The sequence below is a fragment of the Oncorhynchus masou genome, chromosome 22 (genome assembly GCF_036934945.1).
Source record: "Oncorhynchus masou masou isolate Uvic2021 chromosome 22, UVic_Omas_1.1, whole genome shotgun sequence".
NCBI lineage: Eukaryota > Metazoa > Chordata > Actinopteri > Salmoniformes > Salmonidae > Oncorhynchus > Oncorhynchus masou.
In genome coordinates this window covers 30,830,347-30,892,449 of record NC_088233.1, presented here as the reverse complement: position 1 = coordinate 30,892,449, position 62,103 = coordinate 30,830,347, and the positions used below count along the sequence as shown (strand labels likewise).

The 62,103-nt window shown below is 42.8% G+C and overlaps 3 protein-coding genes and 1 long non-coding RNA gene across 7 annotated transcripts in view; 3 read left to right on the top strand and 1 right to left on the bottom strand.

Moving 5' to 3' along the window:
• Positions 1–4,210: 4,210 nt before the first annotated feature.
• LOC135508819 (uncharacterized) lies at positions 4,211–20,992 on the top strand. The gene is made up of 19 exons (XM_064929030.1): positions 4,211–4,226; positions 4,538–4,666; positions 4,757–4,888; positions 5,326–5,386; positions 5,568–5,686; positions 5,804–5,932; positions 6,392–6,544; positions 6,683–6,814; positions 6,969–7,091; positions 7,210–7,352; positions 11,208–11,564; positions 11,828–12,264; positions 12,389–12,459; positions 13,488–13,853; positions 13,962–14,081; positions 19,301–19,389; positions 19,592–19,636; positions 20,202–20,357; positions 20,511–20,992. Exons 1-19 carry the CDS (start codon positions 4,211–4,213, stop codon positions 20,550–20,552), a joined length of 2,820 nt encoding a protein of 939 aa, XP_064785102.1. The 3' UTR covers positions 20,553–20,992.
• Positions 20,993–32,394: 11,402 nt separating this feature from the next.
• Positions 32,395–40,596, top strand: LOC135509313 (E3 ubiquitin/ISG15 ligase TRIM25-like). 4 transcript variants are annotated; one of them, XM_064929857.1, is made up of 9 exons: positions 32,395–32,447; positions 33,432–34,039; positions 34,265–34,354; positions 36,912–37,145; positions 38,123–38,279; positions 38,517–38,552; positions 39,524–39,769; positions 39,870–39,929; positions 40,017–40,596. In XM_064929857.1, the coding sequence occupies exons 2-9, from the start codon at positions 33,464–33,466 to the stop codon at positions 40,544–40,546; spliced, it is 1,929 nt and encodes a 642-aa protein (XP_064785929.1). In that variant the 5' UTR covers positions 32,395–32,447; positions 33,432–33,463; the 3' UTR covers positions 40,547–40,596. The 4 variants fall into 4 exon arrangements, with proteins under 4 accessions (XP_064785929.1, XP_064785931.1, XP_064785930.1 ...); XM_064929859.1 differs by lacking the exon at positions 32,395–32,447 and having other exon boundaries at positions 32,460–34,039; positions 40,017–40,153; positions 40,387–40,596; XM_064929858.1 differs by lacking the exon at positions 32,395–32,447 and having other exon boundaries at positions 32,460–34,039; positions 40,017–40,195; positions 40,387–40,596.
• Positions 40,597–42,370: 1,774 nt separating this feature from the next.
• Positions 42,371–44,769, top strand: LOC135509314 (uncharacterized). The gene is made up of 2 exons (XR_010450919.1): positions 42,371–43,295; positions 43,754–44,769. It is a non-coding gene; the product is annotated as an uncharacterized LOC135509314 (long non-coding RNA).
• A 14,485-nt stretch (positions 44,770–59,254) lies between these two features.
• The window catches only part of LOC135509311 (FERM domain-containing protein 4A-like), a 106,276-nt gene continuing 103,427 nt past the window's right edge, over positions 59,255–62,103 (bottom strand). Inside the window, 1 exon segment of the mRNA XM_064929854.1 lies at positions 59,255–62,103. This exon segment is cut by the window's right edge and continues 2,269 nt beyond it. The gene's annotated coding sequence lies outside the window, so the exon portion shown is untranslated.

The following is a 62,103-nucleotide window of genomic DNA, read 5'->3' as shown; positions in this document are numbered from 1 at the left end:
ATCGTGTGATTTCGTATTCCAGGTGACTACCCCATGAAGCTGCTTGTGAGATTGCCAAGAGTGTGCAAAGCTGTCATCAAGGCAAAGGGTGGCTACTTTGAAGAATATCAAATTTTTTGATTTGTTTAAAACTTTTTGGTTACTACATGATTCCATATGTGTTATTTCATAGTTTTGATGTCTTTGCTATTATTCTACAATGTAGAATGTAGAAACTAGTTTTAAGCCTTTTAACCCTTGAATGAGTAGGTGTGCCCACACTTGTGACTGGTAATGTATGTTGATGTTGGGATGTTGCTGGAGATGATGAATAGGAAGTTTAATTTTGTATTTTTATTCCATTTAATGTGGATAATTTTACATTGGTTTCAAAGTCCTGCAGTAAGAGAACTCTTCACAGTTGTGTTCTGTAGGTATCACTGAGTAGGATGATACCCCATTTCATGGAGTTAAGATCTATAGGTAAGGCTGTACATTGTAATATGAATGTTCAATATGCACAATAGTCTGAATAATGAGGCGATTTCCCACAGTTAAAGATCCCTAATATGAGCTATGACACTAATATTTGTGTAAACTATTCAAAATTGTAATCTGTGGGTGTCACTTAGTAGGTTGATATCCCAATTCATGGACCCAAGATCTATAGGTAAGGCTGTACAGTGCATAGAACAGTGGAGGCTCTTCCGAGGAAGAAGGGGAGGACCATACTCCTCAGTGAATTTCCTAAATATTAAAATGGTAAAACATTTAGAAAGTTATCATTTTTAGATAAAACTATTCTACATTTAATCACCAAATAACTGATTAAAACACACTATTATGCAAAGAAGGTCTACAGTAGCCTTAACAGCACTCTGTAGGGTAGCACCATGGTGTAGTTGGAGGACAGCTAGCTTCCATCCTCCTCTGGGTACATTGACTTCAACACAAAACCTAGGAGGCTCATGGTTCTCACCCCTTCCATAGACTTACAGTACAGAGTAATTATGACAACTTCCGGAGGACATCCTCCAGCCTACCAGAGCTCTTGCCGCATGAACTGACAGTTGCCCACCCAGTCAATGGATCAGGTAATTAATCTAGTACTGTAGGCATAAACTACAGCTAGCTATCAGGAGGTAGTTGACTCAAAGAGAGAGAAATACAATAATTGAACAGTTTTGAACAAATACATTTCTTCCAAAATTAAGGAGAAGCAAGGGAAATAGAGATTTAAAAAAAAAAACACTTTCAGTTTCACTTACTTAGCTAGCAAATGCAGCTAGCTAGTTTAGCCTACTGAAACACCCTGCTCAAACAGAGGGATGCTATGTTAGCTAACTGGCTATAACTTTCTAACACAACACTGGAACTCTTCCAAGTCAAGGTAAGCTTTTGGTACTAATCAGTTATTGCCACAGGGGCCCGCCGGTAACTGTTAGTACACTAACATTGCTTCATGATTGTATCGGGTTTACTAACGCATTAGTTCTATTAGCCATGCTGACAAGGACGTTACTTTAGCTAATATGGTAACAACAATGTAGGCTGTGTGTAGCGGTTTGGTTTGGAAAGGTTATTTCGCCTGGCCACATACAGCTGTGTTGTGCATTGAAACCCACAAGCGAAGGGAAGAGGTGAGAGGAGGAGAGTGCATGGATGCGAGAAGGAATAAAATGTGGCTGCTATGAAAGTGAACTGTGTTAACTCCGTAATCAGGGGTGTTCATTTCACCAATTCTGTTTAAAGGGATTCTTAAACGGAAGTTTCTTAAACTGAAGCAAACGGAACAAAACAGGGATCAACATACCTGAATTTGTCCAATAGAAAGTCGTGTTTGCAACTGTTGGGCTAATGATTACACCCTATATCAGATAGATGCAGGCAAGAGTTTGCAAGGTGGTACTGAATGTCACTGTCTGTCCATTTGTCATTGTCTGGAACCTAAAATGTGTCTCTTGACCTGTGTGCACCTACTTTGTAAACTTTCATTCATAGGCTAGCTTGTAGCAACATTTGAGTATCATGTAGTAGCCTAACCCTATCTCTGTTACATTGAACAGGGTAAATGGAATATGAATGATAGTCAACCAATATGCTGTAATATAAATAAGGCCATGCTCATGAAAAAACAAATCGTCCTCCCTCATCTTAAACAGCACTGGCAAAGTGATATGCCCCAACGCAACTCTAAAGTCTAATACATCCACAATATTTTGTTTACACTTTTCTCATTGTCTTTGTTGAATTTACATACCAACAATCTGATCTCGCTCAGAATGATTTAGTCCAAATTGCAGGATTACACTATTTGTACCCGTTTGATCACTTTCAAATCGGGGACTTATATTTTGAAAGGGAATGGCAAACGCCACTATTGTGGCTCGTTTCACACAAGTACGTGCGACGTCCCTATTGCTCCTGATATGTAGTTCACTAGCTAACCAACACATTTTCTCCGGTAGCTAGTTAAAATAAGAGATTAACTTCAAGAAAAACATTAGAAAATGTAGCTGGCTAAATGCTTTCTATGATAAACATGTTGGCCATGTTTGCAAAAAAAGACCTTGCTCTTTCATTGTAAACTTCTTATGTTGTGTAGCTTAGTTGCTAGCCTAATAGCTTTACATTATTTTATTTTGTATTTTGTAAAACTATAGTTGCACGCCTCCGAGTAGCGCAGCGGTCTCAGGCACTGCATTTCGGGTGCAAGAAGTCCCTGGTTCGAATCCAGGCTTAATCTCATCCGGTCGTGATTGGGAGTCCCATAGGGCGTCGTCCGGGTTTGGCCGTCATTGTAAATAAGAATGTGTTCTTAACCGACTTGCCTAGTTAAATAAAAAAAATACATAAATGCCGGGTCAAGAGTCAATTTATGCTTGATCCGAAAATGCGGTTGCCATATGGGTGGTATGGTGCAATTACAAGCCAGATTGGAGGCACACAGAGGCCACATTTAACTCTACCGCAACGCCATACGCCTCTTAAATTGTAGGGCTCCGCATTAACCGTAGGTGAGGGTGGGAGGTCCTGTATAAACACAAACTCACTTCACATCTCTGAGCGGCTGGGAAAAGCGCAAGTATGAATGCCGACTTCTGCAGAGGCCATATCACCGTAAATGTTGCAAGGCCTATGCAGCGCTTTTAAAACATATTTTTATGATGGTGTGCGTTTTTAAAATGCAGATTTCTAAAAGCTAAAGCGACCCTTGCCCTGTTGGCCCGGTAACTGTTGCAATGTAACATTAGCTAGCTAGGAAACGTCTGAAATGTGCAAGGCAAACGTAAATGACCTGAGTTTCACTCCGAGCTGAAGCCTGGGCAGCTGCTAACTTAACCAACCTCTGGCTAAATCGTGGGCTTTATGGCTCTCCACTAGTAACACTATAACTACATAGATACTGGAGATCGATAAAGCCCACTAGCAGCTGCCCAGGCTAACGCATAACTAACTATTTTACACTACTGTAAAGAATACTGAAGCTAAGACACCTTGACCTGTTCATATTTAGCTAACGTTAGTTAGGTTTAAAAAAAAGTCCCTGGCTTCGTTCGGCCTCCGACAAGTCGCGCCTTCACGGAGGCCAATCAGAAACGGTGGCGGTACATTTTGAGTCCACAATTTTCCATCCGGTGCACCAGCAAAGGCATCAACACATAACCATATTGTTTAAGTATGTTTACTGTCCAGCAAATGACAATGTAAGAGTATGCTTTGATTTTAATTGTAATTCATGAAGTGTATTGATGAATTGGCAAGCAGACAGGTAGCTAGATAGTTGTTTTTTTAGAGCAAGGTCGCTCATGAGAGCCGTGACACATCTAGTAACAGATAGCTAACGTTAGCTGGCTCAGCTGGTGACAACAATCTGCCGCGTTCATAACATATCCGGCCTCAAATACAACTGGGAACTGAGAGGGAGGGAAACCGTGTTTTGAACGGTCATCCAACTTGGCAGTCCAAGTCTGCAACTCGGGCCTCTTTCGAGAGCTCGGAGTTTCCGACCTAAAGATCACCGACGTCATTATTTTACCTGTTTATTTTCTGTCAACTTCCCATTTGTTTCCCACAGAGTTTCTAAACCTCTTGGATCGTACCTTCTTGCTAGCTAGCTAGTTACAGCAACAGCACAGATGAATACAGCCTGTATTTCGTTGGTAACCACATCTGTCCTACAGTCCTAGCTAGCATCCTTCAATTGAAGATGGAAATGTATGTTTCCAGCATGAGCAAACGAAATGGTGAGTATTATTGCTGGACTTTTATGTTACACATGACACTACTTTATGTTTTTGTTAATTTATTTGTTTGTTTTGTCTGTTTTTCTAATTTACAGCCACAAAGACAGATCTGAGTTTGTTGCTGGAGTGTCTGAAGTACCAGATGAAATGTCCTGCTTCACAGAAACAAGCTCTTTTCACCATCTACTCCATCTGTCAACAGAGAGGTCTCTCTCACACGCCCACACAAACAGCAAATCTTCTGTATATCGATTTAATAGACAAATGAACCACTAATAGTGATGTAATGTCACTGATTCTCTCTGTTTCAGAAGAGAATGTGGACTTCTTCAGAGAGATGGGAGGAGTGGTGTTTGTGTATAACCTCTCTAAATCCAGTGCTCACTCCGAGGTCAGGGAGACTGCTCAGTTCACACTGGGAATGCTGGCAGAGGCCAATGGTGTGTGTGTATATGTTGGTAGTGTACTTTAAGCAGTTTCTCTCTGATGCTGACGTTTGTGTATTGTAAACACACTGTGTGTATGTGCAGTGTACTGTAAACAGGCCCTGTGTAGGAGGGAGACATTCAGTGATCTGGCAGAGTGTCTGATGCAGCAGGACAGTCCACTGACCCAGAGGAGAGTAGCTGTCTACCTGCTCTCTGTCCTTGTCGCCAACAACAGTAAGAGCAGACAGGAAAAACTGACTTTGGGTTTCTTTGGTCCTGCTGGGGTTGAGATTTGATTTCGAACAGAGGGTGATTGTCATGACAGGCAGGTGTTTTACCTGGTACAGCCAGAGGAGGATGGGGCTCCCCTGTCTAGTGCCTCTCAAGGTTTCTACCTTCCAGGGAGTTTTTCCTTGCCACTGTACTAGTGCTTGATTTTTGAATTCTAAGCTAGGTTACTGTGAAGCACCTAAGCCCTGTTCACACTGCAGGATGTAATGCTGAAATCAGTTTTGCATGAAAAATAATAGATTTGGATATGCAAAAAAAAAGGATTTGAGTCACTTCTAAACCTCCAGTGTGAACAAGGCTTTATTGACGTTAATGTGAAAAGCACTAGGCTATATATATTGTACATACAGATGTGGTTAATTGTGTGTGTGCTGCTTCAGGGTCTGGCCAGAAGTACGCTCAGACCTCAGGCTGTCTGGATATCCTGCTGGACTTGTTCAGGTAAACACTGAAATGCACTTCACTGGGTTTCCGGCAGACATGGGTTGAAATAGACAACGAATTATCTTTTACAATCAAGACCTGCATAGTCAAGAGGTGAGCTGATGATTACATTGTATTAAAGTGAAACTGTACAGGGCAACTCCAATTCAGGTTGATTGATGTTTGTTTCTCTCCCCAGGACTAGTTTCCCCCTCTCTGGTGAGGCCACAGTGAGATCTGCTAACGTCACTCAGCTGTTCCAACTCTGGACCTCTGTGTCCAGTGCTCTCTGTGGCTGTGTCAACAACCCCCAGAATGGTAATCTGTGTGTATTTGTGTCCTTGTACAGTGTTCTATGCAGCTGTACATTAAATAAACAAGGGTGGTTATGCATGTGTGTAACTTGGTGGACAAAGGAAAATGTTCTTTCCCTAGAGGAGAGCCAGCGTATGTGTGTGTCAGCCTTCCCCCTGGTCAAGGGCTGGCTGCAGCAGCTCACCCACCCCTACGCAGAGATGGTTCAGCCCATCTGCTCCTTTATATCCATGACCGTTGCCAACAACCGTGAGTAAAACAGGGATGATACACTGACACTAATGTTTAGAGTCAGTTACTTACATACTGTATGTATCTTGTGATTGAAAAGGTATGTTATCCTTTTTAACATATTTTCTTGAGTTGTCTTGTCACACACAGAATACTTAGGTTGCTTTTGCAATGGACAGTTTGTAATTGTAATCCGAGTAGTTTTATAAGTGCAGTGTTGTTTCTATTTCTAGGACGGCCAGGCAAAGATCTTAAAGAGAGATGCAGACCTTCAGTCTGTAGAGATTAGTGTCCTGGAGTGTTTTGGTAACTGTTCAAATGAAGGTTTATGTCTCTCTCTTTCTCTCCCTGGTGTTAAGGAAGGATGGATGCAGGCCTTTAGTCTGTAGAGGCTACAGTGTAGATGGTTTTGGTTTATCTGAACCATTATTCTGTATTCATCTCCTATCTCTGTGTCTCCCACTATCTATCTCACAGATTGTGCTCAGGATAGTTTTTCCACAGTCGGCGGGCTCGGAAATCTGACACTCACTCTGATTCGCTTAGCCTCTGATGCCTCCCACAGCCCATTGGCCTGTCAGCTGTCTGTCATCATGACCAAGACCCTGTCAGCCTGCATCATTGACAACCGTGTGTGACTCACTCCCTGAATCCCAAATCAACCCCTCTCCCCTACTGCTAGGGCGAACTCACTCTCATACAGCCATGCAAACCAGCTCTCCTTAGGTAACCTGTCCATTTGATCCTCTCTCCCCCTACTGTGCGTAGCTGTGTTGGCGTCAGGTCTGGCAGGTTATGGTCTGGTTCCTCAGCTCCACTCCCTGCTGTCCAGCCCCAGCCTGGAGCCCCAAGACAGGCTCATTGTCATACTCACCCTGGGACACTGCACTGAGGCCTCTGGTATGGCTGGGACGCACAGCTTTATTTGCATCAAATAATGACGATAAAACATCTTGCAATTCCAAAGAAAACATGAAGTTATTACAACAATGATAACTGCACAGTAATAACTGTGATAACTACAGTATTTATTTAATTAAATTCTCTCTTCTAGAGGAGCACCGGTCTCAGTTCTTACAGTGTGGAGGTCTGTCCCTCATCACTCTACTGACTAAGTCTACCAGTGAAGAGCTCAGGAAGGCTGCTGCCTTCATACTGCAGACCTGCAAACAGGCTAGTGAGTACACACACAGACCTGCATGCAAACGTCAGATGTCAGTGTTGAAGTGAGTACCCATTTCATTATGTCCGTAGCATTGTCTTTCCTCTCATCCTGCTCCTCCCTGTCCTCCCAGCTGTGTTTCTGCGCGGTGCTGTTCATGGGGAGTCTCAGGGTCAGACTGCAGAGCTGGAGCCCCCTGTGGACATGGAGGGGTACTGGAGGTCAGCACGAGACATACTGCACAGGATCAACCAGCTGGAGAGACAACAGGCTCAGGTATATTACACCACACACACATATACATGGCGGGAACCCGGTTACTGGGATTTACCGCCCAAGACCATTCTCTTTTCCCGGGATAAATAACTGAGAAACTGGTAAATTATAATAAATTATTTATATGAACAGCATGGCATGAAATGGAACTGTTAAATTATATGCAATGTCTAAATCTGTCTTCTTTACGGCCTCTGCACAATGAATTATCAACACTCAGGGTGGCGACAGACAGCCCATCTCAGTATGGAGAGCAGTTCACTATGCATGTAGACCTATCATCTCATCATGGTAACTTTTTTTCTTGTGACAGGTGCTGTAGGCCTGCATTTGCTGCAGCATAGTCTACAGTAATATAAAGAACAAATGCACATCTTTTGGGGGTTACCTTGTTTTTTAATTGTAAATACTTTTACAATTTTGTTGCAGCTGCAGAGTCACTCGAATATCGTTGCTTTAAATCAGTGCACGCCCAAGCACTCTCTTTCTCTCCATTAACTCCATTCAAATTGCATCCAAAATACATAATCATGTTCTAGTTAAGCAATAAGGCACCAGGGGGTGTGGTATATGGCCAATTTACCACGGCTAAGGGCTGTTCTTACGCACAACACAATGTGGAGTTCCTGGATACAGCCCTTAGCAGTGGTATATTGGCATATATCACAAACACCCGAGGTGCCTTACTGCTATTATAAACTGGTTACCAACATAATTGGAGCATTAAAAATAAATGTTTTGTTATACACATGATATACGGTCTGATATACCACAGCTTTCAGCCAATCAGCATTCAGGGCTAGAACCACTCAGTTTGGTAGGTCGTCATTGTAAATAAGATTTTGTTCTTAACTGACTTGCCTAGTTAAATAAAATAAAAAACATACATTGATATATAGCCCTATATATAGATGTCCTAGCCTACCTCTTTCAGAATAAAGTTAAAGTTCCAACCGGAGTACTCCTTGTCTTCGTGAGCAATGGAACACAAGTGACCACCACGAGGAATAAAAATGATCAGAAAATGGCTGACTGCCAGACACCTGAATGATTCTGCTATCATTCACTCCCACAACATCATAGAAGTCTCATTATAATTTATATTGATGGTTGACATCTAGTGGAACCCCTAGGCAGTGCAACATCATATCTCAAGGGGATTTCATTGGACTCTGGTGAATACATACAAAGCTCAGATTTCTGACTTCCTGTTTTGATTTCAACTCAGGATTTTGCCTGCCATATGAGTTCTGTTATACTCAGACATCATTCAAACAGTTTTAGAAACTTTAGAGTTTCCTATCTAAAAATAAAATGCATAGATTAGAAACTGAGACTGAGGGAGCAGGCTGTTTACTTTAGGCACCTTATTCATCCAAGCTACTCAATAAGCTACCAAGCTACCCCCCATTAAAAAGCCATAAAAAGTTAACACGTGTGCTTTGTTTGTGGAATTTCTTTCCTCATTATGTTTGTCCCAATTAGTTGTGACACAGTGGGGGTATACAAAGATGGCCCTATTTGGTAAAAGACCAAGTCCATATTATGGCAAGAGCAGCTCAAATAAGCAAAGAGTAAGGACATTCCATAATTACTTTAAGACATTCAGTCAGTCAATATGGAGAATGTCAAGAACTTTGACAGTTTCTTCAAGTGCAGTCGCAAAAACCACCGCTATGATGAAACTGGCTCTCATGAGGGCCGCCACAGGAAATTAAGTCCCAAAGTTATCCCTGCTGCAGAGGATACGTTCATTAGATGTACCAGCCTCAGAAATTGCAGCCGAAATAAATGCTTCAGAGTTCGAGTAACGGACACATCTCAACATCAACATTTCAGATGAGACGGTGTGAATCAGGCCTTCATGGTCGATTTACTGCAAAGAAACCACTACTAAAGGACACCAAGAAGAAGAGACTTGCTTGGGGCAAGAAATACAAGCAATGGATATTAGATAGACCAAAGGACAGATTTCCACCTAAGTCCAAATTTGAGATTTGTTGCCAACTGCCGTTTTCTTTGTGAGACGCAGAGTAGGTGAATGGATTATCTCAGCATGTGTGGTTCCCACCGTGAGGCATGGAGGTGTGGGGGTTATTTAGATTAAGGCACACTTAACCAGCATGGCTACCACTGTATTCTGCAGCGATACGCCATCCCATCTGGTTTGCGCAATGACCAAACACACCTCCAGTCTAAGGGCAATTTGACCAAGAAGGTGAGTAATGTAGTGCTGCATCAGATGACCTGACCTCGACCCAATTGTGATGGTTTTGGATGAGTTTGGCTGAATAGTGAAGGAAAAGCAGCCAGCAAGTGCTAAGCATATGTGGGAACTCATTCAAGACTATTGGAAATGCATTCCAGGTGAAGCTGATTGAGACTGTGAGTGCAATGAGTGTTCAAATCTGTCAAGGCAAAGGGTGTCTACTTTGAAGAATCTAAAATATATTTTGATATGTTTAATACTTTTTGGGTTACTACATGATTCCATATGTGTTATTTCATAGTTTTGATGTCGTCACTGTTCTACACGGTGGAAAATAGTTCAAATAAAAGCTTGAATGTGTAGGCGTGTCTAAACTTAGGACTGGTATGGTTGTGTGTGTGTACACTACCGTTTGAATGTTAGAAATATCCATGTTTTATAAAGAAAAGCACAAAATAACATCAGTGTGGACATTAATATTGTAAATTACTATTGTAGATGGAAACAAGAATAGATTGGCGAGTTTCAGAAGAAAGTTCTTTGTTTCTGGCCATTTTGAGCCTGTAATCAAACCCACAAATGCTGACGCTCTAGATACTCAACGAGTCTAAAGACGGCCAGTTTCATTGCTTCTTTAATTAGAACAACAGTTTTCAGCTGTGCTAACCTAATTGCAAAAGGGTTCTGATGATCAATTAGCCTTTAAAATGAGAAACTTTGATTAGCTAACACAACGTGCCATTGGAACACAGGAGTGATGGTTGCTGATAACCGTTTCCAGCTACAATAGTCATTTACAACATTAACAATGTCTACACTGTGTTTCTGATCAATTTGATTTTAATTGACATGTGCTTTTCTGTCAAAAACGAACATTTCTAAGTGACCCCAAACTTCTGAATGTGTGTGTAAGCATGTTTTGTTCTTGTGATGTTTTCATTTGTTAATGTGGCTGTGCAGCATGTGTTCATTAGGGCACGAAAGGGAAGAAAAAAAATGGGCCATTCTCATTGAACAAGTCAGAACAGCCCCTTCCTGTTTCAGTACGTTTTCTTCCCTATGGTGCCTAACGAACATGACCATGCGCAGTGTCCATTTTTTATCCTACGGTTAATAATACTCACCAATTTGTAAGTCGCTCTGGATAAGAGCGTCTGCTAAATGACTTAAATGTAATATGTAAATGTAATACATTCAATGCAGTATTAGCCTTTTATTTAGCTATTTAATGATGGGTTATGCATAATAAGCTTCTAACTTATAGCCTCTGTCTCTTGTGCAGAACAAATGCACCTGTGCTCCACTGGCTTCTCCCATGCAGGATAATCTAGACTAGAATAGCGTTCTGGACATTTTTTTTTATTTGTATTTCTTATACCAATAAACTATTTGAAGAGGGATGCAAGCTCTTGTTTGCTTAATGTTAAATACAGCAGCCAATAGAAGGTAGTTTGAAAGAAGAGTGAACGCGTGCTGGCGGTAGGCAATAGCGGTTATTTATTCAGACCCATAACCATTCAATCAAACAAATAAAAATAATAACTTACATTTTCGTGAAGAGAAGTGAAAGCCTTCTGCATCTAATTCTAGTCCTATATTATTCAACAATGTCATTGTGTGTGTGTGTGATTGGGGTTGTTGAACAGGGAGCGGAGGAGGAGTGGGAGGGGGTTGAACCAAGTTCCCCAGACCGACAGAACCCTGCAGAATGGGAGAGGAAGGAGCTACTTTTACCCCTACCTCTACCCCCATCCTTATCCCTACCGCCTCACCACACCTCTTTACCATACCAGGAGTGGAATGGAGGCAGGAGGTATGAGGAAAGAGAGCGTTGGGGTCAAGAGAGAAGTGAGGAGGGAGGAGGAGAAGAGAGGGGGATGTCTTGTGAACACACCCCAGTCCGGCCGGTTCTAGTGGGGAGGGGTGGAGATGGAGAGAGAGAGGATCTACACCATAGAGTCCTAGAGGAGAATCAACCCACAAACAGAGGGCAGGACCTAACGGTGCGGGTCTAACACAGCTCTGGTCCACTCCACACACAATGGTCCTGTCCAGAAACAACCCCTACCCTCTAGGGGACGTCATGTCAATCTGAAGGAATTGGATAGGTATAATAAGAAATATGGTAGCTCCACCTTGCCCTGTGACATGTTGTTTCTGGACAGGACCAATCTATTTTACAGACACTGTACTGGGCTCTCCAAGCGCACTGACTCTCTTGGGTATTTTATAGTAAGTTAAGTGTGTGTGTGTGTGTTTTGATCAGAAGCGTGTAAGGAGACAGACCAGTGAGGAGCCTCAGAAACCCAGCCGCAGCAGAGAGGGGGAGAAGAGAACACACACACAAAGGCACACCACTCTGCACATGTACACACTTGGAAACACACAACCAGAGAAGGACAGGTGCTTGGCAGCTAAGAGAAATACTTATCCTCTCTACACAAACACACTCACAGAGAAAGGCACAAACACAGCATCACACACACAGACCGAGACCTGCAGAGACGAGCACCTTGGCATGAGAGAGCAGGCTCACACATTGTCTGTGTCAGCCGTGGGCTATGCTGGACCTGGTAGAGCTAGTGTCCCTGGACAGCCCCGTGATGGAGAGGATGAGAGGTGTTCTGTATATCTGGGGACAGGAACACTGGTCCCTTCCTCCTCCAGTCCACTAGAAGGACACTCCCAGACACACACACACAGGTCAGCACTGCACTATATGCAAATGCTGTATTTATTGAAACATGATTCTTGTGAAGTGTTTCATGTCATGTAAGAAATGTAATTCTGTGTACCATTCTTCTCTCCCTCATGGTGTGTGTTTTAGCCAAGTGTTCAAGTGCCCAGCTCCAGGCAAGCCAGGAATGAGCAGGCAGAAGAAACCGTTGGATGATGAAGGTACAAATATGTCAATGGGATAAAGTGACAATGCAAAACTGTCTACACTATGTATACAAAAATATGTGGACACCCCTTGAAATTAGTGTATTTGGCTGTTTCAGCCACACCTGTTGCTGACAGGTATAAAATAGAGCACACAGCTATGCAATCTCCATAGAAAAGCATTGGCAGTAGAAAGGTCTTACTGAAGAGCTCAGTGACTTTCAACGTGGCACTGTCATAGGATGCCACCTTTCTAACAAGTCAGTTTGTCAAATTTCTGCCCTGCTAGAGCTGCCCCGGACAACTGTAAGTGCTGTTATTGTGAAGGGGAAACGTCTAGGAGCAACAACGGCTCAGCCGCGAAGAGGTAGGCCACACAAGCTCACAGAACGGGACCGCGGATTGCACAATGCCAAGTGTCGGCTGGAGTGGTGTAAAGCTCGCCTACATTGGACTCTGGAGCATTGATAATGCTTTCTCTGGAGTGATGACTCACACTTCACCATCTGGAAGTCCAACAGATGAATCAGGGTTTGGCGGATGCCAGTACAACACTACCTGCCCCACTAGTGCCAACTGTAAAGTTTGGCGGAGGAGGAATAATGGTCTGGGCCTGTTTTTCATGGTTCAGACTAGGCCCCTTAGTTCCAGCGAAGGGAAATCTTAGCTCTACAGCATTCTAGACAATTCTGTGCTTTCAACTTTGTGGCACCTTTTGGATGAATTGGAACGCCAACTGCGAGCCAGGCCTAATCACCCAACATCGTTGCCCGACCTCACTAATGCTCTTCTGGCCGAATGGAAGCAAGTCCCCGCAGCAATGTTCCAACAACTAGTGGAAAGCCGTACCAGAAGGGTGGAGGCTGTTATAGAAGGGGGGGACCAACTCCATGTTAATGCCCATGATTTTGGAATGAGATGTTTGACAAGCGGCTGCCTACATACTTTTGTTCATGTAGTGTATCTATTTATCTATAGCTCTGAATAAAGCTTAACTGTCTCTTAGCAAAACCGTGTTCAACCAGCTGTTTCCTTCTCCCCAGGCTGTGTGTTCGGTTTGGTGACCAGCCGGTCGTTCCCTGTCCTCCAAAGGAACTGTCCCCACAGCTGTGACCTGCACCTGGTATTGCAGCAGGCCACACACAGCTACACACAGCACCTCCGAGATATACGCAGGAGGAGAGAAATACACACAACGGGACAGAGAGAGACTCAGCGAAGGACACAGAGCGTCTGGGATCTCTGCAGAGATGAGATTCCTGAAGTGCTGAACACACCCACACATCGATGTGATTTGAATTGGGATATGTGTCCTTTTGTAACAGAGGCCAGTCTGACTCCTGTCTGTAAAGGAACCCTCCTGAGGAGCTTCTCAACCAACAGCGGACAACGCAACACTGATCACAACCGTAAGATTCACCACCTCAATAAAATATTTACATATCCCCTCTGTCTTTTCTGTGAAAAACAATAATATATTATATAGTTCTCTCGCCCCTCCCTGTTTTCTCTCTTAGATGTGAGTCTCACTCCCCTTGAGACCTGTGGTCCATGTGAAGGTATCACTTGGAATCCTTTGCATAAAGGTCTGATGAAGAGCCTCTCTTCTGTGACCAGCAGGGGGCAGGAGAGAGGAGGTACTGTATGTTCAGACACCATGACAACACCTTAGCCTTTATTTTACTCAGCCAATAATGAGATAACCGTATCGTTTCTCTTGTATCATCTGTGTGTGTGTGGCATCATCACTGTGTGCCCTCAGGCCCCTACTCCACCACTTCCACATAGTGCGTATGTTATCGTGTGTGTATGCATGTGTCTGTTCCAATGTTTGTGTTGCTTCACAGTTCCCGCTGTTCCATAAGGTTTTTTAAAATCTAATTTTACTGCTTGTGTCAGTTACTTGATGTGGAATAGAGTTCCATGTAGTCATGGCTCTATGTAATACTGTGTGTCTCCCATAATCTGTTCTGGACTGGGGAATGTGAAGAGACCTCTTGTGGCATGTCTTGTGGGGTATGCATGGATGTCCGAGCTGTGTACTAGTAGTGTCAATACTAGAGGTCGACCGACTAATCGGCATGGCCTTGCCGATTTAATTAGGGCCGATTTCAAGCTTTCATAACAATCGGTAATCAGCATTTTTGGATGCTGATTACGTTGCAATCCACGGGGAGACTGGTGGCAGGCTTGACCACCTGTTACGTGAGTGCAGCAAGGAGCCAAGGTAAGTTGCTAGATAGCATTAAACTTATAAAATCAATCTTAACATAATCACTAGTTAACTACACATGGTTGATGATAATACTAGTTTAACTAGCTTGTCCTGCGTTGCATATAATCAATGTGCCCCCACAATAATTTTATCATCAATTCCTCTCAGCCAATCATCAGTAATTTGTGTAAGTGCTGTGCTTGTTGAGTGTCCTTCCCTATAAGCGTGCTGAAAGTCTGTTGTCAATTTGTTTACTGTAAAATAGCATTGTATCTGGTCAAACTCAATTTTTTCCAGAAGTTTACTAAGGGTTGGTAACAGGCTGATTGGTCGGCTATTTGAGCCAGTAAAGGGGGCTTTACCTATTCTTGGGTAGCGGAATGACTGGCTTCCCTCCAGGCCCGAGGGCACACACTCTCTAGTAGGCTTAAATTGAAGATGTGGCAAATAGGAGTGGCAATATCATCTGCTATTATCCTCAGTAATTATCCATCTAGATTGTCAGACACTGGTGGATTGTCATTGTTGATAGACATCCATTTTTTCAGTTCTTCACCACTGACTTTACAGAAATCAAAAGTACAATTCTTGTCTTTCATAATTTGGTCTGATATACTTGGATGTGTAGTGTCAGCGTTTGTTGCTGGCATGTCATTGCTAAGTTTGCCTTTCTTGCCAATGAAAAAGTAATTAAAGTAGTTTGCAATATCAGTGAGCTTTGTGATGAATGAGCCATCTGATTCAATAAATGAAGGAGCCGAGTTGGCCTTTTTCCCAAAATGTAATTTAAGTTGCCTCTGAAGCTTTTTTAAATAATTCTTTATATAATTGATATTTGTTTCATAGTGTAGTTTCTTTCTATTTGGTTTAGTCACATGATTTCTTAATTTGCGGTACGTTTGCCAATTAGTTGGGCTGCCACACTTAATTGCCATACCTTTTGCCTCATCCCTCTCAACCATACAATTTTTAAATTCCTCATCAATCCGGGGATTTAAGTTTTTACCGTCATTTTCTTAATGGCTGTGAGCTTATGAGTAACTGGAATAAGTAGTTTCATAAATGGGTCAAGTGCAGCATCTGGTTGGTCCTCATTACACACCACAGACCAGCAAATATTCTTTAAAGCATCAACATATGAATCACTACAAAACTTCTTGTATGACCTATTATACACTATATTAGGCCCAGCCTTTGGAACTTTGGTTTGCCTAGATAGGGCTATTATATTGTGATCACTACATCCTATGAATTTGGACACAGCTTTAAAGCAAATATCTGCAGCGTTAGTAAAAATGTGATCAATACATGTTGATGATTTAATTCCTGTGCTGTTTGTAACTACCCTGGTAGGTTGACTGACAACCTGATCCAGGTTTCAGGCACTGGTTACAGTTTGAAGTTTTTTCCTGAGTGGGCATCTTAATGATAGCTAGTCAATATTTAAATCAACCAGAAAATATACTTCTCTGTTGATATCACATACATTGTCAAGCATTTCACACGTTATCCAGATACTGATTGTTAGCACTTTGTGGTCTGTAGTAGCTTCCCACCAGAATGGGCTTTAGGTGAGGCAGATGAACCTGTAGCCATATTACTTCAACAGTGTTTAACATTAGATCGTCTCTAAGCTTTACAGGAATGTGGTTCTGAATATAGACTGCAACACCGCCTCCCTTGGCATTTCTGTCTTTTCAGTAGATGTTATAACCATGTATTGCTACCACTGTGTTATCTAAGTGAGTTTCAGAGATGGTCAGAATATAAATGTAATCTGTTGCAAGCAAGTTATTGACTTCATGGACCTTGTTACTTAGGCTACATATGTTAATATGGGCTATTTTTAGTACTTTTCTGGGTTGCTTGGTTGTTTTTAATGCTTTACTGGGAAGCTTATCAGAGGTAGACTTACTCATGGTATTTACATTGGAGCTGATAGTGCAGGGTGAGCTGCACACCGCCTCAGTGCTAACAGTGTAACTCTGGTTTATAGGCTCATGATTACTGCTTACAATAGCTGTAGGATAAACGGATGTATTCCTTGCAGTTAGGGGTACATACATGAAATTACTTGTTTGCCAATGCCCCTAAGATCATGTACATTTGATGCAGCATTATGACAACTCATTGTTACAATGGTAGGGATTAACTGAGCTGGTCCTGGATCATTCACCAGTCATTGTTTCAACGCAGCCTTGAAATGCATGTACAGAGTCCAGGAGCCAAGATGATTTGGATGGACTCTGCCATTCCTGTAGAGTATCTTCTGTTTCCAGAAGGTGTCAACGTTATCAGTACAAGTGACTCCAGCAGAGCTACAGTAGTCTTTTAGCCAGATGTGTAATGCCAGCAGTCTGCTGAATCTTTCACAACTATGGTACTGGACCTAAAATTATTGGGTGTTTTTGGAGTCTTTTAATACTAAAATCAGTTCTTTTAAAATCAATTTTTAAATGTTCCGAGCTAGCCCTCCTGATGTCTTTTGACCCCACATGGACTACGACAGTGTCAGCTCCCGGCATCTGTGGTAGAACAGCGGGAAGCAGCCTTGTTATGTCCTGTATTCATGCTCCTTGGTAGCACAGGGTTTTTGCCTTGGGGACCGAGATGTTTCTCATCATAGAGCTGCATATGATGACAGTTGGTGATGTTGAATGGGCCGTTCTCTCAGGCAGCCTCATGGTCTAGTGAGGCTGGGAGTTCCTAGGATCTGAACCTGAGGTAGGAGCCACCGGAGAGGGAGACAGAGCTGAGAATGAAGAAGCAGGTACCTCTGGATCCGATCTTGAATGGGAAGTCACCATGGACGAAGGCCCCGGAACCTCTGGATCCAGGGCGGCAAAGCTGTTTCTGGTCTTTGTCAGTTCCCGGGGTCAACATCTCCATGGAGACCCCTGTTGCCAGGGACGCCTTCGTCGACATCCACAGCGAGTGACGTACCTTCATGGCTGGTTGGTTGATGTGGCCAGTGATACTTTGCTTCTTGAAAGTCCAATCTTTAGAAAATTGTCTGCTTACATGCAAAACATTTTGGGACTGTATCAACAGTGGACTAATGAGTGGATTTACCCTTTAAGTTAGATGCTGGTAACAGGCCGCTATGAAGTTACAACTAATATGTGAATTGAATGTGTTTTTCCCCCTGTGGGATTCCTGGTCTCCAGTGTATTCCTTGTAGCATAGAGAAATGTTCTCACACTAGCTGATAGCTAGTCAATTCTGTTACTGACCTCTACAGCTGTATAACACAACACTAGCTAGTTTACACTGTTCTAGAGAGGTACAGTTGTACAACTCCAGCTAGTTTACACTGTTCTAGAGAGGTACAGTTGTACAACTCCAGCTAGTTTACACTGTTCTAGAGAGGTACAGTTGTACAACTCCAGCTAGTTTACACTGTTCTATACCAGTACAGTTGTACAACTCCAGCTAGTTTACACTGTTCTATACCAGTACAGTTGTACAACTCCAGCTAGTTTACACTGTTCTATACCAGTACAGTTGTACAACTCCAGCTAGTTTACACTGTTCTATACCAGTACAGTTGTACAACTCCACCTAGTTTACACTGTTCTATACCAGTCCAGTTGTACAACTCCAGCTAGTTTACACTGTTCTATACCGGTACAGTTGTACAACACTAGCTAGTTTACACTGTTCTATACCGGTACAGTTGTACAACTCCAGCTAGTTTACACTGTTCTATACCGGTACAGTTGTACAACTCCAGCTAGTTTACACTGTTCTATACCGGTACAGTTGTACAACTCCAGATAGTTTACACTGTTCTATACCAGTACAGTTGTACAACTCCAGCTAGTTTACACTGTTCTATACCAGTACAGTTGTACAACTCCAGATAGTTTACACTGTTCTATACCAGTACAGTTGTACAACTCCACCTAGTTTACACTGTTCTAGAGAGGTACAGTTGTTCAACTCCAGCTAGTTTACACTGTTCTATACCGGTACAGTTGTACAACTCCAGCTAGTTTACACTGTTCTAGAGAGGTACAGTTGTACAACTCCAGCTAGTTTACAGTTGTACAACTCCAGCTAGTTTACACTGTTCTATACCAGTACAGTTGTACAACTCCAGCTAGTTTACACTCTTACAGTGCTCTTATCGTGTAGCAGTGTCCACCTCTTCTGTGTGTTGATTCAGTTCACAGATTTACTCTGCTCTTTTTGAGCACCTTTCCTCCTTCAAAGAAATACTACACTCTTTCCTTGTCTGTTCGTTTTTCTTTTGCTCTCTAACCCACTTTCCCTCTCTCTGTTTTTCTGTCTTGCTTTCTCCCCCCCGCACTCACTCTCTGCCCCTCTCTCATGCTCCATTTATGCTTATTTCTCCCTTTTTCCCTCTCTGGTCAGTGAATCTCTTCTGTGTTCTATTGTTCTGGTAGCAGGCAGCTGTATTAGGCCTGACTGATGACCTAATGTCACTTCCAATGAAGAAGAAAAAGAGGGAGAGATTGTATTTTCTCTTTATTTGATTGTGTCTCTGTTTACCTCAGAGCTCTGTGAGCTGTAGGTCTCTGCTCACAATGAGGCTTGACACGTCTGTTCTTTGCTTACTGTCTCCTTTTTATTCCCTCACACTTTCACACACACACACACACACACACACACACACAGACAGAAGGGAGGACGGTGCCATCGGTGGGGAGGACGGTGTCATCGATGATCAGCAGAAGACTCTTTCTATGGGAAACCCATCTTTGACTGTAAGAGAGATGAGTGTATCCAGATGTCTCTGTAGAAGTGAGTGTGTTGAATTGGAGGTTAATCTATAGTGGATGGACTGTATAGAACGACCAGTGTTCTCATAATCAGGCAATGTGGGAGCAGAGACCACTATGCCAGTGTGTGTGTAGTAGGGGAACGTTATCCAGAGGTATGTGTGTCATGGTGTCCTCTGTCTTGCAGCAGAGCAGTTCCAAAACCAAGGAAAAGAGGGTGAATACCAATGAGGTGTGTTTGTGTTTTGTCTCATGTCCTCTGTCTGTCTCTCTCTCTCTTACTGTTCTTTACCCTGCATTCTCCTACATTCCTTGTACATTGATCTCCCCCCCCCCCCATCTCAATTAATTTTCAGTTTAAGGGGCTTTATAGGAAACATGTTTATATTGCCAAAGCAAGTGAAATGGATAATAAACAAAAGTGAAATAAAAAATGTACAGTAAACATTACTTACAAAAGACTTACATAACGACATGTCAAATGTTGTGTGTGTATATATATATATATACAGTGTTGTAATGATGTGAAAATGTGAAACGGGTCACAAATCGTGCTGCTGTGATTGAACACTGGAATTTCACCCAATAGATATGGGAGTTTATCAACATTTGATTTGTTTTCGAATTCTTTGTGGGTCTGTAATCTGAGGGAAATATATGTCTCTAATATGGTCATACATTTGGCAGGAGGTTAGGAAGTGCAGCTCAGTTTCCACCTCATTTTGTGGGCAGTGTGCACGTAGCCTGTCTGCTCTTGAGAGCCAGGTCTGTCTTCAGCGACCTCTATCTATTTACAGAGGAGGGAGAGGAGGAACTTCAGCCGTGAGGAGGAGAGTTATCTGTGTCGAGGTATAGAGCGGTTTGGTCCATCCTGGAACTCCATCCTTTGGGCCTATCCGTTCCAGCCGGGACGCACCAACGTTGACCTGGCCAAGAAATACAAACGCCTGCAGGTGATGGGCATCAATGGTTTTACAAAAATGTATGTATGTCACTGACTTCAATTTCAGTTGGTGAGTATTCAACTGACCCTGCTCGCTGTCATTTTTTGGGTATTGTTCTACATTTTGTTCCATCTCTCTCATTCTCTCTTTCTCTCCCTACAGGCTAAAGCCCAGGGTATGGATTCAGACTCCATGAGATCCTAGAAGAACACATTGTCTATTGTACATAAATCACAGTCATATATTTGAAATACTCTAATGTAATATTCAGTAATACTTTAAATACTATAATTTAGTCCCCAGTTTGAAATGAATTACTATGCTGTGCTACTGTAAATAAAATATTTTTTTTTTAAAATTTAGTACTATATTTGAAATGTTAATTTCATGGTCATGGAGGATTAATGAAGGGTCCGTTCTGTATTTCTCAACCTTGTTTTTTTACACAGTATTTTGCTGCCTATTTGAAGTAGTTGGAATATTGTTTGGAATAGAAAAATGGAAATTCTTTGTGTAATGATTTGCACTTGACGGTTTCATAATTTATCTTGTTCATTGTTAATGTATGGATTGAGATTGAAATGGTTGTTCACTCGTTGTCCCCTGAAGTTGTTTGTATTGAATTAAACAGAAGGGTGTCTGTATGCAGTGATGTGTGTCAGTCACTGTCTGATAATCTCACATCATGCTTTTTCATTCAGGGACCCTCAAGGCTCCATAGCAATGAGGATGTTCATTTACTGACTTGAGGTTAAAAACAGCTTTTTCTACTTCTAGAGAGTTTGTCCCTTAAGGGGAAATGCTTTCTATAGCTTAATATTAAACACCAATATCTAAGACACTTTTTATGTAATGCATGGGTGTGAATGGTTTAAACATGCATGAAACATAGGAGACCGTGTGGGAGAAGGAAAGATATATTTGAGTTTCAGTGGCCTACGGCCGACAGACATTGAATACTGTATCTTGATGTATTTGAGTCTGGATTTGGATACAGGGATTGTATTCTCATTGGGAAAACAACAGGAGCTCATACTTTTGATGGACCTGACCGGCAAAATGACGTTCTAGGTGGCTGATGGTAGATAAATTAACATTCAATTGCCTGGCAACAGCTCTGGTGGACATTCCTGCAGTCAGCATTCCAATTGAATGCTCCCTCAAACCTTGAGACATCTGTGGTATTGTGTTGTGTGACAAAACTGCACATTTTATAGTGGCCTTTTATTTTCCCCAGCACAATGGGGCACCTGTGTAATGATCATGGTGTTTAATCAGCTTCTTGATATGCCACACCTGTCAGGTAGATGGATTATCTTGGCAAAGGAGAGGAGAAATGCTCTTTAACAGATGTAAGCTTTTTGTGCATATGTAACATTTCTGGGATCTTTTATTTCAGCTCATGGGACCAGCACTTTACATGTTGCGTTTATATTTTTGTTCAGTATAATTGTAGCTTTGCCTGTTGAGTCAATTGTCCATTCAACACTCCTGTGAAATCTGTGGGTCTGTAGTGACACCTCTAGCACTGAGATGCAGTGGTGCACTGTATTATCCTCAAAGAAGGTGTTTAGTTTGTCTGGAAGCAATACATTGGTGTCCGTGACGTGGCTGGTTTTCTTTTGGTAGTCTGTAATTGCCCGTAGACCCTGCTGTTACGTTCCCCAGTTTGTGTTGTAGTTTGTGTATTTGCATGTGTTTATTTCAGGAAATGGCTTCCTAAAATCCCTCAAGCAGCTGATTGGTCGACTCCATGGCTAATTGGAGAGCTGACCCCGCCCCCTCGTCAAGACAGCTGTCTCCAGTTCCACATTCATTCTGAAGCTATATAAAAGCCAGTGTTCTGTTCAGGAGGTCATTGCAGAGAGATTGAATGTGATAGACAATCCTGTGCATACCCTTTTTCAGTCTGTCAGGGCTCTGCAAGCAGCTCCTCTATATGTGCATACCCTTTTTCAGTCTGTCAGGGCTCTGCAAGCAGCTCCTCTATATGTGCATACCCTTTTTCAGTCTGTCAGGGCTCTGCAAGCAGCTCCTCTATATGTGCATACCCTTTTTCAGTCTGTCAGGGCTCTGCAAGCAGCTCCTTCTCTATATGTGCATACCCTTTTTCAGTCTGTCAGGGCTCTGCAAGCAGCTCCTTCTCTATATGTGCATACCCTTTTTCAGTCTGTCAGGGCTCTGCAAGCAGCTCCTCTATATGTGCATACCCTTTTTCAGTCTGTCAGGGCTCTGCAAGCAGCTCCTTCTCTATATGTGCATACCCTTTTTCAGTCTGTCAGGGCTCTGCAAGCAGCTCCTTCTCTATATGTGCATACCCTTTTGCAGTCTCTGTCAGGGCTCTGCAAGCAGCTCCTTCTCTATCTGTGCATACCCCTTCTCAGTCTCTGTCAGGGCTCTGCTGGCATATGCTATTGGTTGTCCTCCCTGCATCAAGGCTGCTCCTAACCCACTCTCTGAAGCATCACACTGTAGTACAAGCTGCTCTGTTGGGTTGTAGTATTTCAGCAGAGGGGTCTATGCACTGGTATCCCTGATTTTATTGAAAGCCAACTCCTGTCTCTGACCACTCCCACAGTAAGTCCTTGTGTGTTAGCTGTTGCAGTAGCTCGCAGAGCTCGGTGGCGTGGCTGCAGAACTTGGCTAGGTAGTTTACCATGCCCAGGAAGTGCTGAACCCCCTGCACATCTGTAGGCCTCGGCATCTGTCTGATGGCTGTCACTTTTCCCGGGTCCTTTCAATCCCTCTTATGTTAGCAGGGGGCCAATGTAGAGCAGCCTGAGCTGTAGCTATTCAGCTTGATATAGAGCTTCCTGCAACTGTCCAGGAGTATTCTCAGGTTCTTGTCATGGTCCAGAGTCGCTGCTTCATCATTGTCTCCTCCCACAATCAGGATGTCATCTGCAATGGTTTTGACTCCTGGAAGACCTTCCATTGCCTGGGTCAACTTCCTGTGAAAGATCTCTGGGGCTGGACTGATTCCCATTGGCATGTGCAGCCACCTTGTAGCGTCCCATGGGAGTAGAGAATGTGGTGAGATAGCTGGATTCCTCCTCCAGTTCCACATGCCAAAATCATTTTTTTAACATCACAAACAGAGAACATGCGTGCTCTGTTGATCTGGCAGCACGTCTTCAATAGTGGGAAGTGGGTAATGGCTCCTCTTGAGCGCCTTGTTCAGAGGTTTCGGATCAGTACACACTCGTAGGTTTCCAGATGGTTTCTGCACTATGATCAGGCTGCTAATCCAATCTGTGCTTTTTTCAACTGCTTTTATCGTCCTTCTTTTCTCTAGACCACAAGCGTCTCTTTGAGTGCTTTATATAGTGCTGCTGGCACTCTTCTCTGGCAGCTGGACGGGCTCCACTCGCTCATCCACTTACAGCCTCAGTTTGCAGGGTAAGCATCCATCTCAGAATACATCAGAATACTCCCATTTTAATTGCTATTATGTCCAGGATCCTGTTGTTTTCTCGATGGCCATGAAGTTGTGGTGCTGCACAGTAATCAACTCCATTGCCTGGATAGCCTTACTTCCTAGAATGGGCCTGTGCAAGTTCTTGTTGACTACGATGAACTCAACTTGGTAGGTTTTCTTATTGCGTGGAATGATTACTTTAAGTGTGCACTTCCCCAGTGGTGTCAGAGTACTTTTGTTATACATCACCAATACCTGACTGCAGGGCTCTAGGTGACTGGCTTTTGTGAAGTTTGCAGGGATAATATTACAACTTGCACCACAATCTAGCTGAAATCTGACTGACTTTTTCTTGACCAGCATGGTTGCAAAGAGAGCTGCATTGGGGTCTGTGGTTTTCTCCTGTACCACATTGATGCTCTCTAACTTTGGCCCTAGTGTGATGCAGAGAACATCCTTGCTGGTCCCTGCACTTTTGCAAACCTTAGAGAGGTGATTGATTTTTTCTAAAGGATTGACATTTTTTGTCCATATGCAGGGCATGTTTCCCTTTTTCACTCATGTGTCCGTCCACAGTATCTGTTTTGTATAATGCTCTGTTCCTCTGTAACGTCTCCTCTGTCCCTCTGTAGGGTCTCCTCTGTCCCTCTGTAGGGTCTCCTCTGTCCCTCTGTAGGGTCTCCTCTGTCCCTCTGTAGGGTCTCCTCTGTCCCTCTGTAGGGTCTCCTCTCCCTCTGTCCCTCTGTAGGGTCTCCTCTGTCCCTCTGTAGGGTCTCCTCTCCCTCTCTGTAACGTCTCCTCTCCCTCTCTGTAACGTCTCCTCTCCCTCTCTGTAACGTCTCCTCTCCCTCTCTGTAACGTCTCCTCTCCCTCTCTGTAACGTCTCCTCTCCCTCTCTGTCCCCCTGTAACGTCTCCTCTCCCTCTCTGTCCCCCTGTAGCGTCTCCTCTCCCTCTCTTTCCCTCTGTAGGGTCTCCTCTCTGTCCCTCTGTAATGTCTCCTCTCCCTCTCCCTCTCTGGATAAGAGCGTCTGCTAAATGACTTAAATGTAAATGTCTCCTCTCCCTCTCTGTCCCCCTGTAGCGTCTTCTCTCCCGCTCTGTCCCTTTGTAAGATCTCCTCTCCCTCTCTATTCCTCTGTAACGTCTCCTCTCCCTCTCTGTCCCTTTGTAAGGTATCCTCTCCATCTCTGTCCCTTTGTAAGAGCTCCTCTCCCTCTCTGTCCCTCTGTAGCGTCTTCTCTCCCGCTCTGTCCCTTTGTAAGATCTCCTCTCCCTCTCTATTCCTCTGTAACGTCTCCTCTCCCTCTCTGTCCCTTTGTAAGGTCTCCTCTCCCTCTCTGTCCCTTTGTAAGAGCTCCTCTCCCTCTCTGTCCCTCTGTAGGGTCTCCTCTCCTCTCTGTCTCTCGTCCTGTGTAAATGCATGCACTGCTACAGGGCCCTGCACATTTAGGACTCTAGCTCTCTGTCTGGACAGTTCTGCAGCTCTTCCAATCTGTATGCATTTCTATAAACTGAGATCAGTCTCTCTGAGTATGCGCTCTCTTAAGTGTGGGTCACACATGCCACACACAATCCTGTCTGATAAGAGAGTCTGTGATTACTCAAGTTGTAGGTGGCCACTCGATTCCTCAATTCAGTGAGATATTTGTTTTAACTCTCATCATGGCCCTGACTGCACATTAAAATATATTCTTTGTTGGGATCACAAAATACATCCATCGCTGCAATTACTTCTTCAACAAAGATATTGTCTTTTGTACTGCCCATACAGAGGGTCTCATAAATGTGTGCGCAAGATGGCGGTCAGTACAGATGATTTGTTTTGGTAGTTGAAGGAATTATGGGATTTCCTTACCTAATTATGACCATTGGATTATTTCTACGACCATAAAACCGTGTATGAATATGGTTTAGTTTATTTACCAAAGTAATTGATTACTTTCTGCAAGTTATTAACCTCTAAAACTAAGTTTGCGACCACTAGACCGCTAGCTAACTCAAAAACTAGCTTGTCGAATGTACATGGAAACTGCCACGACCAGAACCAAAAGGAAAGAAATGGAGAGATTGTCAGATGGACAATTAACCACAAAAGATAGTATGATTTTGGGTACTCCTCTTCAGAATGTAACTGTGGGGGGAAATACTGCAATGGGTGATGAAAATGTGGTGAGCACAGACAACAATGCTCACAACTTGCGCCCCTCCAGTCCCCAGCTCAGGCTTTTACCTAACAACCCCGGCACTCCAGTCATGCCAAGAGGGTAAGTCACTTCTTGAGATGCAAAACAATATTGTAATGCTTTTGACAGCAAATATGGATGAAAGGGCAAATGGCTTGGAGGTCATGGTTAGGGAGAATATGATGAAAATTGAGGCCATTAAGAAATCTGTTGACTTTGTCTTTGGAGAAGTGAAAACCCTCAAGTGACATGAAGAAAGTGGAAGTGAAAAGGTGGCTGAACTCGAGCAGAAGGTGAATGAGGAGGAGAGATACCAGCGCAGGTGGAACCTGAGGCTCCATGGAATTCCAAATCAGGCGGGTCAGGACATCAAATGCAGAATTGTTGACATCTGTGGAGCTGTCATTCCCGAATCAAAAGCCAAACTTCAGGAAAATGTAGACATCGTCCATCGTTTGGGAAGACAAGGATCAAGACAAGAGACCGAGGACAACTATCATCTGGTTCACCAACAGATCTACACCGGCTCTTCTTTGAAGGCGAGCGAAGAATTGTGAATTCCTCATCAAGCTAAAATTGAGGTTCACGGAGGATCTGACCTCAGCAGACAAAGTGACAAGAGAGAAACTGTGGCCGATGGTGGCTGCAGCTCAAAAGGCAGGGAAAACTAAAAAAATGTATCTGTGCAAGTGGTCATCGATGGGAAAGAAATGCGGCCAAATCAGAACATTTGAGAGAGAGCCAGAGTCTAACGCGGGCTGAACTGTCAGGCCAAAAACTGATTACCAGGTGAAAAGCAGCCTTTTTTATATAAAAAAATGTACACAAACACTTGAATGAGAAAAGGCTGACCTGAGAACTGGTCAACTAGACACTAATAACTATAGATGAATAACTGCTTATTGTAAAGTCTACACAACGTCTCCCCCTTGTGGGAGTAAGAATACTTTGGTAACTTTATGACCCTATTTTTGTTTTTGTTGGAGAGGTTAATAATGGGATGGAAATCCTTTTGAGTGACATGTCCTTAGGAAAAGCTTATATTAGCATAACAAGGTTGTTGGTTGAAGTGTATGTCTTTATCTCTTTGTTCATTTAATGTCAGGGATATTCGTCATTTATTCAAACGTAAGGCTATTTTCCTGTATTGCAAACGGTTTAATGCAGACTTTTACTTTCTACAAGAGACACATTCTTGTTCTTCCGATCTTTCTTTTTGGAAAAATCAATGGGGTAACAATATCTGGTTATCATGTGGCAACAACCACTCTGCAGGTGTAGCAGTTTTAAGAGATGCATTTAAAGGGAAGGTCATCAGTAGTAAGACTCACCACTCTGGACGTTGGTTCATTTTAACAGTACATTTCAACAATGAAATGTTTTTATTAGGCAATATTTATGCATCCAACAAACAAAACAACAGGATATTATTTCAAGAATTTGAAGAAGAGATTAATAGAGTTATAGGTGTATTTCAGGATGTAAAAATGATCTTAGGTGGAGATTTTAATTCTGTATCTAATGTGATGATTGACAGATATCCCCCTCCTTACAGATCCAGCATTGTTAATCCTGAGTTTAATAACCGTGTCTTGGTCTTGGATTAGTAGATATTTGGAGGTCTAAATATCCTGATAAAAAGGACTTCACTTGGAGTAACAAGGACATGTCCAGACAGTCAAAAATTGACTTCTGGTTGATTTCTAATTCATTAGATAATTCTGCAGTCAAGGTATCAATTGAACCTTCAATTCTTACTGATCATAAAGTTATATTATCTTTAAATATTAATGGATCTGAAGTTAAACCGAATCGGAGATATTGGAAACTCAATAGTAGACTGTTGGAAGATGATAGTTTCAAGATGGATGCCAAAGATATTACACAAGACAATTGGAGGAAAGCACAACTATTTAAGTCTTATGGGCAATATTGGGAATTAATGAAGCATGAAATAAGACAAACAGCCAAACAGTAAAGAAATTGCCGAAGATTGAGAGAAGATAAACTTGTTAAGGAAATCCTTTCTCTAATCTCTATGGAGGACCTTGATGAAGAAGGAAAGGCTCAGTTATTCTCTTTACAACTAGAAATGGACCGAATGTATGAAGAGAAAGCAAAAGGGGCATTTGTAAGATCAAGAAGGAGATGGTTGGAGGAAGGTGAAACAAATTGAAAATACTTTTACAATTTAGAAAGAAAAAAATTCTGAATTGACTTATGAATAGAAATAAGCTCAATATAGATGGCAAAGAAAATGACAACCCCAAAGATATTTTAAAATATGTTTCACAATTCTATGGTAACCTTTATACCAGTAATGCCTGTCCTACTAGTAACATATCTGCCTTTCTAGACTCTGTCAAAGACTGCAAAATTCATAGATGAAGACCTCTAAAAGTCTTGTGATGATTTTATTTCTATCAATGAAATATAAAAAAATGTATCAGCAAATGAAAAGAGAACAAATCTCCAGGGAATCATGGCATTATCAGTGAATTCTATAAATATTTTCAGGAGGATATTATTTATATTTAATGTTTTTAAGGAGGCAATTGATTTAGGGGTCCTGCCTGTTTCTATGACACAAGGCCTAATTTCTGTAATACCCAAACAAAGATTATATGATGTTAGAAAATTGGAGACCAATCACATTAATGAACAATGATGGAAAGCTACTTGCATCCATCTTTGCAGAAAGACTTAAAAAAGGTCTTGACCAAATCATTGATGATACCCAGTCTGGTTTTATGTAGGGCAGACATGTACAGTGGGGCAAAAAAGTATTTAGTCAGCCACCAAACGTTCTCCAACTTAAAAAGATGAGAGAGGCCTGTAATTTTCGACTAGTATTGAACTTGATAGACTACAATGAGCACATTATGGAAGATAGCTTTATTTTATTTGTAGGCTTTTACAAGGCATTTGATACAGTTGAACATTATTTGGTCAATATTTTCAAAGTGTAATTAAGACACTTTAGAATAATAGTAACAGCTCTGTTAAATAATCCCATCGACAGACGTGGAATTGAACAAGGATGCCTAATTTCTCCTTTCTTATTTTTATTGGTCACAAGTTATGGCGCTTCATATAAATAAGGATCGTTTTAGGGGTATTCAGATACAAGACAAAGAGATTAAATGTTCACAATTGGCTGACGACACCACCATTTGTTTTGAAAGATCATAAGGAAGTCAAGAAAGCTATTGAGTGTATTAATATCTTCACACATGTATCAGATTTATCTCTGAATATCAGGAAATGTGAATTATTTGTGTTGAAAAGATGTGACTTAAACTCAGTATGTAATATCCCTGTAAAAGATGAGATCACATATCTTGGTATTACAGTTAGCAAAGATCAGAGAGAAAGGGCCAACTTAAATTTCTCTCCTATTGTAGAGAAAATTGGAAAGAGATTTAACTCCTGGTTATTAAGAGATCTGTCTTTATCTGGACGTGTACTTTTATCACAATCTGAAGGTCTGTCCAGATGAGTTTATACCTCCCTTGCCTTGGATGTTCCTCTGTCAGTACCTCAAACGGTTGGTACTAAATGATTTAACTTCATAAGGAGGAATAAACCTCATTATTTAAGAAAAGTGGTAATATGTAGCACCCAAGGTGAGGGAGGGTTGAATGCTCTGGATTGTAAAACCTCTAATATTTAAGATTAAATGGATACAAAACTATTTAAGAAATAAGGATTGCATTTGGAATACCATCCCTAATTTAATATTCCAACAAATTGGTGGTCTAGAATCCTTACTCAAATGCAACTTTGATATGGGTAAAATCCCTATTAAGCTTGCAAACTTTCATAAACAAGTACTTCTTACTTGGAACCTCATGTACAAACACAATTTTCCCCTTATGGGTATAGAATCTGGAATAATAAAGACATAAAATACAAAAACAAGTCTTTGTTTTTCCAGAACTGGTTTGACAACAACATTATTTGGGTTAAACAATTATTGAATAATGGACAACTATATGATTATCCAGAATTTATTAGAACACACAATGTTACATTCACTCCCGGGGAGTATCAAATTGTTGTTAGAGCTGTCCCTAAAGGTGCTATTCTTCTTTTAGGAGAATATAACAATACTCCAAGTGCAACTGTTGAGGATTTTGTAGCCTCAAAACAATGAGAAGGAATTGACATTTTAAACTATAAATGTAATAACATGTATATAAGGAAACTATGTCAATATGTTACTATTCCCTCTGCTAAAATGTACTGGAATGCAGACCTAGAATTCAGCCCTAAGTGAACTGGAACAAAGTTGCATTGTTGTCTGGTAAATATTGTATCTAATAAGGCGAGATAAGTATCATACAAACTCATTCATAGAATCTACCCTGTAAAGACCTTTATTATACACAGATTTAAAATAGCTATTGATAACAAATGTGTATTTTGTGATTGTGACGCAGACTCTTGACAATTTATTTGGGGACTGCTCTTATGTCAGAAGATTTTGGTGTGAGTTAGAAGATTTTATTTTAAAAGAAACAGCTATCAATGTTAATTTGAAAGTCTCTGATATTATGTTTTATTTTGAACCAAATGATATGGACACTGATTTAACTTTCATTGTTAATTTGTTTATCTTTCATGGAAGATTCTTTGTCCATAAAATGAAGTGGGCAGAGAGCAAACCCCTCTTCACATTATTTAAGATAATATTTAAATTCTATTTTGAAATGATCAGTAAATGTAAAAACAAAAAGGCAATACGCACCATAAAAAGATTTAACAAATTGAAAATGTATTTTGATATGTAATACCCCTGTCTGTTAGGTTTATGTACTCTTGTTAGTATATTTCTGTTTTTTGTATTTGTTGTGTTCATAATACGTTAAAACAATAAAAAAAGAGGGTCTCATAAATATCTGCCTTTTCCCCAATGCGATTATACAGTAGCTCCACTTTGTAGTCATCAGGTTTTTCTCCCATGTACAAATTTAATTCCTCTATCCATCTTTTCCAGGTGAGTGCTAAATTACAATCATCAAAGTATATTTTTCCCGGTTAGTTTCAGTGCATTTTCCATGACGATTTATTTGTAGAATGGAACGTTAGCTACTCATGAATCTGCTTGTATCCAATAGCCAGTTAGCTGGCTATCGTGACTCTATGATAAAATCTAACGTTGACGTTTAGCGTGATGACTTTTCCAAAACGACGCCTGGGATCTATTCTTTATTTTAATCGATGAGATCCAGGTTCCATTGAGTACTGCTGTCACCATGTTTCAATATGCTTTGTGTTGTAGTCACGACAGATAAATATATATAGTTAAGCAAACTTTACTAGGCATGTTGTCAACCAGCACATTAATAAGGTCAGTAACAATTGGTTTCCGTTTCCTATCTAACCAGTAGTCCTTCTAATTTTCTGTGGTGACCACATCTGGACATACCAGTAAATCAGCAGAGTGGAGTTATGTAGTGTTGTTTGAGGTCTGAGCCCTTTGGAATGATATGAATCAGATGGAGAAGAACAGACTGTTGGTCTGAATGCTGTTATGTCTGGCAGAACAAGCATGAGGTTACCCTCCCCAAATCCTACCCTTAATCATCATGGGTGAAACATGACCTTCTAGTCTGCACTGTCATAAGGGAGAGACTGGGGGAGCGATATTGAGTGTATTTCAGTCAGTAAAATGTTCAGAATATGGAATTAAAAGTTGCTTTGGAAATGTGTTGAAAGCTGTGGGCGCTGCTGAATTCAAAATACCCCTAGACCCTCCCGTATGAAAGAATTTGATAGGTAATTGGGCATCATGCCTTCTAAGATTACGTCTTGATCTGTGAAGTTGCACACCCCGCTCATGGATTTAACAATGGTGGAAACTCTCCAGCCAATGCTTACAATCCAATGCATGTTGAGAAGTGTGCAAGTGCACATTTTGGGAGAATTATGTAAAATTTGGTTGGATGGAATTTTCACCATATGTCTTCCACCTTTCCAATTGTTTCAGATGTATAGAAATGCCTAAAGTGTAGGGGCTAGGTGTTGATTATAAATTCTACTTTCCTTTCTTGCCTGTTGATTGCTGTGGGTTTTTATAATATCCAGTTGGTGGCAGTAATGCACATTTTATGGGCTTGCTATCTTTCATGAGTCACTTACTAAGTAAGTAGTAGCAGAGACTGAAGAGGAAGTGAGATGTTGGTGCCTATGGGAGTGTAAACCAATAGGCCTAGAACTGAACAGGGCATAGATCTGCTCTGGGGTAAATGAAGAAGACAACTCCAAGCTGCCTCACCTCATGACTTTGGTAAAGATATAATAATTGTTTTAGTTGAAGAGGTTGAGTCTCCATGTAGATGTGGTAGCGTTTCCTTTTGTAATAGAAGTTTTCCTAAAACGCTGTAATCTTATCGGAGATTATGTTGATTTAAACTAAAGAGTTGGTTGTCTCTCTATAGTGACATCATGGATGCCACTCCTGAGCCCAAGACCAGAGCGGAGGTTTGAAAGTGTAAGTAAAACACATTATAATCCCGGAACTACCTGATACATCTGTCACCGGGGATTCTTGCCAGTGGACCTTGGAACCCAACACAGTCAATGAGCACCTGTATCTGTCTGAGGGGAACCGGATGGTTACTGGAATTGTGTAGACTTTCTTAGTGTCCAACAAGCTTTCTCTGCCCTTAGCCTTGTTCTGAACACCTCCAAAACAAAGGTCATGTGGTTTGGTAAGAAGAATGTCTGTATACCTGTCGCAAGAACCACTGGTTGATGCTTATTTATAAAACCCTCTTAGGCCTCACTCACCCCTATCTGAGATATCTACTGCAGCCCTCATCCTCCACATACAACAACCGTTCTGCCAGTCACATTCTGTTAAAGGTCCCTAAAGCATCCCTGGGTCACTTGTCTTTTCAGTTTGCTGCAGTTATATTATTTTTACCCCAGGAGGCCTTTTGCCTTTTGGTAGGTCGTCATTGTAAATAAGAATTTGTTCTTAACTGACTTGCCTAGTTAAATAAAGTTTAAATAAATACCTTTTTTTTTTTTTTACAATAATGTCAGAAGAAGCAGCTGTATTTCATGCAGCAAAAGTTGGCATTTCTGGTAAAACTGGGGTGATCTACTCACAGCCAATGGCAGGTCATAATTGTAGGAAACACATTCGTCAATTACCCACCTGTCTAAATAGAAGTGAAACATTTTAATTGAAAAATGAATTATTATTAAATAGTGGCAATATCATATCAGCCTTTGTTTGACTGTGAAGCATTTATAGTGCTTATGAAGACTTTTTGAAAGTTATTTTTCTTGTGACCAAATAGTCATTAGTCATGAGTGTTCTTTCGTTTTTAAGAAATAAAGGAACTTACTTAACTTTGTAGATATGCCCTTGAGTCTGCAACAACTGCCTGATCTTTGCTCAACACCACACCTCTTACAGAATACAGTGTTTCCTTCCCAGTCACAACCACCAATGCTTTACTTACAGAACTCTGCTACTTGGTCAGTGTGTGTATCAACATGGCAGAGGCCACGGACCTGATCAGTTGTTCGATCTGTCTGGATCTACTGAAGGATCCAGTCGCTATTCCCTGTGGACACAACTACTGTATGGACTGTATTAAAGGCTGCTGGGATCAGGACGATCTAAAAGGTGTGTACAGCTGTCCCCAGTGCAGGCAGACCTTTACCCCAAGACCTGTTCTGAACAGAAACCCTCTACTAACTGAGTTTGTGGAGAATCTGAAGAAGACAGGAATCCAAGCTGCTCCTCCAGCTCTCTGTTTTGGTGGACCTGGAGATGTTGAGTGTGACGTCTGTACTCTGAAAAAATTAAAAGCCGTAAAGTCCTGTCTGGTGTGTTTAGCCTCTTACTGTGAGGCTCACCTCCAGCATCACTATGAATCTCCTGCATTTAAAAAACACAAGCTGGTCAAAGCCTCCACACAACTACAAGAGAAGATCTGCTCTCATCATGACAAGCTGCTGGAGGTTTACTGCCGTACGGACCAGCAGTGTATCTGTTATCAGTGTGAGATAGAGAAACACAAAGGCCATGATATCGTTTCCCCAGCAGTAGAAAGGATTGAGAGGCTGGTAAGGGCAACAACTCTAAACATCTCATCCAGGACACAGTATATCTGAAAATGCAATTAATCAGAGAATAATTTAATGTGAGAGTCATTATGTCTGTATGATGTTACTAACACGTCTATATGATGGTACTAATGTGACAAATTTATGCTTTTAGAAAGACACAGCCAATATAAATTAACATCATGATATTTAAGCTTTCATTCTATGACATTTGTTTCTGTACAGAAACAGTTAAGTGAGAACCAGGCCAGGCAGAGAATTCAGGAGAGAGAGGTGAAGATACAGGAGGTGAGACAGGCTGTGAAGTCACTCAAGGTGAGTTTTTTTCCACTTAACAGATAGTACTCTATAAGGTGACTTACTATTCCTAAACTGAAGTGCAGTATAACTAGGGGGAACTGAGTAAATAGACTGGTTAATTTATATGGCTAGGCATCCCGCTAGTGGGATAACTTCCGGTGAAACTGGAGGGGGCGCAATTCAAATAAATAATCATAAAAATTATGGATATTCAACATTTAAGTACATACAAGTGTCTTATAGCAGCTGAAAGCTAAGATTCTTGTTAATCTAACTGCATTGTCTGATTTACAGTAGCTATTTCAGCGAAAATATACCATGTGATTGTTTGAGGACGGCACCCCACATCAAAATATTTTTCCACTGGCACAGGTTTCATACATTCACAAATAACGATTAAATATTCACTTACTTTTTGAAAATCTTTCTCTGATTTGTCATCCAATAACATGTAGTGTCGTTTTGTTAGATAAAATCCTTCTTTATCGTGTTCACGCTACACGTTCCCCAAGGGCACCCACCCCCCACCCCCTCAACTCAAAAAGTGGTGCACAGAATGCAAAAATATTCTTAGAAATATTTAACCTCCACACATTAACAAGTCCAATAGCTCAAATGAAAGATAAACACCTTGTTCATCTACCCAGCGAGTCAGATTTCTAAAATGTTTTACGGCGAAAACATAGCACATATGTATGTCAAACCACCACAAAGACACAGACGATATGTAGCTTTTGTCGAACAAAAGATGCAATCACAAACGCAGGATTAAAAGAAAAATAATTCACTAACCTTTTGAAAATCTTCATCAGATGTCAGTAATAGGACATGTTACACAGTACATTTGTTTTTTTCAATAATATGCAATTTATATCCATAAATCTCCGTTTACATTGACGCCATTTTCAGAAAATGCTAAAAAATGTCAGGAGAAATTATACATAACTCCGCCAGATAATGCCAGATAACAGCAATACACATCATAAACTTTGACTAAATATACATGTTCTACATATAGTTAGAAAGATACACTGCTTCTTAATGCAATCGCTTTGTCACATTTCTTTTTAACGTTACAGAAATCGTTTACTATTCAATAATCTGAGACGGCGCTCAGACATAAGCAATATTTCTCCGCTATGTTGGAGTCAACAGAAACACAAAATTACAACATAAATATTCCCTTACCTTTGATGGTCTTCGATCAGAATGTAGTGGAAGGAGTCATACTTACCCAAAACAGCATTTGGTTTCAAGTCGTGTGTCTTTGTATTAGTAAATGCGACAAGTTCCAGCTGAAATGCATCCAAAATGACTTCTGGTCCCGAGGGGTTGCGCATCAAAACTTCAAAATTACATATTATATGTCGACTAAACTGGTCAAACTAAGTGCAGAATCAAGCTTTAGGATGTTATTAACGTACAAAACAATTGGCGATTCAACCGGACAAAAGCAACTCCTCTCAGACAATCTGGAACGGAGGAATGACTGTACAATTCGCGCCAGAACGCGTATCTATTTTCTCGCGACACCCAGTATTTTGCCTGCCAAAGGGTCAAAGCTCACGGGATTTGCACAATTAAACGCTCTACTGATAGAAGACATCTCGCGGAAGACATAAACTGATCCCAGATCCATAGCTGGTTGGGAAGGGTGGGGGCGATGACGTCAAAGTTGGCCCAACTTTCCTGATGTGAAAACTAGTTTGGGAGATTGGCTGCCCTGTGAGTTCTGCTATACATACAGACATAATTCAAACAGTTTTAGAAGCTTTAGAGTGTTTTCTATTCAATAATAATTATTATATGCATATATTAGCAATTTTGGACAGATTTTTTTTCAGTTTACTATGGGCATGCAATTCATCCAAAGGGGGCAGTATTGTCCCGAGCCTTAACAGGTTATTAAATCCCAAAAAGTCAGTTTAGTTTGTGCCATCGATTTGAGTAATCCACTCGTTCAACATGCAGAGAAAGGAATCCTAAAATCTATCCCTAAACTTTGTTTCAACAAGTAAAAATAATGTTCTATCTTCTCCCCAGATACCCTAAAATGTAAATCAAACTATAATATTTCTTACGGAAAGAAGTATATTCAATAGGAAACCGATTTTAGCAGATGCGCCCTGTCTTCATGGCGCGCAAACACGAATTACCAAGACTGTGTCCCTGTACTAAAACTGATATTTCTTATTCGTTTTGAAGTTACAAGCCTGAAACCTTGAACATAGACTGCTGACACCCTGTGGAAGCCATAGGAATTGCACCTAGGGAGCTCATTTTCAATATGACCTTATACTTGCCATTTTAAGAGGAGGATCTCTAAAAAAATAAATTCTGGTTGGTTTTTCTTAGAATTTTCTCCTACCATATCTATTGTTATATTCTCCTACATTATTTTAACATTTCTACAAACTTCAAAGTATTTTCTTTACAATGGTACCAATTATATGCATATCCTGGCTTCAGGGCCTGAGCAACAGGCAGTTTCTTTGGGCTTCAGGAGGAAATGGAGAAAAAAGGGGCCTAGCCCTATTAAAATGTAACCCCTCCTCTCTGTTTGTCCTAACAGTGCTCTGCACAGACAGCAGTTGAGGAAAGTGAGAGGATCCTTACTGAGCTGGTCCACTCTATTGACAAAACGCGCTCTGAGATGAAGGAGCTGATCAGAGCCCAGGAGAAGGCTGAAGTGAGTCGGGCTGAAGGACTCCTGAAGCAACTGGAGCAGGATGTAGCTGAGCTGAAGAGGAGAGAGGCTGAGTGGGAGCAACTCTCACACACAGAGGATCACATCCATTTCCTCCAGGTGGCATCACTGACTCTCTGTCCATTGTAGCAGGTGTCACTACTGAAGTGTAGTCAATGTCTTTCTCCTTGATCAAATGTTAATTGGCACATGCTTCGTAAACAACTAGGTGTAGACTAACAGTAAAATGCTTACTTATGAGCCCTTCTCAACAATGCAGAATTTAAATGTAAAAAATGTTAATAGAAATAAAAATAGTAACATGAGAAATAAATACATAATGAGCAATGATAGCTTGGCTATATACCGTACAGGGGGTACCAGTACTGAGTCTATGCGCAGGGGTACGAGGAAATTGAGGTAAATATGAACATATAGTTTGGGGTAAAGTGACAAGGCAACAGGATAGATATACAGTGGCAGCAGCTTATGTGATAAGTGTGTGAGTGGGTGGGTAGAGTGTTTTTAGCAGTATTATGGCTTGGGGGTAGAAGCTTTTCAGGAGCTTTTGGGTTCCAGTAAGTTTGCCATGTGGTAGCAGAGAGAATAGGCTATAACTCGGGTGGCTGGAGTCTGACAATTTTTAAAGCCTTCCTCTGACACTGCCTGGTATAGAGTTCCTGGATGGCAGGAAGTTCGGTCCCAGTGATGTAATGGGCCGTACGTACTACTCTCTGTAGCGCCTTGCGGTCGAAAGCCAAGCAGTTGCCATACCAAGTGGTGATGAGCCAGTCGATAATCTCAGTGGTACAGCTGTAGACCTTTTTGAGGATCTGAGGGCCCATGCAAAATCTTTTCAGCCTCCTGAGGGGGAAGAGATGTTATCGTCCACTCTTCTCGACTGTGTTGGTCTGTTTGGACCGTGATAGGTCCATAGCGATGTGGACACCGAGGAACTTGTAGCTCTCAATCCGTTCCACTACAGCCCTGTTGATGTGAATGGGGGCGTTTGGCCCTCCGTTTCCTGTAGTCCACGATCAGCTCTTTTGTCTTGCCCACGTTGATAATCTTTTTCTTGTTTTCTGATGTGTCTGTAGAGTTTCCAGTCTGTCTGTGTCCCTCCTGGATCTGAGGCCTTACCCAGCATCACTGTCAACCAAATCTCATTTGAGGATTTAAAGAAATCAATATCTGCACTTAAACAGCGACTGGAGGTTATATTCAAGGAGGAAATGGCCAAGATACCTGGGAAAGGTAGGACTTCACACAAAAACAGCAAAAGTACAGCGTTATATCTTATTATTTGGAAATGTTTGTACATAAAGATTATGTTGCTTTATCTGGCAAGAGAGTAAATCATATGGTATGATCATGTAATTTGATTTTGAACAGTAAATGTGAGAACAATGTTTTAACTTTCTATATTCCATCTTTAACATGACATGTTTCATGAAATATCTCTCTCGTTGGCACTCTTTCATACCATTCTAGTGCTGATGCCAGCGACCATAAGTACAGAGGAATATGGTAATGTTGCTTTTGGGGCCAACTCAATATTAAATTATATTAGATTTTAGGTCACCTTTATGATAATGATGATTTATCAATTCATATACAGTACCATTCAAATGTTTGGACACCTACTCATTCAAGGGTTTTTCTTTATTTTTTACTAGTAGTGGTTTCTTTGCAGCAATTCGACCTTGAAGGCCTGGTTCATGTGGTCTCCTCTTAACAGTTGATGTTGAGATGATTCTGTTACTTGAACTCTGTGAAGCATTTATTTGGGCTGCAATCTAAGGTGCAGTTAACGCTAATGAACTTATCCTCTGCATCAGAGGTAACTCTGGGTCTTCCTTTCCTGTGGTGGTCCTCATGAGGGCCAATTCCATCATAGAACTTGATGGTTTTTGCGACTGCACTTGAAGAACCTTTCAAAGTTCTTGAAATGTTCCACATTGACTGACCTTCATGTCTTAAATTAATGGTAGACTATCATTTCACTTTGCTTATTTGAGTTGTTCTTGCCATAATCCGGACTTGGTCTTTTACCAAATAGGGCTATCTTCTGTATACCACCCCTACCTTGTCACAACACTACTGATTGCCTCAAATACATTAAGGAAAGAAATTCCACAAATTAACTTTTAACAAGGCACACCTGTTAATTGAAATGCATTCCAGGTGACTACCTCATGAAGCTGGTTGAGAGAAAGTGTGCAAAACTGTCACTTAGACAAAGGGTGGCTACTTTAAAGAATCTGAAATATTAAATGTATTAACACTTATTTGGTTGCTACATGATTCCGTGTATTATTTCATAGTTTTGATATCTTCTCTATTATTCTAGAATGTAGAAAATCATCAAAATAATGAAAAACCCTATGTCCAAACTTTTGACTGGTACTATAAAAATCTAAAGGCAGATTGAAAGATGGTGATATTATTGTCATGATAACTTTACCTCGCTCCCTCTCTCGCTCTCTCTCCAACTGAAGGTGTCCAGTTTGTGGATGAGCAAAGGTCTGAGCTCATTCAGAGGGTAACCATGGTGATGCCTCTAGCAGATGAACTGCTTCAGAGATGCATGCTTCATAAAGAAATGTATAATACTATCCGTGATGCCAGGCCCTGCCAGGAACAGATGAGACTGCTGTACGAGGCCCTACACTCAGGAGGCTCTAAGGTGAAAGCAGCCTTTTATGAGATTCTACGGGAAAAACAACACTATCTAGTCAATCTGGGTAAGTGCACAAACGTTTTAACATAACTGTTGTTGAGTGTGCCCAGGGCCATGATGATCAGAGTGGATCAGCTATATTTTATTATCTCTGTTATCCATAGCAACAAATCTTCATGATGTTCCACTCCCCGAACCCAGGATCAGAGAAGAGTTCTTGAAATGTGAGTTTGAAACGCACAATTCCATATACCCATGCATGCACACACTATTACGTCTGCATTTTCAACTTTGTTTTGATATTTTCTCAGATTCCTTACCGCTCACATTGGATCCTAACTCAGCTCAAGAGTGCCTGTGTCTGTCTGAGGGAAACAGGAAGGTGACAAATAATGGAAAGGCCCAGCCCTACCTTCACCATTCAGACAGATTTACCTACTTCTTCCAGGTGCTGTGTAGAGAGGGTCTGTCTAGAGCCAGCTACTGGGAGGTAGAGTGGAGTGGGGATTCTGTTAATGTAGCTGTCTCATATAAAGGAATCATCAGGAAAGGAGACCAATATAATGGAATTGCTGCATTTGGACGGAATGATCAGTCGTTGAGTTTATACTGCTCAACATCTAGCTGTACTTTCATGCACAATTGCTCTACAACTGTTATCACTGTCCCCTGCTCCTCCAGAGTTGGCGTGTACCTGGACCACACGGCAGGAACTCTGTCCTTCTACAACGTTTCTGACACAATGACTCTCCTCCACAGAGTCCAGACCACATTCACTGAACCTCTTTATCCTGGGTTTACAGTTGGTCATGGATCATCTGTGAAGATACTGACACAGTGATAGAAGTAAAGGAGCTTTCATATTAAACTCAGTATGGATTTAATCCATAACATTGTTCTCTTTTTTTATAATCTTGAGAAGTTCTGAAAAATATGCTTAATGTCTCTGCTGATGGAGTGCTGCTGTTTTCCCCAGCTCTGACATAACAGATTGTTTATGTCCTGACTGCAAATCTGATGAACCAGGGTTTGTTGTATAAACACATGCATGCTGGCCTCTATGTGGGTTGAGGAAAATAGTAAGCCATGAGAAACTCGAACAATGCCTGCTGTTTTCCCCAGCTCTGACATAACAGATTGTTTATGTCCTGACTGCAAATCTGATGAACCAGGGTTTGTTGTATAAACACATGCATGCTGGCCTCTATGTGGGTTGAGGAAAATAGTAAGCCATGAGAAACTCGAACAATGCCTAGTTCCAGTTTGGCAGTTAGCTCCTACCCCTTCAGTGTGCACGAGTTTGACAGGACTGGAAGGATGTAAGCAATATGGAGGATGCTTCACTTGGCCTATTAGAAAAGCACATGGAGTCATCACCTATCCCATTCTTTTAGATCTGCAACACCAACATGTTAGGGAAAGGGGACCACAATGGAATCAGGCTTATACATACAGTAGGTTACAGGATTCTGTCAACACAAAATCAAATAAAATTTTGTCTGCCGAATACAATGTGTAGACCTTACTATGAAATTCTTACTTACAAGCCCTCAACACAAAATGCAGTTTTAAGAAATAAGAGTAACAAATAATTAAGAGCAGCAGTAAAATAACAATAGTACAGGGGGCACCGGTTAGTCGAGGTAGGTCAGGTTATATATAAAGTGACTTATGCATAGATAAGAGACTTCCTTAGATATTGTTTACCAGCTGTTTACAAATATATATAGACCGCCACCTCTTGTCTTACCAGAGGCTGCTGTTCTATCCTGCCGATACAATGTATAACCCGCCAGCTGTATGTTATTCATGTTGTCGTTCAGCCATGACTCGGTGAAACATAAGATATTACAGATTTGAATGTCCCATTGGTAGGATATACGTGCTTTTGGTTCATCCAATGTATTAGTCAGTGATTGTACGTTGGCTAATAGTACCGATGGCAGCGGCAGATTAGCTTCTCGTTGGCAGATCCTCACAAGGCACCCCGATCTTCTGCAAAATCTTTTCCGTCTCTTTCTCCTGCGAAGGATGGGGATGAGGGCCTGTTCGGGTGTCTGGAGTAAATTGTTCTCGAGCTGACTCATTAAAGAGAGATTCTTTGTCCAGTTCAAGGTGAGTAATCACTGTTCTGATTTCTAGAAGCTCTTTTCGGTCATAAGAGACGGTAGCAGCAACATTATGTACAAAATAAGTTACAAACAACGTGAAAAAACACAAAATAGCACGGTTGGTTAAGAGCCCATAAAACGGCAGCCATCTTCTCCTGCGCAATCTGTTCGCATACAAACACATATTCAGTATGACATCAGAAATGAACTGTTAATTTATTCTGTTTTTTTTGTTTACTTTTTAATTTCATATATATTAACTTTATTGCTCCTTGCACTTCTCATGACAAAGCTAGTTCTGTAAATACCCACTTGGCAAAAACTAGTTGCATCAATGTTGATTCCACTGCATTTCAACAACAGTAAATATATCTGATGATGTTGAATCAATGTGGAAAACTGATTTATTATTACCAACAAAACATCCCATTGTGTGACTGTCCAGGTAAGTACTTCTGTCTGTCTTGCTTTTTGTCTTGCAGATTGTCACTCCCACAGGGCTCAGCAAAAGTGTGTGTGTGAGATAACAGGAGTGACAACAAACCTGGTGAGTGCCTGTCAGTGGCAGAGGTCACCTTTACCTTCTTCCTTGTTTCCCACCAGCTTTATGCTGATATGATCCAAAACCACCAGTCAACACAGCATCAGCACAGGGAGAGGAGCAGCCAGTTGACCTAGCTTATTGACAAAGAGAGTAGCTACTACTGGACCTAGCTTCAAGACGAGAGAGAGGAGCAACTACTGGACCTAGCTTCAAGATGAGAGAGAGGAGCTATTATTGGACCTAGCTTCAAGATGAGAGAGAGGAGCTATTTATTACTGGACCTAGCTTCAAGACGAGAGAGAGGAGCAACTACTGGACCTAGCTTCAAGATGAGAGAGAGGAGCTATTATTGGACCTAGCTTCAAGATGAGAGAGAGGAGCTATTTATTACTGGACCTAGCTTCAAGACGAGAGAGAGGAGCAACTACTGGACCTAGCTTCAAGATGAGAGAGAGGAGCTATTATTGGACCTAGCTTCAAGATGAGAGAGAGGAGCTATTTATTACTGGACCTAGCTTCAAGACGAGAGAGAGGAGCTATTACTGGACCTAGCTTCAAGACAAGGAGAGAGGAGCTATTTATTACTGGACCTAGCTTCAAGATGAGAGAGGAGCTATTTATTACTGGACCTAGCTTCAAGATGAGAGAGAGGAGCTATTACTGGACCTAGCTTCAAGACAAGGAGAGAGGAGCTATTACTGGACCTAGCTTCAAGATGAGAGAGAGGAGCTATTACTGGACCTAGCTTCAAGACGAGAGAGAGGAGCTACTACTAGACCTAGCTTCAAGACGAGAGAGAGGAGCTGGACCTAGCTTCAAGACGAGAGAGAGGAGCTACTACTGGACCTAGCTTCAAGACGAGAGAGAGGAGCTACTACTGGACCTAGCTTCAAGACAAGAGGGGAGAGGAGCTACTATGAAAGCTTGAGTCTACAGTATAAGGATCTATCTGCATTTTTGTCTAAATTGAGTTATTGACATAGCCTTGTACTGTACAATGTCCTCTACCTATAAAGTACTCAAAATCCCACAATTCAAGTTAAGTTCCAAAGAATACAACATTTAAAAACAATGCTGACACCGTTCATACCAGTGAGGGTTTGGAACTTTAAAGCCAATTATATTAGAATCATATTTTTGCAGATAGGCTAGAGTAACTTTCTCACCTTCTTTCCCTCAACACAAAAAGGGACCATTCAAACAGCCCACATAGTTTAGAAAAAGGGGAAGAGAAACACTTTTTTTTGTCAACTAAGTAGTTACAACATTACAGAAAAGCAGAAGTGAAGAATTTGGACAAAGAATGAGAGAAGCTAGCATTCTAGTTTACACACCATTGGGGCAAGGGCACTTACAGTTGAAACTATTTAATACCACAGTTTAATTTTTACAGGAAACTGGAGAGAGAAAGCCCGGAGCTCCCCCATCTGATAGCGGAGTCGAAGGAGTACAGCAAGAGGAGCAAGACCATCAACGATGGTCGCATGTCATGAGCCATGGAAGCCGAAGACAGCAACCTCCAGCAAAGCAGTCTACACTCCCAACAAGAGGCCCGGATAGGATACAAACAACAAATAGTTTCGCCGTCCTGGAGCCTGATCTTCCTGCACCTTCGTCGCTGGGGGTGCCTGTGTTTGCTACTCGAAGTCGACATCAGCAACCTTCCGTCCCTGCTCTAGATCAAGCGGGGCTTCTCCATCTGTCGGAGGCCTGCCAAAGGCAACGGGCTCAAGTTATCCTGCCTCTCGCCCGTCTATAAAGGGTTCTCCAAATCCTGAGAAGCGTGGGGGAGGGTGGATTTCCTCATCCTTCTCGCCAGCTCCATGGTAAGAAATGTGATCGTTCCTGGTGCAAAAACAATGTCTTAACCTGAAGCTTGTGTAAATTACATGGAAATCAATTCTATCGTAGTCCATGTGGGTTTTAATGACGACATTATTAAAGGGCAGTTCTGAAAAGTTGAAACTGGATTTTAAAGAGATGACTGACTCTCTCCTAAACACTAACGAAAGACCCATTATATCTGGCTCTGTGCCCCCTGAATCGCGGCATTGAACGCTTTAGCAGGATTTTTTTCTCTTCACAACTGGCTACGTGATTATAGCAGCTCAATGGGTGTAACTTTTGTTGGCAAATTTGATACCTTTTGGACACAAAACACATTTTATAAGGAGGATGGGATCCAACCAAATCATTTGGGATTCTGGATCCTTTCACAGCACTATACGGCTGCGTTGAGACAATGACTTATCAATGTCTCAAGCCACAGCTAGCACAGTGGATCTGGGACGATTCCGACTGAGAGTGGGGGGACTCGGCTGAGAGTCAGACTTGGCCAACATCATGTGGCCCATTTTTCCATATTTTGTCATTGTTTCTGTTATCAAAAATTAAAATTAAATTCTTTAAGAGTCTTGTTTGTGTAGTATTTTGATACCTTGCGCAAGGCAATTGATAAGCATGAAAAACTTTGTAGATGGGGCCTTCCGAGTTGTTCAGCGGTCAAAGACACTGTCTCCTGACCGCGACCGGGAGACCCATGAGGCGACGCTCAATTGGCCCAGCGTCATCCGGGTTAGGGGAGGGTTTGGCCGGCCGGGATGTCCTTGTTCCATCGCGCTGTAGCGACTCCTGTGGCGGGCCAGGCGCATGCCATGCGCATGCACGCTGACACGATCACCAGGTGTACAGTGTTACCTCCGACACATTGGTATGACTGGCTTCCGGGTTAAACGTGCATTGTCAGGAAGCAGTGTGGTTTGGCATGGTTTTGTTTTGTTTTGGAGGACGCACGGCTCTCGACCTTCGCCTCTCCCGAGGCCGTACGGGAGTTGCAGCGATGGGACAAGACAATTGGATATGACGAAAAGGGGGTACTGTTTATTTTTTTTACTAAATTGGGCCATTTTGTATACATTTATTAAAGATTGCATTGGGCCACTTCTGGTGTCACACCCTGATCTGTTTCACCTGTCTTTGTGATTGTCTCCACCCCCCTCCAGGTGTTCCCATCTCCCCATTATCCCCTGTGTATTTATACCTGTGTTCTCTGTTTGTCTGTTGCCAGTTCATCTTGTTTGTTTGAGTCAACCAGCGTTTTGTGTCTCAGCTCCTGCTTTTCCCAGGCTCTCTTTTCTCACCCTCCTGGTTTTGACCCTTGCCTGTCCTGACTCTGAGCCCACCTGCCTGACCACTCTACCTGCCTGACCACTCTGCCTGCCCCTGACCCTTCCTGCCAATCTGTACTTTTGTCCCACTCCGGATTACTGACCTCTGCCTTGCCCCGAGCCTGCCTTCCGTCCTGTACCGTTGCCCCACTTCTGGTTTACTGACGCCTGGCTGCCTTGACCTGTCTATCAACTGCCCCTGTTGAAATATTAAACTATTGTTTATTCAACGTGGTCTGCATCTGGGTATTACCTTCATACCTGATAGTACGAACTGGCCCTGACTGACCCAGCAGACCCGGACCAGTTGCACAACACCATTTCCTCCCAAGGAGCCTCCATTGGTAGGCACAAGGAATTGCTTTGTGGGCTGATGGAGAGGGGTCCAAATGTTGGCTGAGCATCATGACCAGCAGTTGGACATGCTGCTGGAGCAATTCTGCTGGTTGTATGGCAGCCTGCCTCGATTGTAAATCCACCACCCCTCAGCAACTTGGCGGTTAGCAGCGCCGCCCCACTGGCCACTCCACCTTCCCGGGAGCACCGGTTACCTCCTCCTGAACGCTTTAATGGAGAGCCGAGTACCTGTCTGACGTTTTAGCTCAATGTGCCCTCATTTTCGAGCTTCAGGCCTCCTCCTTCCCCTCAGGCTATTTTGGAGCGATCCATCTCATCACACTGATGTCTGGAAGGGCTCTCACTTGGGCTACCGCCGTATTGGAACTGCAGCCAGCCATATGTGCAAGGTTTTTGATGCCCCGTTCTCCGGGAGAGAAGCTGCCCGGAAGCTAATCAAGCTCCGGCAGGACGCCCGCACTGTGGCCGGCTATGTGGTGGACGGCGTCTCAGAGGAAGTAAAGGACGAGCTTGCGGCTCGGAAGTTACGCACAGATTTTGACTCACTCATCGCTTGACCATCCGCATCGATGGACGATTGCAGGAACGACAGATGGAGAGGAAATTCGATTTCACTCACACGTCCAGGGATTCCCCCTTGCCTCCGAGTCATCCCAGAAGTCCCCGACAGTCCCATGGCTAAGAGCACCCGAGATTTCCCGACTTTCCTCGAGAGTCACCGAGGAGGGCCGAGGCACTGTTTCCCAAGCCCATGCAACTAGGCAGGGCTTGGCTGTTGCCAGCGGAACGCTGCTCATTTTGTGTCCTCGTGCCCGGTGAAAGACCAGGCTCCCCGGTAGGAGCGAGTACTCTGGTGGGCCATATGGGGAACTTTTCTGCTTCCCTTACTCGCACCCCTTTTCATGTCATTCTGCTGTGGTCCTCATTTTATTTTCCTTTATTTAACTAGGCAAGTCTGTTAAGAACAAATTCTTATTTTCAATGACGGCCTAGGAACAGTGGGTTAACTGCCTGTTCAGGGGTACAACGACAGATTTGTACCCTGTCAGCTTGGAGGTTTGAACTTGCAACCTTCCGGTTACTAGTCCAACGCTCTAACCACTAGGCTACCTTGCTACCCAAGTGGCCAAATTGGTGAAGTTATACATTTTGAATGAAATAACTATATACAAAATACCAAAATGGTATTCTAACACACCCCCCCAGAAATGAAGAAAAAACATTTAAAAAAAATAATATATACATGTACAAAATAACACTTTCGATATTTGGAAGACCCTCAGTCCTCTACACAATATTGTGTTGCTGATGCCAGGTGCCATAGCAGTCTCTTTCTGCTGTAAAGCAGAGGGTCACCAAGCATGTGGTGCAGGTGATGGGGGACTTCATTTTGCAAAGAACACAGCGACGCCTCCATGCGGTGCCCTTTTGGCCCTGAGGCACATCCATTCCTGCAGAAATACATTTGGGCAGATGAACACCACTTATGGCAGGAGCAGAAAGGACAGAGGTAGAGGGGCCAGAACGTGGTGCAGTGGTGCTGTAGCCAGCAAGCTCCTTGATGAGCAGCTCTCTGAAGGCTAGCTGTGAGATGGGGGGCTTTCCACAGCTCTTAGCCATTTCCTTGTGTAGGATGAATGCATTTACCACAGCAATGTCGATGAAATGATAGAAGAAAGTCTTGTACCATTTCATCATCTTATGGAGAACATTGTAATAGCCTATCAACGCATCTGACAGGCCCACACCTCCCATGCTCTTGTTGTTGTCCTTTATTGCAGTTGGAGTGGGGACATTTTTTGTGGTCCATGCCCCAGTGGCGCTGAGACAACAAGTGTCCGGCTGGATAAACTAGCTTCAGTGGGGTTGGACACCCCAACAGCCTCAAATAGGCTATTTCATGTGGGGGTGGGGTGGGGCGGCACACACACGCATCTCAGCCATGCTCCCTCTAATCCACAATATGTATATATACACACACACAAACAGGCTATTGTCATACAGTACATACAAACATACCCCCACCCACAATGTATAGCCAACGTGTACTTTACACATTTCATTACATTTTTATATATTGCTACGAAAATGTAAAAAAAAAAATCAGAAATAATATTTTATATTATTAATTTCAAACAATGACATTAGCATGAGAAGAACGTACCAGTTCAAAACGATGTCCTCTCCGTTCAAAAAATATTCCTCCATTTGGGAATCGCTAAATGAATCGTCCTCCAACAATCTCTGTCTCACTTTCCCGATCAATTTCTTCTAAAATTGTGTGTACATCTGTATATCTAGACTTAGATTTAGCTTTCCCTGACTTAGTCGCCATACTGATTGATATATATAAACAGCTGAAGATGCGCTTTCCCAAAATAATGCTTTGTGTAACATGCGTGGCTCCTTCCGGTATGAATCTTCAATGGCGAATGACCCTCTTTACGCCGGAGTTTACTACATGGGTTGGTCTTCCAACACATAAACATTACATATTGCCGTTCACCTCAGCTCATTGGCTATCTACCCAGCTAGATTTCAAGACGATCAGTGCTCATTGGGTTAAAATACAGTCAATCAATGAAACAGCGGTCATATCATTGGTGCACAATGATGTCATTACTTGTTGTCTTCAAATCGGTTTCCTTCAGTCAAAAATCCCGCGAAATGGCCCATCAGGATTGATTGTGTTACAAACAACCAGTTAATTGCAATGAAACCAAACATGACTGGATAAAGTCACGTTTAGTGTGTGTATTTACATAGAATGTGTCGTCGAAAATGGAATGAGGCGGAATTTACGACACAAGCGGTTCCCAAAATGTATCGTGTTAGGCTATAAAAATGGATTTTATCAAACAAAAGACCATTCATTGTGTAACAATGAGCATTGGGATTGCAAACAGAGGAAGATTGTCAAATGTAAACGATTTCTTTTATTGCAATTTGTGATGTTGTTACGCCTGTGCTGGTTGAAATTGTTTTTTTTAATGGGGCTTTGTTCTTAGATAATTGCATCGTATTCTTTCGCAGTAAATCCTTTTTTAAATCTGACAACGCAGTTGGATTAGCAAGATTCTAGGCTTTCGACCCATGTGAGACACTTGTATTTTCATGAATGTTTAACATGACAATTTATGTAGCGATCACCGTATGTTGTCGAATTTAATCCCGCCAACGGGTTCGGTGCGCAGATAGGTTAACAACCCTCCAGGCAAGCTTCAATGCCATACAACTCGCTTTCCGTGGCCTCCAATTGCTCTTGAATACAAGTAAAACTAGATGCATGCTCTTCAACCGATCGCTGCCTGCACCTGCCCGCCTGTCCAACATCACTACTCTGGACGGCTCTGATTTAGAATATGTGGACAACTACAAATACCTAAGTGACTGGTTAGACTAAACTCTCCTTCCAGACTCACATCAAACATCTCCAATCCAAAGTTAAATCTAGAATTGGCTTCCTATTTCGCAACAAAGCATCCTTCACTCATGCTGCCAAACATACCCGTGTAAAACTGACCATCCTACCAATCCTCGACTTCGGCAATGTCATTTACAAAATAGCCTCCAATACCCTACTCAATAAATTGGATGCTGTGTATCACAGTGCCATCTGTTTTGTCACCAAAGCCCCATATACTACCCACCATTGCGACCTGTACGCTCTCGTTGTCTGGCCCTCGCTTTATACTCGTCGCCAAACCCACTGACTCCAGGTCATCTGCTCGTGAGGTCCCCCTTTATCTCAGCTCGCTGGTCACCATAGCAGCACCCACCCGTAGCACGCACTTCAGCGGACATTAGGTCACATGACCAAGGAGCTATTGAAATTTTAGAAAAATTCATGTAAAATCATGTGAGATGAAAATAGACCAACTAAAGGGTGTGCAATGTGTAGGCCCACTGAATGGACATTCTGAACCTTGTTTGAAGTCACTAGGTCACATGACCAAGGAGCTATTGAAATTCTACATTTTGAAAAATTAAAGTAAAACAATGCGAGATGAAAATGGACAAACTATAGTGTGTGCAATGTGTGTCTATGCCATCGGGTTAGATACAACTCCTAACACTTTAAAAACTGGTTGTAACGGCTTTCTTTAGGTGAAGGAGAGTCGGACCAAAATGCGGCATGTCTATTTAGATTCATGTTTTAATGAAACAAGGAACACGAATCAATACAAAAACAACAAACGTAACACGAAAACCGAAACAGCCTATACTGGTGCAAACTAACACAGGAACAGGAGCAATCACCCACCAAACACTCAAAGAATATGGCTGCCTAAATATGGTTCCCAATCAGAGACAACGATAAACACCTGCCTCTGATTGAGAACCACTTCAGACAGCCATAGACTATGCTAGAAAACCCCACTAAGCCACAATCCCAATACCTACGAAAAACCCCAAGACAAAACACACCACATACCAAAACCCATGTCACACCCTGGCCTGACCAAATAAATAAATAAAACACAAAATACTAAGACCAGGGCGTGACAGGAGTAATGGTTAAAGAGCTATTGAAATGTGGAACATTTGATTTGTTATTATGTTGACGGTCCCTAACTGCTGTTGGTGGACGTAAGGAAAACTACAGGCGAATATCCATCGAATATCCAACCTGAAACTGTCTTTTCCTCGGTGATAAACTGGTTGTTCAGAGACACAAAGACTACTCCATGGCTATTTTAAAAAATACAACGCTCTTATAGACGAGGAAAATAATGAAAAACACAATTCTTGCCCTTTGGAAAGTGTGGCGTTGAGTGAGAAAGGAAATGGTTGCATAACCCAGAACCAATGTATTGCTGTGAGCAGCGGTTGTGAGAGAGCTTTCAATGTTGTTCAGAAGATGGATATACTTTTTTTATAATGAATTATATGTCTTATTTATTTATTGTCCTATCATGGTGGAACAGCGTTTTAAAATAAATTATACATTTTATTTATATATTGTCCTATCATGGCGAATTACATTTTTAAAATTAATTATACATGACATTTTTTTAAATGTATGATCCTATATTGATGGAAGAGTCCACAACCCTATGCCCTAGACCTCCAACTGAATGACCCAGATACTAAGGAGAATTCCCTGTTTTATGGGCCTGCTGTAAGCGGTCTGTATGCAGCCAAATGCGGTCAGAGACCTAGAGCAGCACTGCCCCCTCGAGGTTCTGAGCCTGCTTGGCAGGGTTGGTCCTGCAAAGCCAAAGACCCCTAAAAGGAGAGCTTACTATACAAGGAAATTCTCAAAGCTGCTAATGAGAACCTTGACGACCTTGTACCTAGCCAGTAGGGATTCCGGTGGGGTGCGACCACCCAGGCAGTGGCAGTGCTGACAACACTAGCTGCAGTAACCCATGGGGAGGGGGTCACACTCGGACATTCAGAGATATATTATATATATATTATATATAGGGTATATTATGTATATTAAAACGGACGCTTTCAGACATAGCAGGTACAGCAGATCTCCTTATTGGGACACTCTTAAATGTGCCTTTAGAGGCCATGCAATTCAGTAGTCATCTGTAAAACAAAAGCAATTTAGATCAAAAGAGTCCATATTAACAAAGGAAATTGAAGGACTAACAGTACAGTTAGATAGCAATAAAAACGGTACCATAGAGGCACAGAATAAGTTAGAGGAAAAACAAAAAGAAATTAAGGAACTTATTCAAGAATATATATTATAAAAAATGAAGCAAACTGGATGGAATATGGGGAAAAATGTACCCAATTCTTTTTCAATCTTCAATATAGAAATGCTACCAAAAACTATATTGAAACTTGCTACAAATGATTAAATTAAAGCCTTTAAGGCTGGGAAAGCTCCAGGGCTGGTGATGGTATACCAGTGGAAGTAAACTTTTTTTATATACTCAGAGGACCATTATTGGCATGTTTTAACCACTCCTATATAAATGGTAGATTATCAGACGCGCAACAAGAAGGTCTAATATCATTATTACTGAAACAGGACCCAAATGGTATATATAAAGATCCAGTCCATTTAAAAAAAATGGAGGCCTCTTACATTTCTGTGTTGTGATGCAAAAATCCTAGCAAAATGCTTGGCGCATAGAATTTAAAAAGTATTGTCAGTATTGTCAGATATTATTCATCCTAATCAGTTTTTTTTTACATGGACGATACATTGGAGATAATATAAGACAAGTACTGGAAACAATAGAATACTATTGTCACGTTCTGACCTTTATTTCCTTTGTTTTGTCATTATTTAGTATGTTCAGGGCGTGAGTTGGGGTGGGCAGTCTATGTTTGTTTTTCTATGATTTGGGTATTTCTATATTTCGGCCTAGTATGGTTCTCAATCAGAGGCATGTGCAATTAGTTGTCTCTGATTGAGAATCATACTTAGGTAGCCTGGGTTTCACTGTGTGTTGGTGGGTGATTGTTCCTGTCTCTGTGTTTGCACCAGATAGGGCTGTTTTTTTTCTCCAAATTTCTTGTTTTGTTAGTTTATTCATGTATAGCGTCTTTATAAATTAAAACATGAATAACCACCACGCTGTGTTTTGGTCCGCCTCTCCTTCAAGTAAAGAAAACCGTTACAGAATCATCCACCACAACAGGACCAAGCGGCGTGGTGACAGGCAGCGGCAGCAGGAGCAGCGAAAAGAGGAATGGACATGGGAGGACGTTTTGGCCCGCAAGAGTATGGACTATACTACTTGGGAGGAAATAGACAGGTGGGCGGTCGACCCAGGAAGAGTGCCGGAGCCCGCCTAGGATTCGCTGGAGCAGTGCGAAGAGGGGTATAGGAGAATGGAGTTGGAGAGACAAGCACGGCGGCGCGGTAGGAAGCCCGAGAGTCAGCCCCAAAAATTTCTTGGGGGGGAACACAGGAAGTGTGGCGAAGCCAGGTAGGAGACCTGCGCCAACTTCCTGTGCTTACCGGGGGGCGAAAGAGACCGGGCAGGCAACATGTTATGCGGTGAAGCGCACGGTGTCCCCAGAGCGGGTGCATAGCCCGGTGCTGTACATACCAGCTCCGCGTATCGGCCGGGCTAGAGTGAGCATCGAGCCAAGTGCCAAGAAGCCGGCTCTACGCATCTGGTCCCCAGTGCGTCTCCTTGGGCCGGCTTACACGGCACCAGCCTTGCGCACGGTGTCCCCGGTTCGCCTGCATAGCCCAGTGCGGGCTATTCCACCTCGCCGCACTGGCAGAGCGACCGGGAGTATTCAACCAGGTAAGGTTGGGCAGGCTCGGTGCTCAAGAGCTCCAGTCGCCTGCACGGTCCGGTCTATCCGGTACCACCTCCACGCACCAGCCCTCCGGTGGCAGCCCCCCGCACCAGGCTGTCTCTCCGTCTCATCCCTACAGGTGCTCCCGCCTGTCCAGTGCTGCCGGAGCCTTCCTCCTCTCCAGCGCTGCCGGAGCCTCCCGCCTGTCCAGCGCTGCCGGAGTCTCCCGCCTGTCCAGCGCTGCCGGAGTCTCCCGCCTGTCCAGCGCTGCCGGAGTCTCCCGCCTGTCCAGCGCTGCCGGAGTCTCCCGCCTGTCCAGCGCTGCCGGAGTCTCCCGCCTGTCCAGCGCTGCCGGAGTCTCCCGCCTGTCCAGCGCTGCCAGAGCCTTCTTCCTCTCCAGCGTTGCCAGAGCTTCCCGTCTGCCCAGCGCCATCTGAGCTGCCCGTCTGCCCAGCGCCGCCTGAGCCGCCCGTTTGCCCAGTGCCGCCCGTTTGCCCAGTGCCGCCCGTTTGCCCAGTGCCGCCAGTCTGCCCAGCGCCGCCAGTCTGCCCAGCGCCACCAGTCTGCCCAGCGCCGCCAGTCTGCAAGGGGCCGCCAGTGCCGCCAGTCTGCAAGGGGCCGCCAGTGCCGCCAGTCTGCAAGGGGCCGCCAGTGCCGCCAGTCGGCAAGGGGCCGCCAGTGCCGCCAGTCGGCAAGGGGCCGCCAGTGCCGCCAGTCTGCAAGGGGCCGCCAGTCTGCAAGGGGCCGCCAGTGCCGCCAGTCTGCAAGGGGCCGCCAGTGCCACCAGTCTGCAAGGGGCCGCCAGTCAGCCAGGGGCCGCCAGTCAGCCAGGGGCCGCCAGTGCCGCCAGGGCCGCCAGTGCCGCCAGTGCCGCCAGGGGCCGCCAGTGCCGCCAGTCAGCCAGGGGCCGCCAGTGCCGCCAGTCAGCCAGGGGCCGCCAGTGCCCGCCAGTCAGCCAGGGGCCGCCAGTCAGCCAGAGGCCGCCAGTCAGCCAGAGGCCGCCAGTCAGCCAGAGGCCGCCAGTCAGCCAGAGGCCGCCAGTCAGCCAGGGGCCGCCAGTCAGCCAGGGGCCGCCAGAGCCCCTCAGCCCAGAGGCGCCAGAGCCCCTCAGCCCAGAGGCGCCAGAGCCCAGAGGCGCCAGAGCCCCTCAGCCCAGAGGCGCCAGAGCCCCTCAGCCCAGAGGCGCCAGAGCCCCTCAGCCCAGAGGCGCCATTGCCCCTCAGCCCAGAGGAATCCAGAGCCCCTCAGCCCAGAGCTTCCGCCCCTCTGTCCCGAGCTTCCGCCCCTCTGTCCCGAGCTTCCACCCCTCTGTCCCGAGCTTCCGCCCCTCTGTCCCGAGCTTCCGCCCCTCTGTCCCAAGCTGCCCCTCAGTCCAGTGGGGTCATGTAGTATGGTCAACGTGGTTAGGAGGCCACGGAAGTGGACAAGAAGGCGGACTAAGACGTTGGTGACGTGGGGTCCGTGTCCTGCGCCAGTGCCGTTCTGACCTTTATTTCCTTTGTTTTGTCATTATTTAGTATGGTCAGGGCATGAGTTGGGGTGGGCAGTCTATGTTTGTTTTTCTATGATTTGGGTATTTCTATGTTTCGGCCTGGTATGGTTCTCAATCAGAGGCAGGTGTCATTAGTTGTCTCTGATTGAGAATCATACTTAGGTAGCCTGGGTTTCACTGTGTGTTGGTGGGTGATTGTTCCTGTCTCTGTGTTTGCATCAGATAGGGCTGTTTTATTTCTTGTTTTGTTAGTTTATTCATGTATAGTGTCTTTATAAATTAAAACATGAATAACCACCATGCTGCGTTTTGGTCCTCCTCTCCTTCAAGTAAAGAAAACCGTTACAACTATGAAATATCAGGGACACCAGGCCTGGTTTTCATGGTTGATTTTGAAAAGGCTTTTGATAAAGTACGACTGGAGTTTATATATAAATGCCTAGAATATTTCAATTTTGGGTATCTCTTATAAAATGGGTAAAAGTTATGTATGGTAACCCTATTATTTACTATTTTAAATCACAGAAAGTATCTATCTAGAGGAGTAAAACAAGGTTGTCCACTATCGGCATATCTATTTATTTTTGACATCGAAATGTTAGCTGTTAAAATTAAATCCAACAATAATATTAAGGGATTAAACATCTGTGGCTTTAAAACTAAGGTGTCATAGTCGGCTGATGATTCATGTTTTCTTTTAAAACCACAATTAGAACCTCTCCACGGCCTCATAGAGGATCTAGAGGATCATAGAGGATCTAGATACTTTTGCAATCCTCTCCAGATTAAAGCCAAATTATGATAAGTGTTAATAAAAATAATATTTATTGGATCACTAAAAAAAATTGCATATTTTACAATACTGTGTAGTTTACCAATTAAATGGTCTGATGAAGATGTGGACATACTCGGTATACAAATCCCAATAGAAAGAAATTATCTCACTCCAATACATTTTTATAGAAAGTTAGCAAAAATAGATAAGATCTTGCTACCATGGAAAGGAAAATACCTGTCTATTTGTGGAAAAATCACCCTGATTAACTCTTTAGTCATATCACAGTTTACCACTAAGCAAAGCAAAGTCACACACACACACACATACGCACACACACATTTTACATTACATTTAAGTCATTTGGCAGACGCTCTTATCCAGAGCGACTTACAAATTGGTGAATTCACCTTATGACATCCAGTGGAACAGCCACTTTACAATAGTGCATCTAAATCATTTAAGGGGGGGGGTGAGAAGGATTACTTTATCCTATCCTAGGTATTCCTTAACCTCTTGAAACTCCCCATCCCGGATCCGGGATCGTGACTAAAGCCTCAGGCTCATTAGCATAACGCAACGTTAACGATTTCTGAAAATCGCAAATAAAATTAAAATAATGCGTTTGCTCTCAAGCTTAGCCTTTTCTTAACAACACTGTCATCTCAGATTTTCAAAATATGCTTTTGAACCATAGAAATTGACTAATTTGTGTAAGAGTATGCAAAGCTAGCATAGCATTTTGTGTAGCATGTAGCACGCAACATTTTCACAAAAGCCAGATAACCAAATAAATAAAATCATTAACTTTGAAGAGCTTCGGATGTTTTCAATGAGGAGACTCTCTGTTACATAGCAAATGTGCAGTTTTTCAAAAAAATATTATTTGTGTAGGACAAATCGCTCCGTTTTGTTCACGTTTGGCTATGAAAAAACCCTGTATACAGTTATAGCCTGAAGCTCATTAGCATAATGTAACGTTAACGATTTCTGAAAATCGCAAATAAAATGAAAATAATGCATCTGCTCTCAAGCTTAGCCTTTTCTTAACAACACTGTCATCTCAGATTTTCAAAATATGCTTTTGAACCATAGAAATTGACTAATTTGTGTAAGAGTATGCAAAGCTAGCAATGCATTTTGAATAACATGTAGCACGCAACATTTTCACAAAAACCAGATAACCAAATAAATAAAATAATTTACCTTTGAAGAGCTTCTGATGTTTTCAATGAGGAGACTCTCAGTTACACACCAAATGCGCAGTGTTTCCTGAAAGCGTCTGTGTGTAGGAGAAATCGTTCCGTTTTCTACATTGCGCCTGGCTACTGAAACGAACCGAAAATGCAGTCACCTACAACGTAAAACTTTTTCCGGATTAACTACATAATATCGACCGAAACATGGCAAACGTTGTTTGGAATCAGTCCTCAAGGTGTTTTTTCACATATCTCTTCATTGACATGCAGTTCGTGGAAGCTTGCTTTACTCTCTGTATTGTTTGGAAAAATACTGGCAGGTGACTTTTGCGCACCAATTTCAGCGCAGGACACCGGGCGGACACGTGGTAAATGTGGTCTCTTATGGTCAATCTTCCAATGATCTGCCTACAAATACGTCACAATGCTGCAGACACCTTGGGGAAACGACAGAAAGGGCAGACTCATTCCTCTTGCGTTCACAGCCATATAAGGAGATCATGACAAACAGAGCCTCAAAAATCCTTGTCATTTCCTGGATGCCATCTCATCTTGGTTTTGCCTGAAGCTCACGTTAAAGGGCACGCACAGAGAAGATCTTTGTATTTCTGGACACGTCAGAGTGTTTTCTTTCGAACAGTAGCAATTATATGCATAGTCGAGCATCTTTTTGTGACAAAATATCTTGTTTAAAACGGGAACGTTTTTCATCCAAAAATGAAATTGCGCCCCTAGAGTTCCAAGAAGTTAAAGAGGTGGGGTTTCAGGTGTCTCCGGAAGGTGGTGATTGACTCCGCTGTCCTGGCGTCGTGAGGGAGTTTGTTCCACCATTGGGGGGCCAGAGCAGCGAACAGTTTTGACTGGGCTGAGCGGGAACTGTACTTCCTCAGTGGTAGGGAGGCGAGCAGGCCAGAGGTGGATGAACGCAGTGCCCTTGTTTGGGTGTAGGGCCTGATCAGAGCCTGGAGGTACTGCGGTGCCGTTCCCCTCACAGCTCCGTAGGCAAGCACCATGGTCTTGTAGCGGATGCGAGCTTCAACTGGAAGCCAGTGGAGAGAGCGGAGGAGCGGGGTGACGTGAGAGAACTTGGGAAGGTTGAACATCAGACGGGCTGCGGCGTTCTGGATGAGTTGTAGGGGTTTAATGGCACAGGCAGGGAGCCCAGCCAACAGCGAGTTGCAGTAATCCAGACGGGAGATGACAAGTGCCTGGATTAGGACCTGCGCCGCTTCCTGTGTGAGGCAGGGTCGTACTCTGCGGATGTTGTAGAGCATGAACCTACAGGAACGGGCCACCGCCTTGATGTTAGTTGAGAACGACAGGGTGTTGTCCAGGATCACAGATTCTCGCCACGCCACCTGGTAGGAGCGACCTGTCAGGTAGGACGCAATCCAAGCGTGGGCCGCACCGGAGATGCCCAACTCGGAGAGGGTGGAGAGGAGGATCTGATGGTTCACAGTATCGAAGGCAGCCGATAGGTCTAGAAGGATGAGAGCAGAGGAGAGAGAGTTAGCTTTAGCAGTGCGGAGCGCCTCCGTGATACAGAGAAGAGCAGTCTCAGTTGAATGACTAGTCTTGAAACCTGACTGATTTGGATCAAGAAGGTCATTCTGAGAGAGATAGCGGGAGAGCTGGCCAAGGACGGCACGTTCAAGAGTTTTGGAGAGAAAAGAAAGAAGGGATACTGGTCTGTAGTTGTTGACATCGGAGGGATCGAGTGTAGGTTTTTTCAGAAGGGGTGCAACTCTCGCTCTCTTGAAGACGGAAGGGACGTAGCCAGCGGTCAGGGATGAGTTGATGAGCGAGGTGAGGTAAGGGAGAAGGTCTCCGGAAATGGTCTGGAGAAGAGAGGAGGGGATAGGGTCAAGCGGGCAGGTTGTTGGGCTATAACATTTATAGTAGTGTGTAACATTTCGATGTCACACACTATTTCAAACATGCACACACCATTCCTAAAGGGTTCCTAAATAAAGTGAGACAGGAAACAGTTTCTGAGAGCACTGCTATGGGAACACCAGCAGAGAAAATATGGATTTTTTTAGAGGAGAGAGGGAGTATAGTGGGAGAGGAAGTGTGGGGGGGGAGAATGGAGATGGAAAAGGAAGAGTATGGGATAAAAAAAAACGTCAAAGGGTAAGAGAAGGAAGGCACAGGAAAGAGAATGGGGGGCTAACAGTTGGACTTGCCTGAGTTTGCCTCTCTGATGTGAAGGGATTTTCAATCCCCAGTTTCAGAGATGTGGTCCCAGAGTGGGTCTGTCTGAAGACTGGGTCTGCCAGCATGGAGACCACAGGGTGGAGGGTTGTACAGGAGTGTGTTCTTTTCAGTGGTGTCCTCCTAATTATTTTCCCATCTGAATGTGGCTTCCTCTCGTTAATTTGCTCTGATAAATGTTCAAGCAATATGGTGCATGCCGGGCCAGCCTATTGTCTTCAGACAGACTCCTATGATATGCTCGTCCCTCAACCGACCTATCAGTCAGTGCAGGCAGAATCGTTACGCTATCTGACGTAAGGCAATGAAGCCAGCCAGTTATTTACTGCATCAGTCCAAAGTTACCAGAACAGAGGAAAGGAGAGGTGGAGAGGAAGCCACTTTGAGCTATTGAGGTGTGAGAGGGACATGCTAAACCTTGAGGAACATACAACAGATTACACAGAGAAGAAGACACCAGGAAACCATCTTGAGAACATTCAGCAATAATTTATTTTCATAATCTGAAAAACCACCAATTCTTCTCATCTGGACAATCCATCATCAGGTGCCAACAACACCATTTAGAAAAATGGAAAGTTCCTATACAAAGTCTTAATAGAAAAAAGAATAAATTAACTGTGGAATTCAGTATTTTTTTGTGTCAATTCCACATAGTTTTTTTCTACAACACCTTTTTTCCGTCAGGTTACAGTTGAAGAGAACCAATAAAATCAGGTTACATGCTCTATGGTCTGGTGGTGGGTGTACTACTGCCTAAAGGGATGGTCTTTGCTCTGCACAACGTATTAAAACTATTGACAACAATGAGGAGAGTCTATATCCTACGTGACAAAGCGGTAACTGGTCGTCATATAGCACCTGAAAGGATTTTTACTATGTCAGAATTTAGAAACAAAAACCAAAGAAACAACTAATACTGGTTCATATAAAAAGGAACATGGTTATGTTAAAACCCCCACTTAGGCTTACAGTGAATGTTAAAACCCCCACTTAGGCTTACAGTGAATGTTAAAACCCCCACTTAGGCTTACAGTGAATGTTAAAACCCCCACTTAGGCTTACAGTGAATGTTAAAACCCCACTTAGGCTTACAGTGAACGTTAAAAACCCCACTTAGGCTTTCAGTGAATGTTAAAACCCCCACTTAGGCTTACAGTGAATGTTAAAACCCCACTTAGGCTTACAGTGAATGTTAAAACCCCAACTTAGGCTTACAGTGAATGTTAAAAACCCCACTTAGGCGTACAGTGAATGTTAAAACCCCCACTTAGGCTTACAGTGAATGTTAAAACCCCCACTTAGGCTTACAGTGAATGTTAAAACCCCCACTTAGGCTTACAGTGAATGTTAAAACCCCCACTTAGGCTTACAGTGAATGTTAAAAACCCCACTTAGGCTTACAGTGAATGTTAAAACCCCCACTTAGGCTTACAGTGAATGTTAAAAACCCCACTTAGGCTTACAGTGCCCCTCTGTAGAGTACGTACAGGAAAGAGGTTGATAAAAGAGTTAATCTTTAACTATAAAAATGTTTATGTTTCTATGGAGTACAGACAGTATGGGCATAGGGGACCTAGAAGAGTGTACAGCACACATCATCACCACATTGGGTTCAAAGGTCAGAGGGGCCAGGAGTCAAAAGTCAAACTGGGGGTTTGGGGGTGTTGTCATGGATATAGAATGCTTCTCTGTCTAGGAGGAAAAGGTGAGTTGAGAAGGGGAGTATTTTTGTTTTTTTGAGCATGCATGGAATGGTGTGAGCTAGCAGAGGTGTCTCATCCATGGGAAATGGTCAGGCTAATGAGCCTTAGCCTAGCTGATGTGGTTCTAAAGAGGTAAACAACAGGAGTTCAAAGTTCATAAGAAACACAGCATTTTTACCAGGACTTTGCAGTGTGGCAGGGTTGGGGGCCGTGAAACTCGTTCAAACTGAAGGCAATTCAGTCCACCATGCCGCTTGGTGCAAGTTCAACTAATTTGACGGGGTCAGATTTTTGTGCAACATATAAACAATGTTTTCAGATGTTTGTTTTTTTAAGACTCAAGGGAGAATATAAGCCTTTACAAAGGACAGGCAGTGAGAGAAGGACTGCAATTCTTTGCTTTGTTTGGGGTTTTGTACACTGTCCACACATACAGCATTACAACAACGTTGGGCAGAGGCTTCTTTTCCCCAGCAGAAAACCAGAAGGTGTGCTTTAAAATACCCGCTTAAGAATTTGTTTGTGACAAGAGTTGGTCTATGTAAGCGAGAGTTAAAGAGAACTACACGTTCTCTTTGAGTCACAGCTGTGTTACAGCGGGATACGGTGATGGCCTCCATTACTAAACAAAGGTCAGTTCATTGATGTTCATTGATGACATTACCTACACAGTAATGGTGCTTTCAAGACAACTGGGAACTCATAATAAAACAAGATCAAATCATGACAGTGATCTTCAGGTTGGAGAAGTCGGAGCTTTAGGATGACCCCCGAGTTTCCGACTTGGAATTCCGGATGACCGTTCAAAACAAATTTTCCCAGTTGGAGCTTGTTTTTTTCCCCGAGTTCCTAGTTGTCTTGAACGCACTGAAGTCCAACGTCTGAGATTTCCGAGTTCCCAGTTGTCTTGAACGCACTGAAGTCCGACGTCGGAGATTTCTGAGTTCCCAGTTCTCTTGAACGGGCACAATAAAAGCACAATGATATAAACACCCTTCTGGTGCCGGGGTGACATTATTTATATTCTAGATATGTGTGTGTTACTCTTATATAAAGTCTGGATTTACATTTTACATCGTGAATGTGTTGTTATGCAGATGTTCTTAATCCCCTTTTATGTATCAAAAAGCCAGGATGAGAACTAGATGAAAACTGCTTCTCTATATAGTAGGCCTTTAGTCTTCATACATAGTGTGCAACTGTGTATGTTGTGCTCTGGTAACAACACTTAGATTGAATACTTGACACAGTTACAATAGTCAACACCCCACATAGCAGATCCAGCTCGGATTGGTATATATACCTCCCCTGATGTTCTTTTGGCTCTGGGAAGCAGGTTCTCTATATAGCAGACACTGGGCTTGTTCGACATTGCAGCCGACAGTGCAGGTGACTGCTGACTACAAATTACCTTTCATCATAAATAACTTATTATTATTTGTAGATCAGTCAGTCAGTCACAATGTACCCATGATATATCATAGTTTTGATGCTCTCGAACACAGCCACTTCCTCTGCTAGACTAGGAACCGGGCCCTGTGGGATTTGTAGTTATATGGTTTGTAATTTTAGTGAGTGGCTGTTTTCAGTGCTGGGTTACAGTACAGACTTT

Bases quoted from the DNA above. Each gene is read 5' to 3' on its own strand.
- LOC135508819 (XM_064929030.1), top strand. The intron at 4,667-4,756 runs GTGTGTGTGTAT...GTGTATGTGCAG, and splicing joins AATGCTGGCAGAGGCCAATG to TGTACTGTAAACAGGCCCTG. The intron at 4,889-5,325 runs GTAAGAGCAGAC...GTGCTGCTTCAG, and splicing joins TGTCCTTGTCGCCAACAACA to GGTCTGGCCAGAAGTACGCT.
- LOC135509313 (XM_064929857.1), top strand. From the start codon at position 33,464: ATGGCAGAGGCCACGGACCTGATCAGTTGTTCGATCTGTCTGGATCTA. The intron at 34,355-36,911 runs GTGAGTTTTTTT...TTGTCCTAACAG, and splicing joins AGGCTGTGAAGTCACTCAAG to TGCTCTGCACAGACAGCAGT. The intron at 38,280-38,516 runs GTAGGACTTCAC...ATACCATTCTAG, and splicing joins GGCCAAGATACCTGGGAAAG to TGCTGATGCCAGCGACCATA.